The sequence below is a fragment of the Ranitomeya imitator genome, chromosome 1 (assembly GCF_032444005.1).
Source record: "Ranitomeya imitator isolate aRanImi1 chromosome 1, aRanImi1.pri, whole genome shotgun sequence".
Taxonomy (NCBI): Eukaryota; Metazoa; Chordata; class Amphibia; order Anura; family Dendrobatidae; genus Ranitomeya; species Ranitomeya imitator.
Window position 1 is genome coordinate 911,504,835 of NC_091282.1, and position 72,089 is coordinate 911,576,923.

Here is a 72,089-nt window from a genome sequence, read left to right on the forward strand (position 1 = left end):
CATGGCTGTACCTTGCGTATCGTAAAAAGGGACCCCCGCATTATCAAAATGATGACCGATGATGATTACTGGATGGCCTGCCTCCTGGATCCACGATATAAAGGAAAATTCCAAAATAACATGCCACATGAGAACCTTGAGCAAATATTGGCTACCAAACAAGCAACTCTTGTAGACCGTTTGGTTCAGGCATTCCCAGCACAAAGCGGCGGTGATGGTTCTCACACGAGCCATAGGGGGAAACATGGCAGAGGTGAGGTGCACAAATCCGAAGTGGCGTTGAACAGAGGGGTTTATGACCAGGTTGTGGAGTGATTTCGCAATGACCGCTGGTGCTGACACGACACGTACTGCTGCATCGATTCAAAGTGACAGGAGACAGCATTTGTCCAGTATGGTTACGAACTACTTTTCCTCCCTTATCGATGTTCTCCCTCACAGGTCATTCCTTTTTGATTACTGAGCATCTAAAATAGACACCTGGCCTGAATTGGCAGAATATGCATTACAGGAGCTCGCTTGCCCTGCTTCTAGTGTGCTATCAGAAAGAGTCTTCAGTGCTGCTGGTTCAATACTGACCGAAAAAAGGACACGTCTGGCTACCCAGAATGTTGATGATCTAACCTTCATTAAAATGAACCAGTCATGGATTTCAAATTATTTTGCCCTACCTTCCCCTGCTGACACGTAGCTTGCCTGAAAAAGTCTTGCTTTTGGCCTCCTCTTACTGACTTCTCCAATTCCTCCATTTGCAGCTGCTGAATGTCCACCATAGGCCATTTTTATACCTCCCTAAATGGGCTGACTCCCCCCACAGGGCCGTGGTTACCACCTGGCGCAAGCACCCATGCGAGTGCCGTTTGCCTGGACAGGTGGGTGGGCCCACTCTTGGGCGACGGCACTGGCACAGGGTCCCTCATAGTACAATGAAGTGTCTCTGACGGTGGTGGTGCACAACCAATGTCAGACACACCGTCGTAATATGAGGGGCCCTGTGCCAGTACCGCCGCCCACAAGAGAGTGTTCTCCCCAGCTCAAACAGTGCTCTACCACTTGCAATACTTACCTCTCCCTGCTCCACCACTGTGTAGTCTGTGCTGTTAAATCCTTCAATGGCACTGCCAATACAAATTTGTTGAAATGATAGATGATAGTTAAAATATACAGGGGCCCTGGCCTCCATTTAGACCAGTTAATACTTTGCGCATACTACCACTGTCTGCTACTCAGCAGAGGAGCCCACCCCTGTACCTAGCTATGCCACCTGTTTATTTATGAACAATTTTTTGGCAGACATTTAGCCCGCTTTATTATTTGGGCCTACTAACTGTGTCTGACTGCCACTCATTAGAGTTGTCCTCCACTGAACAAAGCAATGCCGCCTGTTTAGTCCTGTTACCAATTTTGAACTGCATTTAGCCTACTTTTTTTATTGTGGGCCTACAAACTGTGTCTGCACCACTCATTACAGTTGTCCTCCACTGAACAAAGCAATGCCACCTGTTTAGTTCTGTTACCAATTTTCAACTGCATTTAGCCTACTTTTTTATTTTGGGCCTACTAACTTTGTCTGCGCCACTCATTACAGTTGTCCTCCACTGAACAAAGCTAGACCGCCTGTTTAGTCCTGTTACCAATTTTGAACTGCTTTTAGCCTACTTTTTTATTTTGGGCCTACTAACTGTGTCTGTACCACTCATTACAGCTGTCCTCCACTGAACAAAGCAATGCCGCTTGTTTAGTCCTGTTACCAATTTTGAACTGCTTTTAGCCTACTTTTTTCATTTTGGGCCTACTAACTGTGTCTGCGCCACTCATTACAGTTATCCTCCACTGAACAAAGCTATGCCGTCTGTTTAGTCCTGTTACCAATTTTGAACTGCATTTAGCCTACTTTTTTATTGTGGCCCTACAAACTGTGTCTGTGCCACTCATTACAGTTGTCCTCCACTGAAGAAAGCTTTGCCGCCTGTTTAGACCTGTTACCAATTTCGAACTGCTTATAGCCTACTTTAGTATTTGGGCCTACTAACTATGTCTGCGCCACTCATTACAGTAGTCCTTCACTGAACAAAGCTAGGCCGCCTGTTTAGTCCTGTTACCAATTTTGAACTACATTTAGCCAACTTTTTTATTTTGGGCCTACTAACTGTGTCTGCGCCACTCATTACAGTTGTCCTCCACTGAACAAATCAATGCCGCCTGTTTAGTCCTGTTACCAATTTTGAACTGCTTTTAGCCTACTTTTTTATTTTGGGCCTACTGTTGTGATAGGCAATTCAGTATCACAATGGACATAGCGGTCAGAGCACATACAGTGATCTGACAATAACCCAAAATAATAGAACGAGCTCTGAGACGTGGGAAGTCTGCAGACCGCAATCCCTAATCCTCTCCAAACAACACTAGAGGCAGCCGTGGATTGCGCCTAACTCTGCCTATGCAACTCGACACAGCCTGAGAAACTAACTAGCCTGAAGATAGAAAATAAGCCTACCTTGCCTCAGAGAAATACCCCAAAGGAAAAGGCAGCCCCCCACATATAATGACTGTGAGTTAAGATGAAAAGACAAACGTAGGGATGAAACAGATTCAGCAAAGTGAGGCCCGACTTTCTTAACAGAGCGAGGATAGGAAAGATAACTTTGCAGTCTACACAAAACCCTAAAGAAAACCACGCAAAGGGGGCAAAAAGACCCTCCGTACCGAACTAATGGCACGGAGGTACACCCTTTGCGTCCCAGAGCTTCCAGCAAAACAATTAGACAAGCTGGACAGAAAAAATAGCAAACAAATAGCAAAGAAGAACTTAGCTATGCAGAGCAGCAGGCCACAGGAATGATCCAGGGAAAAAACAAGTCCAACACTGGAACATTGACAGGAAGCATGGATCAAAGCATTAGGTGGAGTTAAGTAGAGAAGCACCTAACGACCTCACCAGATCACCTGAGGGAGGAAACTCAGAAGACGCAGTACCACTTTCCTCCACAAACGGAAGCTCCCAGAGAGAATCAGCCGAAGTACCACTTGTGACCACAGGAGGGAGCTCTGCCACAGAATTCCTTGAGGAGGGGTCACCGAACCCTCACCAGAGCCCCCAGGCCGACCAGGATGAGCCACATGAAAGGTACGAACAAGATCGGGAGCATGGACATCAGAGGCTAAAACCCAGGAATTATCTTCCTGAGCATACCCCTTCCATTTAACCAGATACTGGAGTTTCCGTCTTGAAACACGAGAATCCAAAATCTTCTCCACAATATACTCCAATTCCCCCCTCCACCAAAACCGGGGCAGGAGGGTCAACAGATGGAACCATAGGTGCCACGTATCTCCGCAACAATGACCTATGGAATATGTTATGTATGGAAAAAGAATCTGGGAGGGTCAGACGAAAAGACACAGGATTAAGAACCTCAGAAATCCTATACGGACCAATGAAACGAGGTTTAAACTTAGGAGAGGAAACCTTTATAGGAATATGACGAGAAGATAACCAAACCAGATCCCCAACACGAAGTCGGGGACCCACACGGCGTCTGCGATTAGCGAAACGTTGAGCCTTCTCCTGGGACAAGGTCAAATTGTCCACTACAAATCTGCTGCAACCTGTCCACCACAGTATCCACACCAGGACAGTCCGAAGACTCAACCTGTCCTGAAGAGAAACGAGGATGGAACCCAGAATTGCAGAAAAATGGCGAAACCAAGGTAGCTGAGCTGGCCCGATTATTAAGGGCGAACTCAGCCAAAGGCAAAAAGGACACCCAGTCATCCTGATCGGCTGAAACAAAGCATCTCAGATAGGTTTCCAAGGTCTGATTGGTTCGTTCGGTCTGGCCATTAGTCTGAGGATGGAAAGCCGAGGAAAAAGACAAGTCAATGCCCATCCTACCACAAAAGGCTCGCCAAAACCTCGAAACAAACTGGGAACCTCTGTCAGAAACGATATTCTCTGGAATGCCATGCAAACGAACCACATGCTGGAAGAACAATGGCACCAAATCAGAGGAGGAAGGCAATTTAGACAAGGGTACCAGATGGACCATCTTAGAAAAGCGATCACAGACCACCCAAATGACTGACATCTTTTGAGAAACGGGAAGATCTGAAATAAAATCCATAGAGATATGTGTCCAAGGCCTCTTCGGGACCGGCAAGGGCAAAAGCAACCCACTGGCACGAGAACAGCAGGGCTTAGCCCGAGCACAAATCCCACAGGACTGCACGAAAGTACGCACATCCCGTGACAGAGATGGCCACCAAAAGGATCTAGCCACTAACTCTCTGGTACCAAAGATTCCAGGATGACCAGCCAACACCGAACAATGAACCTCAGAAATAACTTTATTCGTCCACCTATCAGGGACAAACAGTTTCTCCGCTGGACAACGATCAGGTTTATTAGCCTGAAATTTTTGCAGCTCCCGCCGCAAATCAGGGGAGATGGCAGACACAATTACTCCTTCCTTGAGGATACCCGCCAGCTCAGATAAACCCGGAGAGTCGGGCACAAAACTCCTAGACAGAGCATCTGCCTTCACATTTTTAGAGCCTGGAAGGTACGAAATAACAAAGTCAAAACGGGCAAAAAACAGCGACCAACGAGCCTGTCTAGGATTCAAACGCTTAGCAGACTCGAGATAAGTCAAGTTCTTATGATCAGTCAATACCACCACGCGATGCTTAGCTCCTTCAAGCCAATGACGCCACTCCTCGAATGCCCACTTCATGGCCAGCAACTCTCGGTTGCCCACATCATAATTTCGCTCAGCAGGCGAAAACTTCCTGGAAAAAAAAGCGCATGGTTTCATCGCTGAGCAATCAGAACCTCTCTGCGACAAAACAGCCCCTGCTCCAATCTCAGAAGCATCAACCTCGACCTGGAACGGAAGAGAAACATCTGGTTGACACAACACAGGAGCAGAAGAAAAACGACGCTTCAACTCTTGAAAAGCTTCCACAGCAGCAGAAGACCAATTGACCAAATCAGCACCCTTCTTGGTCAAATCGGTCAATGGTTTGGCAATACTAGAAAAATTGCAGATGAAGCAACGATAAAAATTAGCAAAGCCCAGGAACTTTTGCAGACTTTTCAGAGATGTCGGCTGAGTCCAATCATGGATGGCCTGGACCTTAACAGGATCCATCTCGATAGTAGAAGGGGAAAAGATGAACCCCAAAAATGAAACCTTCTGCACACCAAAGAGACACTTTGATCCCTTCACAAACAAAGAATTAGCACGCAGGACCTGAAAAACCGTTCTGACCTGCTTCACATGAGACTCCCAATCATCCGAGAAGATCAAAATGTCATCCAAGTACACAATCAGGAATTTATCCAGGTACTCTCGGAAGATGTCATGCATAAAGGACTGAAACACTGATGGAGCATTGGCAAGTCCGAATGGCATCACTAGATACTCAAAATGACCCTCGGGCGTATTAAATGCAGTTTTCCATTCATCGCCTCGCCTGATTCGCACCAGATTATACGCACCACGAAGATCTATCTTGGTGAACCAACTAGCCCCCTTAATCCGAGCAAACAAATCAGATAACAATGGCAAGGGGTACTGGAATTTAACAGTGATCTTATTAAGAAGGCGGTAATCTATACAAGGTCTCAGCGAACCATCCTTCTTGGCTACAAAAAAGAACCCTGCTCCTAATGGCGACGATGACGGGCGAATATGCCCCTTCTCCAGGGATTCCTTCACATAACTGCGCATAGCGGTGTGCTCAGGCACGGATAAATTAAACAGTCGACCTTTTGGGAATTTACTACCAGGAATCAAATTGATAGCACAATCACAATCCCTATGCGGAGGTAGGGTATCGGACTTGGGCTCATCAAATACATCCCGGTAATCAGACAAGAACTCTGGAACCTCAGAAGGGGTGGATGACGAAATTGACAGAAATGAAACATCACCATGTACCCCCTGACAACCCCAGCTGGACACCGACATGGATTTCCAATCCAATACTAGATTATGGGCTTGTAGCCATGGCAACCCCAACACGACCACATCATGCAGATTATGCAACACCAGAAAGCGAATAACCTCCTGATGTGCAGGAGCCATGCACATGGTCAGCTGGGTCCAGTATTGAGGCTTATTCTTGGCCAAAGGCGAAGCATCAATTCCTCTTAATGGAATAGGACACTGCAAGGGCTCCAAGAAAAACCCACAACGCTTAGCATATTCCAAGTCCATCAAATTCAGGGCAGCGCCTGAATCCACAAACGCCATGACAGAATACGATGACAAAGAGCAGATCAAGGTAACGGACAGAAGGAACTTTGACTGTACTGTACCAATGGTGGCAGACCTAGCGAACCGCTTAGTGCGCTTAGGACAATCAGAGATAGCATGAGTGGAATCACGACAGTAGAAACACAGCCCATTCAGACGTCTGTGTTCTTGCCGTTCAACTCTGGTCATAGTCCTATCGCACTGCATAGGCTCAGGTTTAATCTCAGGTAATACCGCCAAATGGTGCACAGATTTACGCTCACGCAAGCGTCGACCGATCTGAATGGCCAAAGACATAGACTCATTCAAACCAGCAGGCATAGGAAATCCCACCATGACATCCTTAAGGGCTTCAGAGAGACCCTTTCTGAATATAGCTGCCAGCGCAGATTCATTCCATTGAGTGAGCACGGACCACTTTCTAAATTTCTGGCAATATACCTCTATCTCATCCTGAGCCTGACAAAGAGCCAGCAAATTTTTTTCTGCCTGATCCACTGAATTAGGCTCATCGTACAGCAATCCAAGCGCCAGGAAAAACGCATCGATATTACTTAATGCAGGATCTCCTGGCGCAAGAGAAAATGCCCAATCCTGAGGGTCGCCACGCAAAAAAGAAATGACGATCCTAACCTGTTGAACTGGGTCACCAGAGGAGCGAGGTTTCAAAGCCAGAAATAATTTACAATTATTTTTGAAACTCAGAAATTTAGTTCTATCTCCAAAAAACAAATCTGGAATAGGAATTCTCGGTTCTAACAAAGAATTCTGAACCACAAAATCTTGAATATTTTGAACTCTTGCCGTGAGCTGATCCACACATGAAGACAGACCTTTAATGTCCATTGCTACACCTGTGTCCTGAACCACCCAAATGTCTAGGGAAAAAAAAAGGCAAAACACAGTGCAAAGAAAAAAAAATGGTCTCAGAACTTCTTTTTTCCCTCTATTGAGAATCATTAGCACTTTTGGCTTCCTGTACTGTTGTGATAGGCAATTCAGTATCACAATGGACATAGCGGTCAGAGCACATACAGTGATCTGACAATAACCCAAAATAATAGAACGAGCTCTGAGACGTGGGAAGTCTGCAGACCGCAATCCCTAATCCTCTCCAAACAACACTAGAGGCAGCCGTGGATTGCGCCTAACTCTGCCTATGCAACTCGACACAGCCTGAGAAACTAACTAGCCTGAAGATAGAAAATAAGCCTACCTTGCCTCAGAGAAATACCCCAAAGGAAAAGGCAGCCCCCCACATATAATGACTGTGAGTTAAGATGAAAAGACAAACGTAGGGATGAAACAGATTCAGCAAATTGAGGCCCGACTTTCTTAACAGAGCGAGGATAGGAAAGATAACTTTGCGGTCTACACAAAACCCTAAAGAAAACCATGCAAAGGGGGCAAAAAGACCCTCCGTACCGAACTAACGGCACGGAGGTACACCCTTTGCGTCCCAGAGCTTCCAGCAAAACAATTAGACAAGCTGGACAGAAAAAATAACAAACAAATAGCAAAGAAGAACTTAGCTATGCAGAGCAGCAGGCCACAGGAATGATCCAGGGAAAAAACAAGTCCAACACTGGAACATTGACAGGAAGCATGGATCAAAGCATTAGGTGGAGTTAAGTAGAGAAGCACCTAACGACCTCACCAGATCACCTGAGGGAGGAAACTCAGAAGCCGCAGTACCACTTTCCTCCACAAACGGAAGCTACCAGAGAGAATCAGCCGAAGTACCACTTGTGACCACAGGAGGGAGCTCTGCCACAGAATTCACAACAGCCTACTAACTGTGTCTGAAGACATTCATTCCAGTTGTCCTCCACTGAACAAAGCTATGCCGCCTGTTTAGTCCTGTTACCAATTTTGAACTGCATTTAGCCTACTTTATTATTTGGGCCTATATCTGTGTTTCCTCCTCATCCTGCCCATTGCCCAGTCACTGCTAGATGAGTTTGCTGGTACATTGACCAAGACGACTACATTCCCCTTGCACTCTACACAGCCTGAGTCTGACCCTGCTGAAAGTCAGGTTCCCCTTCCTGCATAATATATCACCTTACACGGGGACAAAGAGGAAGGTGCAGATGAAAGTGCAGATTCCTTCATCAGGTAGGGGGAGCATACTCAATGGCGATGTCACTGGCACAGGGCACCTCATAGTATGCAAAAGTGTCTCTGGTAGTGGGAGGCGCCACCCGCCTTCAAACACATTGCCGTACTATGAGGGGCCCTGTGCCAGTGCCAAGTGCCAACGAGTGGGCCCCCCCTTCTTGCTCAGGATCACAGTACTTGCAAAGTTGAAATACTTACCACTCCCTGCTCCACCGCTGTGAAGTATTCCGTGTTTCCTGGGCCCACGAAAATCTTGAGCCAGCCCTACCCCCTCACAACTTTAGCCAAATGACCCCCTGTTTTCAATGCCTAACTATTATTATAAAGTAAATTAAGATTGACAAGCTTAAGAAATAAGAATTGATGTTTTTGGCATTAAAATGGGCACTGTAGGTGTTTTCCTGTCCTCCACTTACTGTCGACTTTGATTCCCCATTGACTTGCATTGGGTTTCGTGTTTCGGTCGGCCCCGACTTTTCGCCATAATCGGCCGATTTCACCCGAAACCCGACTCGATCCTAAAAAAGTAAAAGTCACTCTACTCTATTGATGAGTATAGATCTGTTTTGTATTAAACAGCCTTTGTCTCTTCAGTCTGCGTCCAATAGATACAGCAGAACAGAATCAGGATGCAATGACAGACCTGAAATAACAAGCACTTTTCACCTATTGTGTCCCCCCATTTCCTTGTAGATTGTAAGCTTGCAAGCAGGGACCTCACCCCTAATGTCACTGTTTTAAATTGTCTTAACTTGTACTGAATTTATTGTCTGTACATGTCCCTGCGTAATTGTAAAGTGCTGCGGAATATGTTGGCACTATTTAAATAAAAATTATTATTATTATTATTATTATTATTATTAATGACGTCAACAACCTTACCACAAACAACCTAAGGCTGCCGTCACACTAGCAATATTTGGTCAGTATTTTACATCAGTATTTGTAAGCCAAAACCAGGAGTGGAAGAATTAGAGGAAAAATATAATAGAAAAATATGCGCCACTTCTGCATTTATCACCCACTCCTGGTTTTAGCTTACAAATACTGATGTAAAATACTGATAAAATACTGCTAGTGTGATGGCAGCCTTGGTTTGTAGAGGAAATACATAGAAGTCACGGTCAAGATACCCAAAAATTAAAGTTTATTAACAACAAATATTATTAACATTTAAACAAATAACTGGTACAGACCAAATCCCAACAGGACATTTACACAATATTGTCATGCCAATATCAGAATAAAAAAAGGCAGCCAATTGGTCCCGCATGTGGCCAACTTCAGCAGTTGACCGCAGCGGGTGATGCTGGTAATCTGGCAATGGGTTTCCAACTGGTTCATCCAGTTCAATGTTGGGTCGCTCCTTAGCCATTATGTATTTGTGGAGAACCACACAGGCGTTGACCACCTCATCGACTGTCTCCATTTTTAGAATAATGGCTGTTGCAAGAATGCGCCATTTTGAGACTAGAATCACAAAGGTACACTCTACTGTTCTTCGGGCCCTGGTCAGTCTGTAATTAAAGATCGTTTTAGTGTGGTTCAAGTCCTGACTGGAATATGGCTTCAGTAAGTTTTCACACATCTGAAAGGCCTCATCCCCAACCATAATGGAGAGGTCGTGGCCGTGGAAAATTAAAATTTTTGCCATACACACGGCGCCCCATATCCAAGTTCTTGAAAGTCTGGGAATCGTTGCCATGGCCAAAAGCTCCAATGTGCACGGTGATGAAGCGACAGTCCACATCTGCTATTGCCATGAGCACAACAGAAAAATATTTTTAATAATTGAAGTACTCCGATCCTGTTCTGGATGGTTTGATAATGCGGATGTGCTTTCCATCCACCGCTCCCAAACAGTTGGGGAAATCACACACACTCCAGAATTTTTCAGCAATTTCAATCCACATGTCCACGGTGGGTATGGGTATAAACTCATCCCAGAGAACATTCCACAAAGACCGGCAGATGTCCGCAACTATTCCGGACAGGGTAGAAATTCCAAGCCAGTATTGGAAGTGGAGGGATAATAAACTCTCTCCGGTTACCAGAAATCTGTAATAAAATAAAGAAATAAAAAATTAACAATCAATTCTATTTATGGTGTTGTTCTGCTAACGACATTAAGGAAAATACAAAGAATACATGTTAGACCAACAATAATTATGACTGGCATTTGTTTAGAATTGTACCTTAATGTAACCAGCAGACGTTCCTCTGGTGGAATCGCTCTACGGAGCTGGGTGTCCTGTCTCCGGATGGCTCCTTAGACATGACCAAGCAAATCCCGGAAAGAGTCTTGCGACATCCTTGTATATTCCAGGAATTTGTCCAGGTTGGCATTAAGCTCACCATATAGCGTGTGATAGGCTCCACGGCTCTCACGTAGTTCAATAATGGGGTGTCACCAAAAACGCCTACGTCGTGTCCTTCTCCATCTTTCACGATTTCTGTGTTGCTCCCAAGCAAATGCACAGGTAAGAAACAGCTTGATGCTAAAATCCAGGTTGAAATAAAAGCTCTCCATGCGAAGATCCATCATGACACAGCATACAGAAGCACACTGTTAAGATTTCAGCAGTCCTAGGGCCTATATATAGATATCCCATAATACACGCCCTCAGTAGTCCCATTGGCGATGTCTGGTTATCTAGATTTTTCTCCTGTAAAATTTTCCACCATGCGCACAAAATACGCAAACGCATGACAAAACGCATGATAAAGCGGAAAAACGCAGTGTTTCTACGTGTTTCTATGCGTTTTTCCTGCACTTGCGGATGCGGCTTAAACGCTGCAGATTCGAACGCAAATGTGAAACTAGCCTTACAAGAACATCTAACCATTCTAACTCATTCCTATCATCTAAAGGAGATGTATATCTAAATAACCACAATCTGTATGTGAACTCCTGGATATTTACCTTGAATGGCTTTTTATAACTGTTCTCTACCATGTTCTACTGTGATTGGCCCCTAAGGTATCCGGCACATATTAATCTTTACAGACCTGAAATGACATCAAGATATATATGCTCTTTATCACAGGACATACCATTTGTTTGACATATAGACATAGCATCAGTATTCATCCTGCGCTCTTAGGATGTCACTTTGGTTGATAATCCTTGCTTAACGTTCTTGAGTTTTCTTTAAGTGTATAATGTCCCTTTGAGACATACAACACAGACCTGACAGCTAACCGTGGATGTTTTCCCTCCTAGCAGAACAGTATCTCTGTGGTGCTGGATCTGTGTTTGTTTACTGCTGTTGCCAATGCCGCCATCGTCGTCATGGGCCTTGCATGTTGTCTCATTGATCTAGGACAAACATGCGCACTGGCCCCTGGCCAGTGAAGGGCATGTTGGTGCTGCCGCGCTGTTTATCCTGCGCTTTCGCATTTTGCCTGAGAGTGCAGATGCCGTGCTGCTCTCCTGCACTTGCGCAGATGATCCATCATGTTACATGCTTTTCTTTGATGGCTGCGTACAGGGGGATCTCAACTTATAATGTCTGACCATTTTCAGACATGCCCACTACACCAACTTGGGACACGCTCTATGCATGATTGCATCCACTGAAAGCAGGAAGTGGGTTGATCTGGTTAGTGTTGGGGTACATATATGGAATCAATGGGTGAAGACTGCAGCAGCGTCATCTTTAGGACATTGATCTGCCACAATGCTTATCTATCTGTGTATCTCCTGATGAGCCAAGCCATGGGGGAAATAAGTCAAGATTGTCACCCTATATCTAACTAGGAGCTGTACTATCTAAAAGATAAGTTACACTGGGACAATCTTTTGTGTATCATTAATGATTGTTTGCTACCTGGTCTCCTGAGTGAGATTAGGTTACATTACCCATTATGTGTCTCTATACTGTTTCATTATCATATAGTGTTTATTATCAATTTTGAGCTGTTTCAACTCCTTATGAATGTACAACACTAATGTTTAAACACCTAGGATATAATTTACATATGTCCATCTTACTTTGTATTGCATTTTTCTGATATCATGGTCTATGGTTCTTTGTTTTAAGATGTGCTTGCGACTTTTCCCTGTGTCTTTATTTTGCAAACCATTAAATCCCATTTGCAACACATTTATTATATACTGTGTGCTGCATACTGGCCCCAAAGATTGACACCTGCAGATATAGGCCTATACTGCTTCTCCCCTCTTCTTTATCGATTAGAAGTTCGAATATGTCCCTTGGATGACACAGATGTTTTCACCTGCAAGGTGGTTATTGTGGTTGGGGGTGTCGTCACTACTTCATCCTGAACCTCCTCTGATATGGGTCTCCTCTCTGCAGCCTGTCGGTTATGAGGGAGAGCTCCATAATGATATCACTTTAGGGTCTAATAGAATGTAAAAGCCAGGCTGCAAATCAAGCTCTCTTTCCCACTCTTCGTGATCAGTAGTGATAACAAAGCTTCCAGATACTACACAGGTTTGGACCTTAAACCTTCAAAAATTCATCTATCTCTCCTGACCGAAGGTTGTGAATGCAGTTGAGTGGTTAGTATTGCTTAACTGACCATTCATTGGCATAGATGTCCCATCCAGTCCCTTGTTCCAGTAGAAAAACACACCCCCTAGCCACAAATTGAGGCTTAGAACTTCGATAATTACTCCCAGTAGCAGGGCCTGACTCACTACCTTACCTTACCTTACCTTATGCCTGCAATGTTACTTTCCTAATTTTATGACATAATGAAAATTATATTACAATAAAGACATTTTATAAACTATGAAATCATTGTAATTTGTATCCCCACAACAGATAAGGCATCATTGACATGTTATAATAGTATGTCATGCGGCAACATACAATGTTATGTATCATTTAGTGAAACAGCAAGTGGTGTCAATTATGTCCACTCCTTACACAAGTATTGTCCAACACAGATGTGAGCAAAGTTCGGAACGCAGGCCACATGGAACAGCCAAAGGGTGTTATGCAGTGGCATCCTACACCACGCAGCTGCCTTCTGCCCAGCATCTCACTTTTAGTGGTATCCGTATCCATGGGATATGGATACCGGTGAAATCAGTGATGGAACAGAAAGCAGACGGCTTCCTCTTCCATTACACTGGTCAACACAAAAATATCATCAGCAAAGGTAATATGTCTGTTTCATGGAGTTAGATGTGCTGATTAAAAAAAAACATGCTTAGTTTTGCTCTATCACATAAAGTTTCTGAGATAGAAGTATTTTTGTTATTACGTTATTTCTGCATTTTCAATGTATGTGGTTTTTCCTATGTTATTCCCATTTCTTTGATTGTCTTACTTAATTGTGAATTTTCTTAGAGTAACAACATCAGTAAAGGTATTAGTGAGTTTTATGGCAAGGAGTATTGACAGTGCAGTCAACCAATGACTGCTTCTCAGAAAGTCATATGTTATGGGGAGGAGCTAACTGTTATGAGGCGGTAAGATTTGAGTCAGTCAGAAAAGGATGGTGATGTCAGCAAGGACTGGTATGTGAGACTCAGGAGACAAGCCTCTACAGGGACCTGAGCCCTGCCACAGGGAGATAGAAGGGAAGGCAGTGGACAGCCACCATTGTGAGTGGAATTTCATTGCATTTCTGGGAGGGCAAGTCGCCTCAGAGGGAAGAAAACAGCTCCCCCACTGAGGTGAAACTGAGTGAGGGTCTCCACAGAGAGACAACCTGAAAGCTGCCAATATCACACTGGGAAACTGCCTGTCTCCAAATGTTCATCTGTAAGGAATAGGCTGAGCCGTTTACCTCACTACTGTATATAGTTATCTACCAGATTACCTCCAGTAAAATCAGTTTTAAATACAAGCTGCCTCTGTCATCTCTGGGGAAATATCTACATACAGTTAGGTCCATATATATTTGGACAGAGACAACATTTTTCTAATTTTGGTTATAGACATTACCACAATGAATTTTAAACAAAACAATTCAGATGCAGTTGAAGTTCAGACTTTCAGCTTTCATTTGAGGGTATCCACATTAAAATTGGATGAAGGGTTTAGGAGTTTCAGCTCCTTAACATGTGCCACCCTGTTTTTAAAGGGACCAAAAGTAATTGGACAATTGACTCCAAGGCTATTTCATGGACAGGTGTGGGCAATCCCTTCGTTATGTCATTCTCAGTTAAGCAGATAAAAGGTCTGGAGTTGATTTGAGGTGTGGTGCTTGCATTTGGAAGGTTTTGCTGTGAAGTAAACATGCGGTCAAAGGAGCTCTCCATGCAGGTGAAACAAGTCATCCTTAAGCTGTGAAAACAGAAAAAAACCCAACCGAGAAATTGCTACAATATTAGGAGTGGCAAAATCTACAGTTTGGTACATCCTGAGAAAGAAAGAAAGCACTGGTGAACTCATCAATGCAAAAAGACCTGGGCGCCCACGGAAGACAACAGTGGTGGATGATCACAGAATAATCTCCATGGTGAAGAGAAACCCCTTCACAACAGCCAACCAAGTGAACAACACTCTCCAGGAAGTAGGCGTATCAATATCCAAATCTACCATAAAGAGAAGACTGCATGAAAGTAAATACAGAGGGTTCACTGCACGGTGCAAGCCACTCATAAGCATCAAGAATAAAAAGGCTAGACTGGACTTCGCTAAAAAAACATCTAAAATAGCCAGCACAGTTCTGGAAGAACATTCTTTGGACAGATGAAACCAAGCTCAACCTCTACCAGAATGATGGAAAGAGAAAAGTATGGCGAAGGCATGGTACAGCTCATGATCCAAAGCATACCACATCATCTGTAAAACACGGCGGAGGCAGTGTGATGGCTTGGGCATGCATGGCTGCCAGTGGCACTGGGTCACTAGTGTTTATTGATGATGTGACACAGGACGGAAGCAGCTGAATGAATTCTGAGGTACTCAGATCTAGCCAAATGCAGCAAAACTGATTGGTCGTCGTTTCATACTACAGATGGACAATGACCCAAAACATAAAGCCAAAGCAACCCAGGAGTTTATTAAAGCAAAGAAGTGGAATATTCTTGAATGGCCAAGTCAGTCACCTGATCTAAACCCAATTGAGCAGCATTTCACTTGTTAAAGACTAAACTTCAGACAGAAAGGCCCACAAACAAACAGCAACTGAAAACCACCGCAGTGAAGGCCTGACAGAGCATCAAAAAGGAGGAAACACAACGTCTGGTGATGTCCATGAGTTCAAGACTTCAGGCAGTCTTTGCCAACAAAGGGTTTTCAACCAAGTACTAAAAATGAACATTTTATTTAAAATTATTGAATCTGTCCAATTAATTTTGGTCCCTTTAAAAACAGGGTGGCACATGTTAAGGAGCTGAAACTCCTAAACCCTTCATCCAATTTTAATGTGGATACCCTCAAATGAAAGCTGAAAGTCTGAACTTCAACTGCATCTGAATTGTTTTGTTTAAAATTCATTGTGGTAATGTCTATAACCAAAATTAGAAAAATGTTGTCTCTGTCCAAATATATATGGACCTAACTGTATAGTCGGTAGGCTCATCGCATTTTTTTTAGTTTGTCACCACCATTGAACTAAACTTACTCTACTGTTTGATCTAATTTAAAGGAGAAAAATGCCCCAACAGTGTATCAATCATCTGAACAGATTCTGCTATGTGTGTGGTTATTTTACACCAAAAGGCCAAGTACGTTCAATCACTCATGATATTAAAAAATGTACCAGTTGTGCTTTAAGTGTCCACTTGTTGATTAAAACAAATGCTGGGCCCTTCATGTGATATGCTCAAGCTGTTCAAATGGTCTTCGTGACTGGTTAAATATGAGAAAAGTGGCTATGCCATTTGCTGTTCCCATGATTTGGAGAGAACCCAAAAATCATAGTGATGACTGCTACTTTTGTTTTTTCAAACTAAAGGGCTTTTCTACAAAAGAACAAACCTAAGATAAATTAACCTGAATTTGAATCTGTGATTAGGCCAGTTCCACATGATGGTACCTTGCCAGTTCCTGTACCACCGTTGTCTGGATTGGATGAAAATTAAGTAGAATATGAAGACTATGGAGCTGAAGCTACTGGCGAAGACAATGAGATCTCAAGTCAAGATGAGTATGTACCTGATGGAGCAGCTAATCAGAACGCTTTACTCAACATGAATTAAATGATCTCATAAGAGACCTTTAATTGTCAAAAGATAAAGCTGAACTTCTTGCTTCTAGGGTGAAACAGAAGAATCTTCTTCATGATGATGTCAAAGTGTGCTATTACCGATACAGAAGTAACACTTTAAAACAATTTTTCACAGTTGATGGACCAATGGTGTACTGCAACAATGTGAATGACCTCTTTGAAGAACTCAAACAAGAGTATTTTGTTGCAGACTGGCTATTGCTTATTGACTCATCCCAGAGAAGTTTGAAAGCAGTGTTGCTTCACAATGGAAATATGAAACCATCAATTCCCATTGCTCACTCCATGTCATCAATACCCATTGTTCACTCATGTCATCTAAAGGAAAGTTATGAAAATCTGTCAGTTGTTTTGGATGCTATACAATATAAGCATCATCAATGAAATATCTGTGGAGAATTGAAAATGATTGGTCTGCTAATGGGAATGTAAGGAGGTTTCACAAAATATTGTTGCTTCTTGTGTTTATGGGATGGTAGAAATACAGTAGAACATTATGTTTATCATGATTGGGTACAGAGAAACATCTATGCTCCAGGTAGAGACAATGTTAAGCATAATCCTTTAGTTGCTCTAACAAAAATCTTTCTTCCTCCACTACATATAAAGTTGGGATTGATTAAAAACTTTGTGAAAGCCATGGCAAAGAAAAATTCACAAGGGTTCCAGTATATTTCACAGAAATTCTCCAGCCTTTCACCAGCAAAACTGAAGGAAGGGGTATTTGTTGGTCCTCAGATCAGAGAGCTTATGAGAGATGATGTGTTTGAAGGAACTCTAAATGATAAGTAATTGAGATCTTGGAAAAGCTTCAACTGGATCTGTGAAAACTTCTTAGGAAAAAACAAATATCCAGACTATGTTGAAGGTGTTGAGGAACTGCTAAATGCATGCCAGTGTCTTGGATGTCGCATGCCCCTGAAAATGCACTTTTTGCATTCACAATTAGATTTCTTCCCTCAAAATCTTGGGGATGTAAGGGTAAGTTCACATTTGCGTATATGTGCACAGCGTATCATCTGCATGTGCAAATAAATGCAAAAATACGTGCGAAGGCATGCTTATGCAGCATTTTTTTAACCGCATCATCTTACGCATGACGCCAAAAAGCGCTGCGTGTGCATGTGTTTGCATGCATTTTTTGCAAGCGTTTGCGTTGTTTATGCACATGTGTTCGATATTTCCAATGTTTTCCAGAAATTTTTTGCTGACATCAGACACCCAATGGGCGTGTTTCATGGGATTTCTATATATATATAGACACACTGCACTGATGAAACCATAGTCTTTGGCTGCTGTATCAAGTTGCAAGATGGATCTTGACATGGACAGTTTCTATGAAGATATGGATTTACAACTGAAATTGGCTGCTGCCTTTGCTTTTGCTTGTGAAGAGCAAAGAAGAAGAGGAAGACAGAGAAGATGTCATCGTCGCTATTGGCAACACCTCATCCTTGAACTTCAAGAGAGCCGTGGAGCATACCACTCCTTGTACACAGAGCTGCGGCAAAACCCGGAGAAGTTTTTAGACTATATGAGGATGACAGAACAGAGCTTTGATGACTTGTTGCAACGTGTCCAAGGATCCATCACCAGGCAGGACACACAGCTCCGTTGAGCAATTCCTGCTGAGGAACGGCTGTTGGTCACCCTGAGGTACATAATTTTGAAAAACAAACACCTGTCATTAGCATTATTGTAATAAAAGCTATGTACTGATTTTTTTTCCCTTCTTTTCTAAAAGTCATGTTTTTTTCCATTCTTTTCAAAAAGCCATGTACTGACTTTTTTTTCTCATTTTCTGTTCCGCAGTTTCCTGGCTACTGGAGAGACATTATCATCCCTCCATTTTCAATTCAGGATTGGAGGCTTCACACTGTTTCAGATTATTGGAGACACCTGCCATGCTTTATGCAGCGCCCCAGAGTCCTGGTCGTTGCAGTAATGTCGCTTTGCCACTCACTAAGGGGAGTAATGTTATGTCTGATTGCACTAAAGGAGTTCACCTGACCAGTTATCACAGTCACACACTACACTTCACACTCCGGCCACCAGGGGGAGCAAAGGGCTCTATGTATTAGGCCACTCCTCACACTCTGGTAAAACTGGGGGTTGGACAGGAAGTTAGTCAGAAAGCAGCCTGGGAGAGTTCCAGGGAGGACCTGTCAGGGGTGGGTTCCTGGCAGGAAACTAGCAGAAAGGACAGATAGTTATGGAGCCGCGCCTGCACTACCTTGTGGCGGCATCTTAAGGAAGGACACGAAGCGAAGTATATTGTGGAGAAGTGAGAAACGAGATCACAGCAAAAAGGTGATAGAACCAGTAGGAGTTGTGCCTCGAGATTGGCAACATCCTACTGAGGCGTGTAGCCGGTGGCCAGAACGCCGAGGAAGTAACAGACTTCGAGCATTACTTCAAACAGCGGCAGGACAGTTAATTATAGGTTGGCTGTCTCACCTAAATCACCTAAGCAGACATAGGAGGCAATCGTGGTAGAGGGGCGTCTTTAGGGTCCCAGAATAACTCCAGACCTACCTGTCATATGGGTGCGTCCTAGCCATATCATCTGGGGGACGGAGAGAGAGAAAGAACAAATACGACAGTTGTGAGGACTATGCCGCGGTGCTCAGCAGGGAAGGACTACAACACACAGGCGCTAGTAGGTAGGCACTGATTTCCACCTGCAAAGGGAACTCTGAATGTGCCTTCGGACCGGCCGGTCTCAGCCAGCCCTGTTAGCAGTGTTCTGGATTGCGGATCCCGAAGTCTTCAGTAAAAAGGTAAAGACACTGCACCCTTTGTGTCCCCGTTATTAACGGCGCCTCACATCATCACCACCTACACTACTGGGAAGCCCTGTGGAAGCACTTCACCTGTAGGAAGGTATACCATCTAGCTGCCATAACATCACCCCAGAGGACCCCCAAGCAGCGTCGGTCACCCTGACTGAATACCACAGGTGGCGTCATGAACACTTGACAAACTTTCATCACCTTTCATTGGATGCCCCTAAGCAGGGTCACGGACCGGGTCTAGCCACCGTGACAACCCCAGGACCGAGACAGAGAGGACAGGTACCGAGTACCCCGCGGCCCTGCACCTGGGGGCGCTCCAACTTGGCGTCATGAACAGGATCTACTTAAGCCTGAGAATTCGGGTCATGTGTGCCTTAGAACCGTGTTAGAATTGTGCTTGAACTGTGATTTATTGCACAGACTGTGTATTGCTATTTACCGCAAAGATTCCTGCCGAAACCGCCACCATTGCCGCGCCACGAGGAGCGCAGGAGAAGAAGAAGGGCGTGGAGTTGTGGGCGTGAACGAACTGAGAAGCGCGAAGAGCAATGGCCGCCCAGTCTAAGTAATTTTGTACCTTGAGGACGTGTCCGTCAGCAGCCGAGATCTACATCCTGATCCTCAGTGGAGGGCAGAGACAAAGGAAGCGAAACCGCCCACGAAGGAGAGAGCGGGAAAAGGACGAGGGAGAAGAAGTGAGCCATGTGGGAGACACCATGGCCAGCCGCCCGGGATCGGAGTGTGGGGTTGGAGCAGAGGACTCCCCCAGCTACCCAGAGAGATACCGCGGCCAGGCGTCACCTGTTGGTCCCGATTTCCTGCAGGCCGGAGTGGACGAGCTCAGCGATTAACTCCGGCGGACGCAGCTGAGCACTGAGGCCGGGTGGAAAGAGACCGTCATCGGGGGCCTCACCAGACGTCTGTCGGCAGCCCTCGTCTGGTCCGGAGCAAGAAAGAAGTTCCAGCGCTCCGAAGCCAGAAAGCAAGGCCCTGCCGGAAAGCGAGATACTGCAAACAGAGATGACAATGCCACAGCGCAAGGCCCCGCAGTCAGCGTTCCAGATCCCAGTGAAGACGGAGCAGGCCGGCACCGGAGGGACCGCATCTGAAGCAGGTATGAAGAACGACCCTGCCTGTTGTGAATTCCGCTCTTGGGCTCCCTCCGGTGGTTGTAAGTGGCACTTTTGTGAGTTCTGCTCTTGGGCTCCCTCTTGTGGTTTGAAGTGGTATGGCTGCTCCTTGGAGTTAGCTGTCATCAGCTGCCTCCACTTATCTTCTCTTCTGCTCGGCTATTTAGGTCTGGCTCTGTCTATAGCCAGTGCCACTTGTAAATGGTTTCTGGTTGGATTCACATCTCTTTGGAGTTCCCTGTTTTCCTGACCAGTTCAGCTAAGCTAAGTTTTTGCTTGCTCTTTTCTGTCCATAGATTGTGGACTTATCCATTCTGTGCTTTCTATGTTTGTCCAGCTTATCAGTGTGAACTTATTCTGTCTTGCTGGAAGCTCTGGGAGGCAGATTTGCCCTCCACACCTTTAGTCAGGTGTGGAGTTTTTTTTGTAAACTCTGCGTGGATTTTTGTAGTGTTTTATACTGACCGCACAGTAGTCCATCCTGTCCTATCTATTTAGCTAGACTGGCCTCCTGTGCTCATCCTGGTTTCATTCTGTGTATGTCTTTTCCCTCTCCACTCACAGTCATTATTTGTGGGGGGCTAATCTATCCTTTGGGGATTTTCTCTGAGGCAAGATAGTTTTCCTGCTTCTTTCTTTAGGGGTAGTTAGCTCTTAGGCTGTGACGAGATGCCTAGGGAGAGTTAGGAGCATTCCACGGCTACTTCTAGTGTTGTGTTGAGCTTAGGGACTGCGGTCAGTACAGTTACCATGTCCTTCAGAGCTCGTTCCATGTTGCTCCTAGACCACCGTATCATAACACCTGCCCCAGTGACAGAAGACCTACTGGTAGGCCCCGTAACAGCGCCACCTGCTGCCATGACTAAGACTAACTCTGAACTGACAAATCCTAATACTACTACCACAGTGGGCATTATTGCCGCTACTGAACCTACTACCAAAATTGACATTCAAACCCAGATTATACCTGAAAAACCGATTAGTGACATTGATACCGCATCGGATGAGAAGTCGAACACAGATCTTCCCAGGCCAGGAAGTGTTCGCTACCAACTGATGCCTTGAAACCTACCGTCGCAGGAATAAACCTCCAAACCCCGACAAATGTAAATAGTTAACTGTTTGTTTCCTGCTCTTTTGCTGCTTAAACCCGTAGGTGTTAGTGGGTCCTCCTGAAAACCATAGAGAGATGGTTGATAGATCTCATGCTGGTAACCTAGAAGAAGAGATGCAGTAGGCCCAGACAAGTAGCTAGGCGGTCCTGCATATGTGAAGTTAAAGAAGTAAAGAAAAGGTTAAATTTGTACCATAGCGTTTTATAGTAAGCCTTTAGTAGGTTCAGCCTATACGCCCTTAAAGGAAAAGTTAAATTATTGTCCAAAAATTTGCACTTAGTAGAATACCCGGCTGGGTAATGGAAATTATTTATAGCCAGTAAATTAGAATGTTCTTTTAAATATTTAAATATGTTTCTGTTTGTAACGTTCAAGTGACCTCACCTCCCATAAAGGGAAGCATTGTTACATTTACTTGTTCATAGCATTTAAAAATTTTGTATGTCTTTTGCTAACATGTATTGTTGTTCTTCTTTTCCCAGTCCGGGAGTACTGGATTTAACTGGGGGGAGTGCAGCGACCCAGAGTCCTGGTCGTTGCAGTAATGTCGCTCTGCCACTAAGGGGAGTGATGTTATGTCTGATTGCACTAAAGGAGTTCACCTGACCAGTTATCACAGTCACACACTACACTTCACACTCCGGCCACCAGGGGGAGCAAATGGCTCTATGTATTAGGTAAAGAGACTGCACCCTTTGTGTCCCCGTTAATAACCGCGCCTCACATCATCACCACTTACACTACTGGGAAGCCCTGTGGAAGCACTTCACCTGTGGGAAGGTAAACCATCTAGCTGCCATAACATCACCCCAGAGGACCCTCAAGCAGCGTCGGTCACCCTGACCGAATACCACAGGTGGCGTCACGAACACTTGACAAACTTTCATCACCTTTCATTGGACGCCCCTTAGCAGGGTCACGGACCGGGTCTAGCCACCGTGACAACCCCAGGACCGAGACAGAGAGGACCGGTACCGAGTACCCCACGGCCCTGCGTCTGGGGGCGCTCCACTTTAGGTGAAGTTCTGCATCCAGAATTCCTTCCCCAACCCACAACTGAAATCTGGTTGGAAAATGCTGCCAAATTCCAGAAAATGTGTAATTTCCTAACTGCTTGGGGGCTGTGGACAGCAAACACATTAGGATTATGAAACCTCCTGGTAGTGGAACTGAGTACTTCAATTATAAAAAGTACTATTCCATTGTTCTAATGGTGATTGCTGATGCTCAGTGTAGATTTGTCGCCGTAGACATTGGCTCATTTGGAAGAGGAAATTACTCACAAACTTTCAAAAACTCGGACATTGGCCAACGATTGTATGGTAATGATTTTAATTTCCCACAGCCACAATCTCTTCCCAACACTGAAGGACCACCAATGTCGTTTGTTGTGGTTGGGGATGAGGCCTTCCAAATGTGTGCCAACCTCCTAAAACTGCATTCAAGTCGGGACTTAAATCACATAAAAAAATTTTTACAACTACCGACTGACAAGGGCATGAAGAACTGTGGAGTGTGCCTTTGAATTGCTGGTATGTAAATGGTGTATTTTGGGAACATCTATTAATCTAGAAATTGAAACTATTGATGAGGTTGTGAAAGCACGTGTTTTTCTACACAACTACATCATGGCAAAAAAGCGGCCCAACTTAGAAACTGAGGAACCTGTTACATTGCATGATTACCAAAGTCACCCTCTGAGGACTACTATGGAAGTTGCCCAGATTAGAGATAAGTTTGTTGCTTACTTTGTGTCTGATAATGACGCGTGGAATGGCAATACCAAATGGTTTTAGCAGCTAAGTAAAATTTACCTGTAATTTTAAAATATATCTGTAATTTTAAAGTGTACATGTTATGTTAAAATGTACGTGTTATGTTAAAATGTACTTGTTATGCTAAAATGTACATGTAATTTTAAACTGTACCTGTTATATTAAAATTTACCTGTTCTATTCAAATGTACCTGTCATATTAAAATGTTCCATTAAAACTTACAAGTTCCCTCAAAAATACAATAGACACTTGTATGTGTTTGTGGCGGCGGCGCAAAAATTAAAGAAAAGACAATATATTGTGGAAAAAAATACAAATTTTATTTACAATAATAACAAAAAAAGGGTGGTAAAGTTCGGGGTGGTGATTGGGTTAAGTGTCGGGGTGTATCAGAGGGTGAAATGGGGTGGACCTTGGGCGTGTGGAGGATTAGATCAGGGATGGGAGTGGACACATTGGTGAAGCAAGATAGTGAAACATTTGTAGGTGAGGTGTTATGACCTGGTGGTTAGGAGCACCCGGAAAGACCAGATAATTAAACCTCATACAGGACGAGCTCTGGGATGTGGGAGCTCTGCTGACCGCAAGCCCTAATCCTATCACACACACTAGAAATAGCCGTGGCGCGCTCCTGACCAGACCTAGGCGCCTCGTCACAGCCTAAGAACTATCTAGCCCTAGAGATAGAAAATAAAGCCTACCTTGCCTCAGAGAAATTCCCCAAAGGTAAAGGAAGCCCCCCACATATATTGACTGTGAGTAAAGATGAAAGTCACAAACGCAGAAATGAAACAGGTTTCAGCAAAGGGAAGCCAGACTTACTAAATAGACAGAGGATAGGAAAGGTAACTTTGCGATCAGCACAAAAACCTAGAAAAGACCACGCAGAGTGTGCAAAAAAGACCTCCGCACCGACTCACGGTGCGGAGGGGCCACTCTGCATCCCAGAGCTTCCAGCTAGCAAGACAAAATCATGAAAACCAGCTGGACAAGAAAACAGAGAAAAATAAGACAATAAGGAACTTAGCTTCTGCAGGAGAAGGCAGGTCACCAGAGAGATCCAGGAGCGAACTGAACGAATGCAAAAACATTGACAGCTGGCATGGAGTAACGATCTGAGAGGAGTTAAATAGAGCAGCCAACCAAAGGATAAACCACCTCACCTGTGTAAGGAACCTCAGAAGCAGCAGCTTCACTCATAGCCACCAGAGGGAGCCCATAGACAGAACTCGCCGAAGTACCATTCACGACCACAGGAGGGAGTTCGACAACAGAATTCACAACAGTGAGGGTGGAGGTAGTGGGTCCAATTTTGGGAGGGATTGACTCGGCAGCGTGGCGGATCGGTGAACTGGAGGCGGTGGTGGTGGAGAAGGATAGTTTGGTGCTGTGGAAGTTGGAAAGATGATCGGCTGCTGGTAATATCCTCTGGTCTGTGGATTGAAGCTTTGGAACTGCTGCTGGGACTGCTGCTGCTGAAATGCATAGCTGTAAGCAGCCTGGCAGGACTGCATGACATGCAGCTGGAGTTGAGGCATCAAGTTTTCCTACACACTCCTCTCAAAGGCTGAAAAAAATGTCACGCTGGTCTTTCAAGGTCGGCTTTTAGGCGGTCAAGGCGTTTGTTGACATGGGTGAACCCACTCTTCAGTCTATCACCAAGCATCCTAATCCCATCCTGGAAGACAGAGCTTAAGTGCATAAACTCTGGCATGCCTATCCTCTCCCAGGCCCTCTGCTGCTGATGAGAAGACCCAGCAGAGGAAGAGGGCTGCGAGAGGGGAAAACCAGATTGACCGACTGCCTGTTCCCCAGCCTGTGAAGCCTGCTAGGTTGCTCCATTGCTGTTGGATGATTGGGACTGCGTCTGTTTGGAGGCTGGTCGATGAGGGTCCACTTAAACAAAGGATGATCCAGGTTGTGATCTGCTGCACCAGGTTCTGTGTGGAAAAGAAACACATTAGTAAAAAAAAAATCATGTTGTGTTCTGCTGCTTCAGGTTCTGTGTGGAAAAGAAAATCAAACATAAAAAAAAAATTAAAAAAATATATACTGTATATATACTTACGTTGGCTGAGTAAGCGCAGGCCTCAGGAAAGCAAGGTTCTGGTGGTACTTAACCTTGGTGCAGCACTACTTTTAGTCCGAATCTCTTCTTTCTTGCGGTCCTTCATTGAACGCCTCCGGATTTTAATTCTCTTCACTTTGAAGGGAAAAAAAAGGAAAAAATTGCAAAAAAAATACAATATTCCCTGCCGCCATATTGCAATACTTACCAAAATCATTTCTGGCATGTGGTGTGGCACAGTCCATATCAGCTAGCAGTGATGTTGCCACTTTTTCCCAGAGTCATCGAATCACCACATTGTCGGTGTGCTGACGGTCATGGGTGTCCGACAACGGTACTCGCTCTTGGACAAGATTGATGAGTTTCTCATTGTCAATATCTGTTACAACTCTGCAGAAAAGACTACTTACACCCTGTCTTTCCTCCTGAGACACAAGGGCCCGACGACCCAGGAAACTTCATTTTCACTTGACTGCACCAGTTCGTTCCCACTGGAAGGTACCTGTAAATAAAATACATGATTTACCACATGTATAGTATTACCAGTCAATACATACCAATCAGTAATCAAATGTGATTACATAATCAGCGTCATGTCCACCTTCGGAAGTTTCAGTGGAGGACATCTTGTAATAGCTGGCAGCAGTCAAGTGAAACACTAGAGGAAAGAATAGAAAATAAATATTCAAGTTGTTAAGAGCCAAACAATATGTTGGCAAAAAAAATGGACATACTTACATTACAGGCAGTAGTCCAACAGCACAGCAGTCAGCACAGGCCAGGGACAGACGGCAGCACCAGGAGACATCCGCAGCACCAGGACACCAGGAGACAACCACTGCACCAGGAGACATCCGCTGCACCAGGAGAGAACCACAGCACCAGAGTCGACCAGTCTAAAAAGACAAAAAATTTAGTACAAAGTCCAAACTGCAGTGAGAGAGACATTTTCAAAGGTTCTATACTTACAAAGACAGTGTTGTGCGGATAGCTACGCATAATTGACGCCTCAAAAAATGCAACATGCTGCATTCACCGAAACCCGCTGCACACTGAGAAATGATGCATGCATACGCAGACGCATGTGAACGCATACAAACGCATGTCCCTGCATATGCCATGTCAAAGATAGGTACGCATGATGCATGCGGATCTGTGCGGATGATATGCTGCACACAGAGATGCAAATGTGAAACCACCTTAAGCGATGAACAAGACAAGCAGTTTCACTAGGTCATTAAAGTAATGGAACACCGCTACCAGGGTTTTTGGAATAACTCAATGATTGCAGATTACTTTTGGATGTTATATAGGGACAACCCTGAAAAATTGTGTCAACGACAGTCTAATGTCAAGCACTTTTAATTTCTGCACATATTTTGGTTTCTATTTTGCATGTGAAATTATTTTGGTTCAATATAAACTGTTTTGTGAGGTGAAGAATTTTATTCTCATATGTAGATTACTGTTTTCCTAATGTCGCCAGTATATTTCCTATACCTTATAATGATGTCGCTCCATGGAAACTATACGTGCTACAGAAAAACTACCGTATTTTCCGGCGTATAAGACGACTTTTTAACCCCTGAAAATCTTCTTAAAAGTCGGGGGTCGTCTTATACGCCGGGTATCTATGGTGGGTGGGGGGGAGTGGTCCCGATGACGGAGGGGGCGTCTCACAGGGAAGTGTGAGTATGCCCCATTACCTCATATTATAGCTGCAGCGTCAGCGTGGGGTGCTGGGGAGCGGCGGCGGCGGCTGCTCCTTTGTGCCGCGTGGGTGCTATGGGGCGGCGGTTCCTTTTGGTACAGCGCCGTGGCTCTGTGCTGTGGGGCGGCAGCGGCGGCGTATCTTCAGGGAGAGTCAGTCGGGGCTCCTCCGGCATCTCCCGAAATCCCGGAGGCGCCGGCAGCTCCATTGCTGCGATGCGGTGGCCTCCGGGAAAATGGCGGCTGGGGGCGGCGCAGGCTCAGATTCAGATCTCGTCTCCCGAGATCTCGGGACGAGATCTGAATCTGAGCCTGCGCCGCCCCCAGCGGCCATTTTCCCGGAGGCCACCGCATCGCAGCAATGGAGCTGCCGGCGCCTCCGGGATTTCGGGAGATGCCGGAGGAGCCCCGACTGACTCTCCCTGAAGATACGCCGCCGCTGCCGCCCCCGCTGCCGCCCCACAGCACAGAGCCACGACGCTGTACCAAAAGGAACCGCCGCCCCACAGCACCCACGCGGCACAAAGGAGCAGCCGCCGCCGCCGCTCCCCAGCACCCCACGCTGACGCTGCAGCTATAATATGAGGTAATGGGGCATACTCTCACTTCCCTGTGAGACGCCCCCTCCGTCATCGGGACCACTCCCCCCCAAAAAAAGGCATATTAGTCACCGGCCGTATAAGATGACATACGGCGTATAAGAAGATCCCCGATTTTTAAGATTTTATATTTTAACTGGAAAAGTTGGGGGGTCGTCTTATACGCCCAGTCGTCTTATACGCCGGAAAATATGGTATACATATTTTTGAAACCAGGACAAAAAGATGATTCAGAAAAGTACAAAGTCACCTGCAATTATTACGAAAAATATTTTTTGTAGACCTGTGTTATCAATCCTGTGCATCTGAGAGTGCAGCAAGATTGATGACGTCACTACATTGCAAAAACTTTGCCTCAGTACACAGCATAGACCAGAGCAGTGGTGGAACGGGATAGGGTGAATATTTTTTTTGTGTTTTTTTTACATCTTACTGCCCATGAGGTCTGTGGGGGGACATCATACTGCACTTGGGGTGTGCGTGGGGGACATGATACTCTGCATAGGGTCTGTGGGAGAACATCATACTGTGCATGAGCGCTGTGTGGGGAACATCATACTGCATGAGGTGGCTGTGGGGGCATAATACTATGTACGGGAGCTGTGTGGGGACATAGTACTGTTTAACTGGGCTGTGTGGGGACAAAATACTGTGTAAGGGTGCTGTTTGGTGGCATAATACTGTGTAAGGAGGCTGTATGTGGAGATCATATTGTTTGAGGTGACATCTTACTATTTTAGGGGCTGTGTGGGGACATATATTGTGTGAGAGGACTGTGGGGGCATCATATTGTGTTGGAAGCTGTTGAACAAGGTAGACTGCATAACAGGAGTATATGATTTACTGCTTTCTATAAAATGTATGCAAACCAGTGAGTTACATGGTGCTGGTGCTGATTTGCTGCTACAGGGAAGAATACATGTTACAATACGTCCTATAGTAACATGTAGTAACAATATCAGCTACTTAGTTCTGCTCAATATTAAGTGATAAAATTTCTGTAATATAAAACAATATTAATATATATCATGTGGCCCCTTGGGAAAATAAATTGCCCACCCCTGGTCTAACATATAGAAACAATGAACCATAAATAGATGTAGATCTTACAGATCTTAATCATATGGAAGAAATTAAAGGGGTTTGCCACCTTTCGGGATTTTTTTTACCTTATTACATGTATTTTGGGCTAAAAATAATTTTTGCAATTGGGTTTCTGATGTGATCGCTAGCCAGCTTTATCCCACCCAACTCTAGTTGAATGGCGGGTTCCTTCTTATCTACACACATGAGAGTAAGCAATTTCAATCAACTGGAGCAGGTTGTGGAGAATTTTGCCGAAGGCCACATTGGACTGGTCAGGTTCCCCAACCGGCTTTTCAAAAAATTGTGTTCTCTGAAATATTGTTCAGTATCAGAGTATATGATACTTGGCTGCATTCGTGAAGCCAGGCTCTGATTCATTCTGGCCGTAGTTTAGGCAATACAAATCTAGTGACCGGTTCCTTTTTGTTAATTACTATAGTGCTGCAAGATCACAGAAATGGAATTGCTCCTATTAGGCTTAGAGCTCTGTCATAAAGAGTCCTTAGGCTGGTTTCACACGTCAGTGGCTCCGGTACATGAGGTGACAGTTTCCTCATGTATCATAGTAACATAGTAACATAGTAACATAGTTAGTAAGGCCGAAAAAAGACATTTGTCCATCCAGTTCAGCCTATATTCCATTATAATAAATACCCAGATCTACGTCCTTCTACAGAACCTAATAATTGTATGATACAATATTGTTCTGCTCCAGGAAGACATCCAGGCCTCTCTTGAACCCCTCGACTGAGTTCGCCATCACCACCTCCTCAGGCAAGCAATTCCAGATTCTCACTGCCCTAACAGTAAAGAATCCTCTTCTATGTTGGTGGAAAAACCTTCTCTCCTCCAGACGCAAAGAATGCCCCCTTGTGCCCGTCACCTTCCTTGGTATAAACAGATCCTCAGCGAGATATTTGTATTGTCCCCTTACATACTTATACATGGTTATTAGATCGCCCCTCAGTCGTCTTTTTTCTAGACTAAATAATCCTAATTTCGCTAATCTATCTGGGTATTGTAGTTCTCCCATCCCCTTTATTAATTTTGTTGCCCTCCTTTGTACTCTCTCTAGTTCCATTATATCCTTCCTGAGCACCGGTGCCCAAAACTGGACACAGTACTCCATGTGCGGTCTAACTAGGGATTTGTACAGAGGCAGTATAATGCTCTCATCATGTGTATCCAGACCTCTTTTAATGCACCCCATGATCCTGTTTGCCTTGGCAGCTGCTGCCTGGCACTGGCTGCTCCAGGTAAGTTTATCATTAACTAGGATCCCCAAGTCCTTCTCCCTGTCAGATTTACCCAGTGGTTTCCCGTTCAGTGTGTAATGGTGATATTGATTCCCTCTTCCCATGTGTATAACCTTACATTTATCATTGTTAAACCTCATCTGCCACCTTTCAGCCCAAGTTTCCAACTTATCCAGATCCATCTGTAGCAGAATACTATCTTCTCTTGTATTAACTGCTTTACATAGTTTTGTATCATCTGCAAATATCGATATTTTACTGTGTAAACCTTCTACCAGATCATTAATGAATATGTTGAAGAGAACAGGTCCCAATACTGACCCCTGCGGTACCCCACTGGTCACAGCGACCCAGTTAGAGACTATACCATTTATAACCACCCTCTGCTTTCTATCACTAAGCCAGTTACTAACCCATTTACACACATTTTCCCCCAGACCAAGCATTCTCATTTTGTGTACCAACCTCTTGTGCGGCACGGTATCAAACGCTTTGGAAAAATCGAGATATACCACGTCCAATGACTCACCGTGGTCCAGCCTATAGCTTACCTCTTCATAAAAACTGATTAGATTGGTTTGACAGGAGCGATTTCTCATAAACCCATGCTGATATGGAGTTAAACAGTTATTCTCATTGAGATAATCCAGAATAACATCCCTCAGAAACCCTTCAAATATTTTACCAACAATAGAGGTTAGACTTACTGGCCTATAATTTCCAGGTTCACTTTTAGAGCCCTTTTTGAATATTGGCACCACATTTGCTATGCGCCAGTCCTGCGGAACAGACCCTGTCGCTATAGAGTCACTAAAAATAAGAAATAATGGTTTATCTATTACATTACTTAGTTCTCTTAGTACTCGTGGGTGTATGCCATCCGGACCCGGAGATTTATCTATTTTAATCTTATTTAGCCGGTTTCGCACCTCTTCTTGGGTTAGATTGGTGACCCTTAATATAGGGTTTTCATTGTTTCTTGGGATTTCACCTAGCATTTCATTTTCCACCGTGAATACCGTGGAGAAGAAGGTGTTTAATATGTTAGCTTTTTCCTCGTCATCTACAACCATTCTTTCCTCACTATTTTTTAAGGGGCCTACATTTTCAGTTTTTATTCTTTTACTATTGATATAGTTGAAGAACAGTTTGGGATTAGTTTTACTCTCCTTAGCAATGTGCTTCTCTGTTTCCTTTTTGGCAGCTTTAATTAGTTTTTTAGATAAAGTATTTTTCTCCCGATAGTTTTTTTAGAGCTTCAATGGTGCCATCCTGCTTTAGTAGTGCAAATGCTTTCTTTTTACTGTTAATTGCCTGTCTTACTTCTTTGTTTAGCCACATTGGGTTTTTCCTATTTCTAGTCCTTTTATTCCCCCAAGGTATAAACCGCTTACACTGCCTATTTAGGATGTTCTTAAACATTTCCCATTTATTATCTGTATTCTCATTTCTGAGGATATTGTCCCAGTCTACCAGATTAAGTGCATCTCTAAGCTGGTCAAACTTTGCCTTCCTAAAGTTCAATGTTTTTGTGACTCCCTGACAAGTCCCCCTAGTGAAAGACAGGTGAAACTGCACAATATTGTGGTCGCTATTTCCTAAATGCCCAACCACCTGCAGATTTGTTATTCTGTCAGGTCTATTAGATAGTATTAGGTCTAAAAGTGCTGCTCCTCTGGTTGGATTCTGCACCAATTGTGAAAGATAATTTTTCTTGGTTATTAGCAGAAACCTGTTGCCTTTATGGGTTTCACAGGTTTCTGTTTCCCAGTTAATATCCGGGTAGTTAAAGTCCCCCATAACCAGGACCTCATTATGGGTTGCAGCTTCATCTATCTGCTTTAGAAGTAGACTTTCCATGCTTTCTGTTATATTTGGGGGTTTGTAACAGACCCCAATGAGAATTTTGTTACCATTTTTCCCTCCATGAATTTCAACCCATATGGACTCGACATCCTCATTCCCTTCGCTAATATCCTCCCTTAAAGTGGACTTTAGACAAGACTTTACATAGAGACAAACCCCTCCTCCTCTCCGATTTTTACGATCCTTTCTAAACAGACTGTAACCCTGTAAGTTAGCCACTGATACATGTAGAAACAGTTAAATCAATGCATCTGTGCAGATGTCATTGATTTTTTGCGGACCGTGTCTCCGTGTGCCAAACACGGAGACATGTCAGTGTTTGTGGGAGTGCACGGATTACACGGACCCATTAAAGTCAATGGGTCCATGTAAAACACGTACCGCACACGGACGTTGTCCGTGTGCAGTCTGTGTGCTGTGCAGGAGACAGCGCTACTGTAAGCGCTGTCCCCCCACTGGTGCTGAAGCCGCGATTCATATCTTCCCTGCAGCAGCGTTTGCTGTAGAGAAGATATGAATAATTTCGTGTTTAAAATAAAGCTCCATGTGACCACCCCCCTCCCACCCCCTGTGCGCCCCTCCCCCCCCCCCGCTGTTATTAAAATACTCACCTGGCTCCCTCGCTGGCTGGCGCTGCTTCCTGTCCTAGCCGCACCTTCTACTGTATGAGCGGTCACGTGGGGCCGCCCATTACAATCATGAATATGCGGCTCCACCTCCCATAGGGGTGGAGCCGCATATTCATTACTGTAAATGAGCGGACCCACGTGACTGCTCATACAGTAGAAGGTGCGGCCAGGACAGGAAGCAGGCTTCAGCACCAGATGCAGGGGACAGCGCTAAACTTTAGTGCTGTCTCCCACACAGTGCGTGTGGTACCCAGTGGGCACACGGGCGGCACACGTGTGCCGCACATGTGCCACACTGATGTGCCACAGAAACGCAGCGGCACACGGACACGGATAATTCCGGTACCGATTTTTCCGGTACCGGAATTATCTGGACGTGTGAGACTGCCCTTAATAAGTATTAAAGATGTTTATAACTATGGACATATCTACATATAGCTTAATATTTATGATACTTAAATAGAAATTATGTGTTTAAGTTATGTGCATATATGTTGCACATGTATTACACTATCCTTTTTATGTAATACAATGAATTATCTCTTTGTGCACGTAAATTATCCATGCCTGAAGGACAATTTAAGAGTGGACTTTGCTATTATGTTATGCCATAAATTATTTTTAGCATTTGCAAGAGAAATGAATTGTGCTTTATTACCAATTATTTGTATGTAGATTGAAGCATTGATAAGATACAAGGAAAGGTTTATGCCCTTAGGAACGAGCCAATAGAAAACTAGGGAATTGTGTAAAATACTTTGGAGAAAAAGTACACATTTACTGCACGCTCATAAGAGATCCACTCCAACATTACATTAATCTTATACAATAAATTAAATTATGGTAGAATGATATGCACTACTGGTTGTCAAGGCTAGGTTTACAAAAATCCCTGGAATGTCTTCACAATTTGCAGATTTGTTACGAACATTGCCATATGACCACAACATGTGAATTTACCCTCAGTTTTCTAGTAAAAGAAGGCAGGCTTTCTAAGGAGAAATCAATACAAAAGATCTGGCTGCGTTAGATCTTTTGTATTGTCTTACCCTGAGCACCCAACAATGATTGAGCCTGATGATATCCGCTTTTGCTAAGGAGAAATCAGGCACAGCTGAAAGATAGTGAGGAGCTACAGTTATCCAAACCCAGACAAATCATACGCAAAACAGGTATATAGTAACCCCTCAGTTACCTAGCCAACTTTAACATTAATGGCCAAGCCAAATTTTTAAAATCTAACCACTGTCGCTTCATGTGGTAATAACTCTGGGACTCTTCAACTTATCCCAGTGATTCAGAGATTATGTTTTTATGACACATTGTACTATATGTTACTGGTACATTTAGATCAATATGTTTTGCGTTTATTTCTAAAAATATCTGAATTTGCGAAAATTTAAAAAATTCACAATTTTCCAGCTTTCAATCTTTATATCCTTAAACCAATTAGTCATGCTGTACAAAACAATTAATAAATAACATTTCCCATATGTCTACTTTACATCTGCATCACTTTTCAAACATCATTTTATTTTGTTAGGATGTTATATGGGTTAAGGCTAGTTTCACATTTGCGTTAGAATCCGCAGCGTTTAATCCGCATCTGCAAGTGCTGGAAAAAAACGCATATAAACGCGCACAAACGCGGCATTTTTTAGACTCATGCGGGAACGCATGCGGTTTAAAAAACGCCGCGTTTGCACGTGTTTACATGAGTTTTGTTCTGCGTTTGCGTTTTTGGTGCGCATGGTGACAAATTTTACAGGAGAAAAATCTAGATAATCAGACACCGCCAATGTGACTATAGAGGGCGTGTATTTTGGGATCTCTATATATAGATCCTTGAACAGCTGAAATCTTCAAATTTTGCTCCTGTATGCTGTGTCATAATGGATCTTCGCATGGAGAGCTTTTATTTCAACCTGGATTTAAGCATCAAGCTGTTTCTTGCCTGTGCGTTTGCTTGGGAGCAAGACAGAAATCGCGAAAGATGGAGAAGGAGACATCGTAGGCGTTTTTGGAGACACCCCATTATCGAACTATATGAGAGCCGTGGAGCCTATCACACACTGTATGGCGAGCTTAATGCCAACCCGGAGAAATTCCATGAATATACAAGGATGTCGCAAGACTCATTCTGGGATTTGCTAGCTCGTGTCCAAGGAGCCATACAGAGAAAGGACACCCAGCTCCGTAGAGCGGTACCACCCGAGGAACATCTGCTGGTTACATTAAGGTAAGTTCCAAATCTAAACCAATGACAGTCCAAATTTTTGGTTTTCTGACATGTATTTTTTGTGTATTTTCCTTTCTGTTTTTAGCGTAACCACACCATAAATAGAATAGATTGTAATATTTTTTTTTATTATTATTTTCTTCCAGATTTCTGGCAACCGGAGAGAGTTTATCATCCCTCCACTTCCAATACCGGCTTGGAATTTCCACCCTGTCCGGAATAGTTGCGGACACCTGCTGGGCTTTGTGGAATGTACTCCGGGATGAGTTTATACCCCTACCCACCTTGGACATGTGGCTTGAAATTGCGGAAAAATTCTGGAGTGTGTGTGATTTCCCAAACTGTTTGGGAGCGGTTGATGGAAAGCACATTCACATTATCAAACCAGCCAGAACAGGATCGGAGTACTTCAATTACAAAAAATATTTTTCTGTTGTGCTCATGGCAATTGCCGATGCGGACTGTCGCTTCATCGCCATGGACATTGGAGCTTTTGGCCGTGGCAATGATTCACAGACTTTTAAGAACTCTGATATGGGCCACCGTGTGTATGGCAAAAATTTTAATTTTCCACGGCCACAACCGCTCCCCAACACTCAAGGTCCACCGATGCCATTTGTTATGGTTGGGTATGAGGCCTTTCAGATGTGTGAAAACCTACTGAAGCCATATTCCAGTCGGGACTTGAACCACACTAGAAGGATCTTTAACTACAGACTGACCAGGGCCCGAAGAACGGTAGCGTGCACCTTTGGCATTCTAGTCTCAAAATGGCGCATCCTTGCATCAGCCATTAATCTAAAAATGGAGACAGTCGACGAGGTGGTCAAAGCCTGTGTGGTTCTGCACAATTACATAATGGCTAAGGAGCAACCCAACATTGAACTGGATGAACCTGTTGCACACCCACTGCCCGATTACCATCATCACCCGCTGCGGTCAACTGCTGAAGTGTGTCATGGCAGGACAATGTTGTGTAAATGTCCTGTTGTAATTTTATCTGTACCAGTAATTTTCTTAAATGTTAATAATATTTCTCATTAATAAACTTTATTTTTGGTTGTGTTGACCATGTCTCCGATGTATTTCTTCTACAAACCAAGGCTGTCATAAATCTAGCAGTATTTGGTCTGTATTTAATATCAGTATTTATAATCCCAAACCTGGAGTGGATGATAAAGGCAGAGGTGCTAGTTATTATGTTAATATCAAAATTTACCTCTAATTGTTCCACTCCTTGTTTTGGCTTACAAATACTGATATAAAACACTGACCACATACTGCTAGTGTGAAGGCAGCCATGTAGCTTCTGTTCTGCTGTATCCATTGGACACAGACTGAAGAGACAATGACTGTCACACTAAAGAGATCTATACTCATCAAGTCAGGTGTCAGAAATAATGAATTCATGATGCACATATAACAGCCTCATGAATTCACTATTTCTGACACCTGTGCAGGTGAGCATAGATATGCCTTGTATGACAACCATCGTCCCTTCACTTTGTGTGGTATAGACTACGTACACAGAAGAGAAAATGGAGGTTATCATACAAGGCAGTTCTCTACTCACCAGGTCAGGTGTCCTAACTAATGAGTTTTTTGACACCTGACCTGTTGAGTACAGTTCTGCATTGTATTTCCGCCATTTTCTCTTCAGACTGCAACACTAGTCACAGACTAAGCAGAATGAAGAGATTATGGAGACAATACATGAATTAATTTTTTGGCCCACCTCACATCTCTATACTAAAGACACACAAAGCTGTAGTCTTTTATTTGCTAACTACTGGAGATATGATGTGGCCAAAAAATAAAGTGTGTGGCGAAGTTTATTATTTGGCGCACGGTGTGTGTTGCTGGCGGTGAAAGACACAATAAACCAAACATAATTGGGGCAAAAAAATTGTATTTATTTTTTAACAACAAAAATATTTCTTTAACTGCGCCAACATGGGGTAGAGTGATGTAAACGGGGGGTGTGAAGCACTGAGGCCTGGCTAACCATGGACGACGCAGAGGTGGCAGGAGATGGGGCAATGAAACTAGTGGGGTCTGGTAGTTCGGGGATGGGGCTTGACACATGAGAGGCTTGAGACGCACTGGAAGGGTGAGACAAACCTGACATTACAGACATACTGGGAGGTGAAGGGGGAGGAATACTAAGAGTCCGCTGTTTTTTTTTTTTTGCTTTTTTTTGTGATTGCCGGGTTCTGGGAAGCCTCGGTGGGCTCATATGTCTTTGCATGGTCATGGTGGGTGACCTGTCAGGGTCCGGCTGCACTGTCAGAGTCCATAGTGCTCGTAGAGTGTGCAGCCATGCCAGAGTCCATAGTGCTCGAAGAGTGTGCAGCCATGCCAGAGTCCATAGTGCTCGTAGAGCGTGCAGCCATGCCAGAGTCTGTAGTGCTCATAGAGCGTGCAGCCATGCCAGAGTCCATAGTGCTCGTAGAGAATGCAGCCATGCCAGAGTCCATAGTGCTCGTAGAGCGTGCAGCTATGCCAGAGTCCATAGTGCTCGTAGAGCGTGCAGCCATGCCAGAGTCCATAGTGCTCGTAGAGCGTGCAGCCATGCCAGAGTCCATAGTGCTCGTAGAGCGTGCAGCCATGCCAGAGTCCATAGCGCTTGTAGAGTGGAAGGCCATGCCAGGGTCCTGCTGCATCGTGGTAGTGGCGGTACGGAAGGCCATGCCAGGGTCCTGCTGCATCGTGGTGGTAGCGGTACGGAAGGCCATGCCAGGGTCATGCTGCATTGTGGTGGTGGCGGTACGGAAGGCCATGCCAGCGTCCTGCTGCATCGTGGTGGTGGCAGTACGGAAGGCCATGCCAGGATCCTGCTGCATCGTGGTGTCAGTGTAGGAGATCCAAGCAGGAGCAGCGGTTGTCATGGTGGTTGTGGTGGTGGGCTTTCCAACAGCACTTGGCATGGTGGTGGTGCTGTACTGGTGTCCGGCAGTGCTAGGAAAAGAGGTGGCCGTGCAGTGGTATGCAGCAGAGGTCAGCATTGAGGTTAATCGTGACAGTGATGGCACAGGTGGGTATGCCGCCACTGTCTGCTGAAAATACCGACTCTGCTGCATAGCCTGTACGTAAGCAGCATTGCAGGCCTGCATGACACTCAGCTGGAGATCAGGAGTAAGGTGTTCCGACATGCCCTGCTCAATTTGGTTAAAAAAATGATGTGCTGGCCTCTGGAGGTCGGCTTTTACTTGGTCAAGGCTTTTGGTGACCTCATGGATACGTGTATTCATGTGGCTAAGTGAAATATCCATTCGGTCACCCAAAGCCTTGAGCCCTTCGTGAAAAACCAAGCTCAAGTGCAAAAACTCGGGCATGAGTGACCTGTCCGATGCCCTCTGCCGCTGCCGGGAGGAGCCCCCAAAAAAAGGGGCAGTGGCAGAGGACAGGGAAAGGGGAACACCTGATGGACCAGCTTCCTGGTCTCCAGTTAATGTGGCAGGCCCACTTGCTGCAACGCTGCTGGATGGCTGGGATGGGTCCGTGGCTGTCTGATGATGGACAGCTCCAGGACCTGGGCCAACCGTAGTGCTCCATGTGCTGTGTAAAAAGTAAAAAGAAAATGAATACCAAAAAATAACCAGACGCAAAATCCTGTGGAATAGAAACATACAGATTATGGCAATACAATACAACCTAATGCAAGGGAAAAATACTTAGGTTCTCTGGGCAAGGATCGGTCTTAAATATGCCAGAACACGATGGTATTTATATTGTCGGATCCTTGCTCCTGAACGACTGGGAACACGGCTCTATTGACGCAGGTCCTTGTTGAAGCAGTCCTTCATCGAACGCCAATGTGTTTTGACTTTGGCCACTGTTAAAAAAAAACAATTGTGGTCAGAAAATGAACTTTTGACTGTGCTCACAGAACTGTGTGTGATGAGAGAAACTCTTGAGAGTTTCTTTCATTACACACAGTAGTGTGAGCACGGCCAAGGTCTCTGCTGCTTCACACTGCATTGCAATACGTACCAAATGCAGTTCGGACCCGAGTCGGGGCGTTGTCCCAGCCATCCCACATCTCTTTGGCCACCTCATTCCATAGGCGCCGGATCGTTACGTTGTTTGAGTGCAGTGGATCCTGTGTGTCCCACAACGGGACTCGCTCCTGGACCAGGGAGATGAGGAGGTCATTCTCTATTATGTCTTCATCCCGTTCTGGAACCTAAAAATGAAATAAAGACATTAATGTTGGGTCAATTAAGGAAAAGAAAGAAAACAGAGGCTGAGAAATGGCATGAATAGGAAAGTCAAGATACAAAAGGATTCCAGAAGGAAAATGTAAAGAAATAGGAATGTAAAGAAAGGAAGATTCAAGAATACTAAAGTGAGGATACAGTAAACAGTCAGCCTTGTATACGTACACGCTGCCACCTTGCCACCCGACCTTGACTCCGCTGCTCCTGCCCAGTCTCTGCCGCAGTAGAAGAAGAGCTCTAAAAAAATGAAAAACAAAAATTGTCATATGTGTTGATGTGACAGTGAATACTTACCAATCTGAGGAGGCAAGTACTCACCTCACTGACATGTTCTACTTCAGAAGGCCCAGGACGTTGCTCCTCATCAGATGAAGAAGACATTCTGATGCACGCAGAAAGAAAGAAATAGCAGAAATCAGGACATGTAGAGACAGAAAATAGAAAATAAAGGCATTGGCTAGGATATACTCACATTGTTCCGTGTCTTGTTTTCCTCCAAGATGTAGCCTGTGTCTCGTCTGCTTCAGTGTCTGCTGAGTAGTGACCTGCAAATGTACACTACCTCCCTTTAGACATGTTTTTCTCTTGTGGAACGCATGCGTTCACGAATGCAAGCAAACGTATGTGCTTGTGACCGCATGCGTTCATATAGACAGCAATGCGTTTTTTTGGCGCATTCCTTGCGCAATTGACCGCATACGTTTCCAGGCGGCAAATTGATGCCTCCAAAAATTACTACATGTTGCATTTCTGCGACAAGCTGCAGACGACGAAACGACGCATGCATCGTCAAACGCGGCAAAACGCGAACGATCGCAGACGCATGCGTCCCTAATGTTAAAGATAGGAATACACAATGCATGTGGATATTTGCGGATGAAACGCTGCGGACACAACCGCAAATGTGAAACCAGCCTAAACGTTTAGCAGCAATTTCTCATTTTTTCAAGAAATTTACAAAACCTGTTTCTTTAGGGACCTATTCAGATTTAAATGGACTTTGCGGGGCCAATATATTGGAAACTCTCCAAAAGTAATACCATTTTAAAAAATCACACCCCTCAAATACTTCAAAACTGCTTTCAGGAAAAAATGTTTAACCCTTCAGGTGCTACACAAGAATTAACGCACAGTCGAAAGAAAAAAATAAAATTTTAACTTTTACTCTAAAATGTTGCTTTAACCAAAATTTTTCACTTTAATAAGGATTATTACCACAAGAAAATGGACCTCACAATTTGCTACCAAGTTTCTTATGAATGCGCTTATACCCCATATGTGGACAGAAACCTCTGTTTGGAAAAATGGCAGGTTTCGGAAGGGAAGGAGCACTATTTGAATTTCTGAACACATTTGCAGGGCCCCTAAGGCTCCCAAACAATATTTTATCCAGGGGTATAATGAGCATTTTGAACTCATATGTATTACACAGAATTTGATAACATTCGTTTCTAATATTGAAAATTTTAATTTTTTTTCTCTTAAATGCTGTTTTAACCCCACATATTTCACTTTTTCAAGAGGTAACATGAAAAAGGCGGACCACAAAGTTTGTTACCCACTCTCTTCTGAGTGTGGCGATACCCCTCATGTAGTCAAAAAGTTCTGTTTGGACACACAGCAGGGCTCGGCAAGGAAGGAGCACCACTTGAATTTTGGAACACATATTTCGCTGAAATAGATTGCAGGCGCCATGTCGTATTTGCACAGCCCCTAAGGTACTCAAAGAGCAGAAAACCAGCACAAGTTAACCCATTTTGGATACTGCACACCAAAAAGATTTTATCCAGGGGCATAAGGATCATTTTGAAATCATAGGTGCTACACAGAATTTGATAACATTAATTTGAATATTTTCATTTAATTCACTTTCTTCCGAGCGTGGAGATCTTCAACATGTAGTCATAAAGTTCTGTTTGGACACACAGCAGGGCTCAGAAGGGAAGAAGCAACATTTAGTATTTGGAATGTAAATTTTGCTGGAGTAGATTTCAGACACCATGTCAGACACCAAAACAGCAGAAACCCCCACAAAGGAAAGGGAGCTATTTGATTTTTGTAGCATAAATTTGTATGAAATAGATTGTGAATGCCTTGTTGCATTTGCAGAGCCCCAGACATGCCAAAACAGCAGAAACCCCTGACTAGTGACTCTATTTTGGAAACTAGACCCCTCAAGGAATTCATATAGGGGTGTATTGAGCATTATTAACCCCTTAGCGACCGCCGATATGCCTTTAATGGCGGCCGCTAAGGGTACTTAAACCACAACGCCGTTAATTAACGGCGCTGTGGAAAAAGTAAATAGCGCCCCCCAGAGTCGGATTTTCTCCGGGGTCTCGGCTGCCGGGGGTAGCCGAGACCCCAGAGAACATGATTCGGGTTTTTTTTTTACCGACCCCGCTTTTGTGATCGCCGGTAATTAACCGTTAACCGGCGATCGCAAAAAAAAAAAAACGCGATTTTTTTTTAATTTCTCTGTCCTCCGATGTGATCGCACATCAGAGGACAGAGAAAAGGGGTCCCCGATCTCCCCCGATACTCACCTGTCTCCCCCGGTGCTCCTCGTGGCTCCCGATGGGCGCCGCCATGTTCAAAATGGCGGGCGCATGCGCAGTGCGCCCGCCGGCCGGCCCTAGGATAATCTTTGGGGTCTTGGCTACCGGGGGTAGCCGAGACCCCAAAGAGCATGATCGGGGTCGGTTTTACCGACCCCTGTTTTGCGATCGCCGGTAATTAACTGTTTACCGGCGACCGCAAAAAAAAAAAAAAAGCAAAGTGTAATTCTCTGTCCTCTGATGTGATCGCACATCAGAGGACAGAGAAATAGGGGGATTCGGGGACCCTATTATACTTACCGGTGTCCCTGGGTCCTCCTGCTGCTCCTCCTGGCCGCCGGCATCTTCTGGGCAAAAGAAAATGGCGGGCACATGCGCAGTGCGCCCGCCACCTGTCTCCATCTGCCGGCCTGATGGGGCTAAAATTAGGGTTAGGGTTAGGGCTAGGGTTAGGGTTAGGGTTAGGGCTAGGGTTAGGGCTAGGGTTAGGGCGAGGGTTAGGGTTAGGGCTAGGGTTAGGGCTAGGGTTAGGGCCAAATTTAGGGTTAGGGTTGGGGCTAAATTTAGGGTTAGGGTTAGGGCTAAATTTAGGGTTAGGGTTAGGGCTAAATTTAGGGTTAGGGTTGGGGCTAAATTTAGGGTTAGGGTTGGGGCTAAATTTAGGGTTAGGCTTCTTTCACACTTACGTCGGTACGGGGCCATCACAATGCATCGGCCCGACATACCGATGCACGTTGTGAAAATTGTGCACAACGTGGGCAGCGGATGTAGTTTTTCAACGCATCCGCTGCCCAATCTATGTCCTGGGGAGGAGGGGGCGGAGTTACGGCCACGCATGTGCGGTCAGAAATGGTGGATGCGACGTACAAAAAAACGTTACATTGAACGTTTTTTTGTGCTGACGGTCCGCCAAAACACTGATCCAGTGCACCACAGACGCGACGTGTGGCCATCCGTCACAATCCGTCGGCAATACAAGTCTATGGGCAAAAAACGCATCCTGCAGGCACATTTGCAGGATCCGTTTCTTGTCCAAAGCGACGGATTGCGACGGATGCCAAACGACGCAAGTGTGAAAGTAGCCTTAGGGCTGGGGTTAGGGTTGGGGCTAAAGTTAGGGCTATGGTTGGGGCTAAGGTTAGGGTTAGAGTTGGGATTAGGGTTAGGGTTTGGATTAGGGTTGGCATTAGGGTTAGGGTTGGCATTAGGGTTACGCTTGGGATTAGGGTTAGGTTTGGGATTAGGGTTAAGGTTAGGGTTGTGATTAGGGGTGTATTGGGATTAGGGTTAGGTTTGAGGTTAGGGTTGAGATTAGGATTAGGGATGTGTTGGATTTAGGGTTTTGATTAGGGTTATGGTTAGGGTTGACATTAGGGTTGTTTTGGGGTAAGGGTTGTGATTATCGTTAGGGTTAGTGATTAGGATTATGGATCAGGTTGGGATTAGGGTTAGGGGTGTGTTGGGGTTAGGGTTGGAGCTAGAATTGGGGGGTTCCCCTGTTTAGGTACATCAGGGGGTCTCCAAACACGACAGCCAATTTTGCGCTCAAAAAGTCAAATGGTGCTCCCTCCCTTCTGAGCTCTGCCGTGCGCCCAAACAGTGGGTTACCCCCACATATGGGGCATCAGCGTACTCGGGATAAATTGGACAACAACTTCTGGGGTCCAATTTCTCCTGTTACCCTTGTGAAAATAAAAACTTGGGGGCTACAAAATCTTTTTTGTGGAAAAAAAAATATTTTTTATTTTTATGACTCTGCATTATAAACTTCTGTGAAGCACTTGGGCATTCAAAGTTCTCACCACACATCTATATAAGTTCCTTGGGGGGTCTAGTTTCCAAAACGGGGTCACTTGTGGGGGGTTACTACTGTTTAGGTACATCAGGGGCTCTGCAAACGCAACATAACGCCCACAGGCCATTCTATCTAAGTCTGCAATCCAAAACGGCGCTCCTTCCCTTCCGAGCTCTGCCGTGCGCCCAAACAGTGGTTTACCCCCACATATGGCACATCAGCGTACTCGGGATAAATTAAACAACAACTTTAGTGGTCCAATTTCTCCTGTTACCCTTGTGAAAATAAAAACTTGGGGGCTACAATATCTTTTTTGTGGAAAAAAAATATTTTTTATTTTCACGACTCTGCATTCTAAACTTCTGTGAAGCACTTGGGCATTCAAAGTTCTCACCACACATCTATATAAGTTCCTCGGGGGGTCTAGTTTCCAAAATGGGGTCACTTGTGGGGGGTTACTACTGTTTAGGTACATCAGGGGCTCTGCAATCGCAACATAATGCCCACAGACCATTCTATCAAAGTCTGCATTCCAAAACGGCGCTCCTTCCTTCCGAGCTCTGCCGTGCGCCCAAACAGTGGTTTACCCCCACATATGGCACATCAGCGTACTCGGGATAAATTGGACAACAACTATTGCAGTCCAATTTCTCCTGTTACTCTTGTGAAAATAAAAACTTGGGGGCTACAATATCTTTTTTGTGGAAAAAAAAATATTTTTTATTTTCACGACTCTGCATTCTAAACTTCTGTGAAGCACTTGGGCATTCAAAGTTCTCACCACACATCTAGATAAGTTCCATGGGGGGTCTAGTTTCCAAAATGGGGTCACTTGTGGAGGGTTTCTACTGGTTAGGTACATCAGGGGCTCTGCAAACGCAACATAACGCCCGCAGACCTTTCTATCAAAGTCTGCATTCCAAAACGGCGCTCCTTCCTTCCGAGCTCTGCCGTGCGCCCAAACAGTGGTTTACCCCCACATATGGGGTACCTGCATACTCAGGACAAATTGGACAACAACTTTGGGGGTCCAATTTCTCTTGTTACCCTTGTGAAAATAAAAACTTGGGGGCTAAAATATCTTTTTTGTGGAAAAAAAAATATTTTTTATTTTCACGACTCTGCATTCTAAACTTCTGTGAAGTACTTGGGCATTCAAAGTTCTCACCACACATCTAGATAAGTTCCATGGGGGGTCTAGTTTCCAAAATGGGGTCACTTGTGGGGGATTTCTACTGTTTAGGCACATCAGGGGCTCTCCAAACGCGACATGGCGTCCGATCTCAATTCCAGACAATTCTACATTGAAAAAGTAAAACGGCACTCCTTCTCTTCCAAGCTCTGCGGTGCGCCCAAACAGTGGTTTACCCCCACATATTGGGTATCGACGTACTCAGGAGAAATCGCACAACAACTTTTGTTGTCTAATTTCTCCTGTTACCCTTGTGAAAATAAAAATTTGGGGGCAAAAAGATCATTTTTGTAGAAAAAATGCGATTTTTTTTCACGGCTCTACGTTATAAACGTCTGTGAAGCACATGGGGGTTCAAAGTGCTCACCACACATCTAGATGAGTTCCATAAGGGGTCTAGTTTCCAAAATGGTGTCACTTGTGGGGAGTTTCCACTGTTTAGGCACATCAGGGGCTCTCTAAATGCGACATGGCGTCCAATCTCAATTCCAGCCAATTTTACATTGCAAAAGAAAAACGGCGCTCCTTCACTTCCAAGTTCTGCAGTGCGCCCAATAAGTGGTTTACCCCCACATATGGGGTATTGGCGTATTCAGGAGAAATTGCATAACAAAATTTATGGTTACATTTCTGTTTTTACACATGTGAAAATAAAAAAAATGGTTCTGAATTAAGATGTTTGCAAAAAAAAGTTAAATGTTAATTTTTTCCTTCCACATTGTTTCAGTTCCTGTGAAGCACGTAAAGGGTTAATAAACTTCTTGAATGTGGTTTTGAGAACCTTGAGGGGTGTAGTTTTTAGAATGGTGTCACACTTCATTATTTTCTATCATATAGACCCCTCAAAATGACTTCAAATGTGATGTGGTCCCTAAAAAAAATGGTGTTGTAAAAATGAGAAATTGCTGGTCAACTTTTAACCCTTATAACTCCCTAACAAAAAAAAATTTTGGTTCCAAAATTGTGCTGATGTAAAGTAGACATGTTGGAAATGTTATTTATTAACTATTTTTCGTGACATATCTCTCTGATTTAAGGGCATAAAAATACAAAGCTTGAAAATTGCAAAATTTTAAAAGTTTTCACCATATTTCCATTTTTTTCATACATAATCGCAAGTAATATCGAAGAAATGTTACCACTAACATGATGTACAATATGTCATGAAAAAAAACAATCTGAGAATCAGCGGGATCCGTTGAAGCGTTCCAGAGTTATAACCTCATAAAGTGACAGTGGTCAGAATTGTAAAATTTGTAAAAAATTGTAAAATATTAAATTTTTAAAATTGTAAAAAAGTGGTACATATTTACCACTAGGGGGAGCATTTTCCGTTTTAGACCTCAAGCAGCTATAGTAAGATTTAGCAGCTCTGCCCCAGGGATATTAGACCACCCAAAAGGGGAGGGAAATGGTGATGTCAGCAGTTACTGCCCCAATTTTGCTTCTAACAATAAGAATGAAGAGCAGCATCACAGGGCAGCACCATTTTGTGTGTGACTGCCCTGTGACCTGCTATCACCAGCAGTTACTGCATCAGAGGCACAGCTTGTTTACAGAGGAGCAGAACACAGTGGACTCAGCAGCATTTTTTGTGAATAACATTCTTGCCATCCCCCTTCCCCCACCTTAATCCCTGTCCTGTCAGCTGCCCTGCTCTCTCTCCAGGTGTCACCTTCCTCTCTGCAGGCTGTGAGTGCAGCTTACCAGAGATCACAGGGACTGTGTGTGAGGGGGAGGGGGAGACACGGCAGGAGAAGCGTGTGAGGAGCAGAGGATGTGTGCCTGCCTGGAGTACAGAGGAGCAGTGAGGGCTTCTTCTGTCCTGTGATAGAGAGCACAGGACTATTTTAAAATGGCAGCTAGTCACACCTACAGCAGTGAGTTGTGCAGCCCACAGAGGCGTGCCCAGCTCACTGCTAATGCTGCTGCAATGTTACAGATAGGGTCAGTGCCGGTCTATTATCTCCTATGTCCATGGGGTGCCGTAATCTGACACAGATAGGGCCCTGCTACTGCTGCAAAACCAAGGTGTCAGCCCCCAGTGCCTTCTTTAAACTCATATAACACATGAAATCTGTTTCACATGCATTTAAAACTTGGTTATAGCAGCATGTTATGCTACATTACAGTGATTTATTAATGACCTACAAACGCGGTACCTTCCCTTTAAGTACCAAATTGGCTCTGTCACTAAGGGGTCAACCTACAGGTGGTTAAGAAAACATTCATGACATTTAGATATAAAAAACAATTTTTTCCATTAAAATACTGTTTTAGCCCCAAATTTATAATTTCCATGAGGGTTAACAGGAGACAATGGACCCCATAATTTGCTATGCAATTTTTATCGAACTTGGCAGTATCTCATATGTGGCTGTACACTACTGTTTGAGCACAACGCAGGGATCGGATGGGAAGGAGCGTTGCTTATAGAATTCAGATTTTGTTTGAATAGATTGTGCGCTTCATAAGCCGAGCCCCTGAGATGCAAGATCAGCAGAAACCTTCCCTCTAGGTGACCCCATATTGGAAACTTCTCTGCTTAAAGATTTCACCTTGGGGTGTAGAGAGTATTTTGATCCCACAGGTGCATCATGGAATTTTATAACATTAGGACATCGTAATATAACATTTTAGTGGCAAAAATTTAATTTTTATATTTACTGCAAATTTGTCAGTTACACAAGGGTTAATAGGTGAAACTGGACCCCACAATATATTGAACAATTTGTCCCGAATGAAGTGATGCCCCATATGTCACCAAAGTTTACTGTTAGGACACACGTCAGGGCTGGGAAGGAAAGAGTGCTATTTGGCTTTTGAAGCTTAGATGTTGCTAGAATAATTTGCAGGAAACATTTGCAGTGCCCCTAAAATGCCAGAATGAATGAAAAACCCAAATGTGACCCCATTGTAGAAACTGAACTTATCAATGAATTCATCTGTGTTTGCAGTGACTATTTTGTAACATCCATGCTGTGCTTTATTGTGCTTTATTGTAAACTAGATGGTGGCCCGATTCTAACGCATCAGGTATTCTATAATATGCATGTCCACGTAGTATATTGCACAGCCCACGTAGTATATTGCCCAGCCACGTAGTATATTGCCCAGCCACGTAGTATATTGCCCAGCCACGTAGTATATTGCCCAGCTACGTAGTATATTACCCAGCCATGTAGTATATTGTGCAGTCACGTAGTATATTGCCCAGCCACGTAGTATATTGCCCAGTCACGTAGTATATTGCCCAGTCACGTAGTATATTGCCCAGCCACGTAGTATATTGCCCAGTGACGTAGTATATTGCCCAGTGGCGTAGTATATTGCCCAGCCACGTAGTATATTGCCCAGTTACGTAGTAACATAGTAACATAGTAACATAGTAACATAGTTAGTAAGGCCGAAAAAAGACATTTGTCCATCCAGTTCAGCCTATATTCCATCATAATAAATCCCCAGATCTACGTCCTTCTACAGAACCTAATTGTATGATACAATATTGTTCTGCTCCAGGAAGACATCCAGGCCTCTCTTGAACCCCTCGACTGAGTTCGCCATCACCACCTCCTCAGGCAAGCAATTCCAGATTCTCACTGCCCTAACAGTAAAGAATCCTCTTCTATGTTGGTGGAAAAACCTTCTCTCCTCCAGACGCAAAGAATGCCCCCTTGTGCCCGTCACCTTCCTTGGTATGAACAGATCCTCAGCGAGATATTTGTATTGTCCCCTTATATACTTATACATGGTTATTAGATCGCCCCTCAGTCGTCTTTTTTCTAGACTAAATAATCCTAATTTCGCTAATCTATCTGGGTATTGTAGTTCTCCCATCCCCTTTATTAATTTTGTTGCCCTCCTTTGTACTCTCTCTAGTTCCATTATATCCTTCCTGAGCACCGGTGCCCAAAACTGGACACAGTACTCCATGTGCGGTCTAACTAGGGATTTGTACAGAGGCAGTATAATGCTCTCATCATGTGTATCCAGACCTCTTTTAATGCACCCCATGATCCTGTTTGCCTTGGCAGCTGCTGCCTGGCACTGGCTGCTCCAGGTAAGTTTATCATTAACTAGGATCCCCAAGTCCTTCTCCCTGTCAGATTTACCCAGTGGTTTCCCGTTCAGTGTGTAATGGTGATATTGATTCCTTCTTCCCATGTGTATAACCTTACATTTATCATTGTTAAACCTCATCTGCCACCTTTCAGCCCAAGTTTCCAACTTATCCAGATCCATCTGTAGCAGAATACTACCATCTCTTGTATTAACTGCTTTACATAGTTTTGTATCATCTGCAAATATCGATATTTTACTGTGTAAACCTTCTACCAGATCATTAATGAATATGTTGAAGAGAACAGGTCCCAATACTGACCCCTGCGGTACCCCACTGGTCACAGCGACCCAGTTAGAGACTATACCATTTATAACCACCCTCTGCTTTCTATCACTAAGCCAGTTACTAACCCATTTACACACATTTTCCCCCAGACCAAGCATTCTCATTTTGTGTACCAACCTCTTGTGCGGCACGGTATCAAACGCTTTGGAAAAATCGAGATATACCACGTCCAATGACTCACCGTGGTCCAGCCTATAGCTTACCTCTTCATAAAAACTGATTAGATTGGTTTGACAGGAGCGATTTCTCATAAACCCATGCTGATATGGAGTTAAACAGCTATTCTCATTGAGATAATCCAGAATAACATCCCTCAGAAACCCTTCAAATATTTTACCAACAATAGAGGTTAGACTTACTGGCCCAGTCACGTAGTATATTGCCCAGCCACGTAGTATATTGCCCAGCCATGTAGTATATTGCCCAGTCACGTAGTATATTGCCCAGTGGCGTAGTATATTGCCCAGCCACGTAGTATATTGCCCAGTTACGTAGTATATTGCCCAGTCACGTAGTATATTGCCCAGCCACGTAGTATATTGCCCAGCCACATAGTATATTGCCCAGCCACGTAGTATATTGCCCAGTCACGTAGTATATTGCCCAGTTACGTAGTATATTGCCCAGTTACATAGTATATTGCCCAGTCACGTAGTATATTGCCCAGCCACGTAGTATATTGCCCAGCCACGTAGTATATTGCCCAGTCACGTAGTATATTGCCCAGTGGCGTAGTATATTGCCCAGCCACGTAGTATATTGCCCAGTTACGTAGTATATTGCCCAGTCACGTAGTATATTGCCCAGCCACGTAGTATATTGCCCAGCCACGTAGTATATTGCCCATTCACGTAGTATATTGCCCAGTTACGTAGTATATTGCCCAGCCACGTAGTATATTGCCCAGTCACGTAGTATATTGCCCAGCCACGTAGTATATTGCCCAGTCACGTAGTATATTGCCCAGTGACGTAGTATATTGCCCAGTGACGTAGTATATTGCCCAGTGGCGTAGTATATTGCCCAGTCACATAGTATATTGCCCAGCCACGTAGTATATTGCATAGCGACGTAGTATACAGCACAGAGCTATGTAGTATACAGCACAGACACATAGTATACTGCCCAGTCACGTAGTATATTGGCCAGTCACGTAGTATATTTCCCAGCTACGTACTATATTGCCCAGACAGGTATGTAACAGGTTAAAAAATAAAAAAGAAACATATACTCACCTTCCGAGGGCCCCTTCTAGTCCTATCGCATGTGTGCGGTGCACGCGGCAGCTTCCGGTCCCAGGGTTGGTATGAGCGCAGGACCTGTGATGATGTCGCAGTCACATGACTGTGACGTCGCAGTCCTTCTCGCATAGTATCCTTAGCACCGGAACCTGCCGCTTGCACTGCCGAGGACAGGGCAACATGTCGGAGGGTGAGAATAACGGTTTTTCTTATTATTGTTATTATTTGTAACAGTAGATCTTTTCATCATTAGTAAAAAGTTGGTCACACAGGGTTAATAGCTACGTAACCGGAGTGCGTTACACCGTGCACAGGGTTACTGTGTGAGGGCTGACTGGAGGGGAGTATGGAGCGGGCACTGACTGCGGGGAGGAAAGAGCGGCCATATTGCTGCCAGACTGTGGCAGTCGCTGATTGGTCGTGGCAATGGTCGTGGGCGTTTTGCCATGACCAATGAGCGACTTGGATTCCATGACAGACAGAGGCCGTGACCAATGAATTTCCGTGACAGACAGAAGGACAGACAGACAGAAAGACGGAAGTGACCCTTAGACAATTATATAGTAGATGTTCCAGTTTTGATGCCCATACATTGTGCTTCCATACAGCCCCCATATATTGTAGCGCCCCCATATATTCTGCCCAGCTTGTGCTTCTGACAAAGGATAAAAGCAAAAAGGAGTATGCAAATGCCAAGAGATCACCATTTAAAAATATCAATTTATTGAATACATCAGTGACAAACCAAAACAGTACATTATATTTAAAACATTTAAAAAAGGCTACTAGCCTAGATGATGCAACACACAGGTGACAGAATATAATAAGACTAGCACATAACATTTAGCCAAATAGAAAAACATACAAGGTATCAATAGGCACAAAACAGAAGCTATATCAAATTCAACTAGATGGGTATTTCCTGAAGGAACTACAGATAGTGCTTTGGAATGGTGCCCGGGCTGCCCCTGCAAGACTTTCACATTTGGGTGCCCCTCAGGCGCTGGTTTGGTTTGCGGGGTCACTCTGGGGCCGGTTTGGTTTGTGGGGTCACTCTGGGGCCGATTTGGTGGATGGGGTCACTCTGGGTCTGATTTGGTGGGCGGGGCCCCTCGGCCTCCGATTTGGTGGGTGGGGGCCCTCGGCCTCCGATTTGGTGGGCGGGGGCCCTCGGCCTCCGATTTGGTGGGCGGGGGCCCTCGGCCTCCGATTTGGTGGGCGGGGGCCCTCGGCCTCCGATTTGGTGGGCGGGGTCACTCTGGGTCCAATTTGGTGGGCGGGGTCCCTCGGCCTCCGATTTGGTGGGTGGGGACCCTTGGCCTCCGATTTGGTGGGCGGGGCCTCTTGGCCTCCGATTTGGTGGGCGGGGCCCCTCGGCCTCCGATTTGGTGGGCGGGGCCCCTCGGCCTCCGATTTGGTGGGCGGGGCCACTCGGGGTCTGATTTGGTGGGCGGGGCCCCTCGGCCTCCGATTTGGTGGGCTGGACACCTCAGGTAACAATTTGGTGGGTCGGTCACTTTAAGAGCTGATATTATCTGGCAAAACTGTGTCCTGGTGGGATCATGTAGAGTTCGTAGGCGTTGGCATAGTAACTGGGTCTGACTTCGCATATCAATGAGCTAATCAGCCAGGTGGCAGTTGGCAGTTATTTTGAAATTGCCTCAGAAATCAGCCATTATACCTTATTGGAACAATTTCCCCATTGAAATGCATTGAGATGAAATTTTCAAACGCCAATTGCGCCAAAACTACAAATCCGATCGACACGAAAAATACTTAGCACACCTTCCAGGAATGCTGGCTTCGAAATGACACCTCACTGGAGTCTGTGCGTGCAGCGGTTCGGGCTGCATTAATTGCGGACTGAATAATAATAAGAAGAAGTTGACTACGGTGGAATAACAATATAGTGCTTTTTCAAAGCACTATAATTAGAAAATAGACACACTGTACAGTGCAATATAGTGCAATACATAAGGTACCAGAAAAATATTCAATCAGTGGTTAAGAGATAACATGATAATCATCAGCAGCCAAATGGCTAAAGTACCTAGGTAGAAGTAATATGAAAAAGCATATGCCATGCCAGGCTTAGGAGGCCAAATTTGAGCCTAATAGACTTAAAAGATGTGAAACCTTGAACGAGGCAAAGAATATGAAATGCAGGATGAAGACTTGTGCTTCTTACAACACGCACGCCGTAAATTGTTAATTGGACTTTCCCTGCTAAAGTGATGCCAAACATGTGGCTGCTTACTCTGGTTTAGGCACAGTGGGGCTCAGAAGAAGGGGGCTTTTAAATTAGAGATTTCAGATTTCACTGGATTTCTTTTTTCCAGGGGGCGTTGGAGACAATTCACTTTTCCAGAGTGTTTGTTCTACCAGTAATGTGGGAACCCCCTATTTTTTCGGTGACAAGTGGGGGCTGGTTTTGTCCGGCATAAGTTAGGGTTTTTCTATTGGTAACATTTTGGGAAACATAACATTTATCACTTCCAGTATAATTCTGGGATCACATTCCTGTATTCTACGCTGAGCACTTACACTATGGTTTCTGTGTAAATCTCACAAAAATGTGATTCAATGTAACTAACCACAATAATGGGGCTGATGAAGACACCTTGAATTCTGTTTCGTGTCTGCTCTTGTGGAATCCATCTTTTTAGGTGTTCACAGAACTGTGGTCATCCACACTTGTGCACTAAAAATACACGCTAAATTATTTTACATTGCTGGGAGAGTGATTAGACAGAGTTCAAAGGGACTTCATTTACCTCATAAGCGAGTGGTTCAGTTGGAGTTTTGTCTGAATTGCGGTTTTGGGGGTTTACACAGAAAGGCTATGTATTAAGGGCGTATAGGGAACCACCGCTGACACACTGGGAGATGAGTATCTATTTATATATCCCATATATTTTGGCATTTATGCAAGGTGATCTTTTGGTATCAGGACCAGATTGGTCTTTGCAGAGGATCTAAACTAATGACGTGTTATACTTGTCCTGTATTACACTTAATGACACATGTATCTAATCAGAAGTGTTGCTCTTTTGGGACACTTATCAAAGTGATACCTAGATCACTGAGGCTGATACATGAGTGATCTCCTATAGGGCGGTGTTATTTGTTTCCCTCATTTATATACGCCTATGTGTTCATACAATGTTTTTATTCTTGGGGTTCTAGATTTTCCCTACCATAGGCAGTCCTTTGTTTAGTGCTAGAGGATCCTTTAGCCTGTGGGTAGAGGTGCTCACTAGCGAGGGTAGGATTTATCAGGGCCAATAGGGATAGCCGTCGTGGAGCAGGGGCGCCACAACGCTCCCCCCTAGGGTGACAACCTCCGCAGCTAGGCAGGGGCATATCTAGGTGCCGTAGCTAGGGCATTCTAGTCTTTTTCCCCATTAGTATTTTTGTTGTTTTGAGCACCTTTTTGTTTGTTTTTTTTGTGTTGGTTTTCTTTTGTACACGGCAGTTTGCCTTGGTTTTAATAATAAAGTATATTTATTTTAAACGTTAGGGCATTTTCTATATGACTTATACCTTTTCCCTACTATACGTATTTGCTATTAGGGGTTTACACAGAAACCCTGATGCGAGCGCTCAATGGAGAGCACAGGAAAAACGTGAGCTGTGCACGTGCACATTTAAATAGCAGTACAAGAATAGTTCCTATTTTTATTTTGCGCGGTTCCCCATGTGATGTAAGTGATTCGACATCTTATACTTTGGTTCTATGGCACTTTTCATCTCTCCTTCCTGTATCGGAGAGGACTATGGTGCAATACCAGAAGGCCCTAGTTGAAAAATTAGTACAAAAATTCCCATCTGACAAGGCTGGCTGCAGAGGTCATAGTTCCTTGGGCAACCAAGGAGGAGAGATGAGGGAGACAAACACCAGGTCCAACAGAGTCAGAGGAACACTATTAAAGATCTGAGACAGATTCATTAGACCCTTCCAGCACCCAGGCCCTGATGAGCAGGGTAGCTTGACAAAGAGGGAAAAGTTTTGGAAGATGATCCAGGACTACCAAGTCGACTGTACCAGCATCTTCCGTGATTCTTCAGTGCCATACAACTATTGGGTATATAAGCTGGACACGTATGAACTATCCCTCTATGCCTTGCAAGTGCTGACCTGCCCTGCTGCTAGCATTTTGTCAGAGGTGGTTTCTAGTGCCACCGGGAGCATAATAACTGATACGCCTGCCAACTGAAAATGCTGACAGGCTGACTGTTATCAAAATGAACAAGGCCTGGATTCACCCAGACATCTCAATCTTCTCCACGACAGCAGTGAAACATAAAACAAATTCAAATGTTCCTTTTTTTCTGATATATTCCCATGCACCCCTTCCCACACTAAAAAGGTAAATGGTTCATGGATTCTTTTTTTTCTTGTCCTCGTCCACCATATCAACAGGGTCATCATGCAACCTTTGCTCTAAACGTTTAAAGGGTCATCATGCAGTCCTCACTCATAATTTTTATGGGATCATGTGGCTGCCCTCACTCATGATCTTTAGAGTTTAATCATGTGGCCCTCGCTCATAATTTAAGAGGGCATACAGGTGGCCCTCGCTCGGGTCACCGTGCGACCCTCATTTTTATTTTTTCCAGGATGTGTTTTTAAAGGATGTGTGCAAGGTCTACCTCTACAATTCTCTTACATATATATGTATACCCCCAGGGGTAAATATTTTTTAGCCCTCACATTTAGTGCATAGGCTTTACCAATTTAGGATTCCCACTCCTTAAAAATATTTTCTGAGGCCCTCCTCTACGTGTCTTTATTGCTGTTCCTCCTTCCAATTTTTGGCAGCCATTGCACTTAGTGCATAGGCTTTATGAGTCTAGGCGTCCCGCTACCTATCAATTTTAGCTGAATGTGTATGAGGCGCTCCTTTATGTCTAGTGAAGAGTGTATCGGAATTCATCTTCCTTCTAACTTTTGTCAATTCTTGCATTGTCTACATAGGATTTGTGAACTTCAGAGTCACTCCTTCATAAATTAAACAGGATGTGTCTGACCACATCACACACACCACTTGCCCAGATAAGATAGTAAAATGTTAAATTACACTTAACAGTGACTATAGGCAGATGTACAATATTTTTAGGACTATTAGACGCATTGGACCATAAGACACACCTAAATTTTGGAGGAGGAAATTAGGGGAAAAAAATTGAAGCAAAAAATGTGGTCAATTCTGAACTTGGGAGTGGAATGCGGCCAATATTCATTCCCTTTAGTAGATGCACACGTGACAGCTGGCAGCTGCAGGAAGCCTCCGGCTGACAACTGTGTTCGCTATTAAAGAGCAATGAACACTCACTGCTTTATGCACACACAGTCCCAGCATGCAGAGAACTGAGCATTACGGCAGCTGCCCTTCAGTTTGTGATCAGCGCATGACGTCCCTGCCATGCACTGCTTGCAAGCATAAAGCAGCTTCTGGCATCAGAACACAATGCTGTGAGGGAGCACCGGGAAGGTAACTGTAAGTTTTTTTGTATGTTTTCTGATGGGACCGTGCATACCAGGATGGGGGTGGAGGCCAATCTTCCCAGAACAAGGATGGGGCCATGCATACGAGGACAGGGATGGGGTCCAATCATACTAGGATGCTATTAAAGAAAAATGAATATTCATTGCTCTCCATGCCCATGGGCATGGAATGCCATGAATATTCATTTCTCTTTACCAGCGGACACAGGACTTACCCTCAGTAGCCGGCTACTGCCTCTATGACCCAAAGCTTCTCTGATGCCACTCCCCCACCTACCTACCACAGTCAGAGCCTGTACATCAGGGCAAGAAAATGCACCTCCATTTTCCTTCACATTTTTGGAGGAAAAAAGTGCGTCTTGTAGTCCAAAAAATATGGCAGTTTTATTTCCCTATCTACTATGTCACCTATTGTAGTCAAAGGCAACGGTGATATATAAGGTGTCCCGCTATTAAGGGGCTTAGGAGCCATTTTTTTTCTTTTTTAAATTTTGCCTTATATACAAGTAATTATACATAAATGAATGTTTCCTGCTTTTTTTCCTATAAAATCCATTTTACCTTCAGTTTTGTATGTTTTATTGTTTTTAATACAGGTATTGGTACATTTGGCAGTGCGGACAGGTGCCAAATCGTGCTGGAGAATGTAATTTCCATCTCCAAAAAGCATGTCAGGAGAGGGAAGCATGAAGTTCTCTAAAATTTCTTGGTAGACAGCTGTGCTGATTTTAGTCTTGATAAAACACAGTGGACCTACACCAGCAGATGACGTGGTTCCCCAAACTATCACTGATTGTGAAAAATTTCACACTAGTCATGAAGCAGCTTGCATTGTGTGCCTCTCCATTCTTCCTCTGGGACCTAAATTTCCAAATGAAATGCAAAATTGACTTTCATCTGAAAACAACACCTTGGACCACTGAGCAACAGTACAGTTCTTTTTCTCCTTTGCCCAGTAAGACGCTTCTGGTGTGGTCTATTGGTCATGAGTAGCTTTACCCAAAGAATGCAACACTTGTAGCCCATGTCATTGATATGTCTGTGTGTGGTGGCTCTTGAAGCAATGACTCCAGCAGCAGTCCATTCCTTGTGATTCTCTCCCAAATTTTAGAATGATCTTTTCTTAACAATCCTTTCAAGGCTACGGTTATCCCAGTTGCTTGTGCACCTTTTTCTGTCACAATTTTTCCTTCCACGCAACTGTCCTTTAATATACTTGGATACAGCATTCTGTGATCAGCCAGCTTCTTTAGTAATGCCCTTTTTGTGGCTTACCCTCATTGCGGAGTGTGTCAATGATGACTGCCTTCTGGACATCTGTAAAGTCAGTAGACTTCCCCATGATTGTGGAGCCTACTGAAACAGACTAATGCACCTTTTTAAATGATTAGGAAGCCTTTGTATGTGTTTTTTGTTAATTATTCTAATTTACTGAGATAATAATGGCTTTTGGGTTTTCATTGGCTGTACGCCATAATCATTAACATTAACAGAAATATACATTTGAAATAGATCACTCTGTTTATAATGACTCTATATATGAGTTTCTCTTTTTGTATTGAAGAACTGAAATAAACTAACGTTTTGATTATATTTTAATTTAGTGAGAAGGACTTGTATGTATAATATTCATTATGTAAACTAGGGGGCATGTCATTGAGGGATCCGTGACCTGTCAGAAGCTATAGAGATGAATACATAAGCAGAACACCACATGAAGACCCCCCCACAGGACCACTCCAAATCACAAGAATATCTTTAAAGGGAACCTGTCACCCCGTTTTTTGAGATTGAGCTATAAATACTGTTAAATAGGGCCTGCGCTGTGTGTTCCTATAGTGTATGTAGTGTACCCCGATTCCCCACCTATGCTGAGAAATAACTTACCAAAGTCGCCGTTTTCGCCTGTCAATCAGGCTGGTCAGGTCGGGAGGGCGTGGTGACATCGCTGGTTCTTCCTCAGCTTTACGTTGGTGGCGTAGTGGCGTAGTGGTGAACAAGCAGCGCGCGATCTGCGCTGTCATCCCTTTCGTCGGTGGGGGCGGCCATCTTCGTGGGGCCGCGCGTGCGCAGATCGAGTGCTCTGCTGCACAGGGCTTCAGGAAAATGGCCGCGGGATGCCGCGCGTGCGCATTAGAGATCGCGGCGGCCATTTTCCCAAAGCCTAGATGCAAACTCGGCTTTCCAGCTGGAAAGGCCCCGGACTGAGAATGGGCAACACCCGATACAGGCCGATCACCCTAGAACTCTAGGTCCCAGAAGTATACTTCCACCTGATGTTTTTGGTGGACACCCAAACGTATTCATTCACATTGATCCAGACCTGAATGTTTATTTCCATGCATGCGTTTGCCACAGGATGGTGAACTCTTTGAGAAATCGGCAGCAGAGGTGTCCCCTGTGTCGCCAAACTCTTACACTCGCTATATAAAGAGAGAACCACCACCCTCCCCTGATCCCTCCTCCTAAGAGGACTTCGAGACTCAGGGTTTACTTGTGGTGAGGGTTGAGTCTTGCCCCTACTCCCTGGCAGCACCTTTGCTGCCCCCACCAGAGAAGAAGGGGTAGGTTTAAGGAAAATGGCAGAGACAGTAGCTCCTGAGCAGCGGCTCTTAAAATGACAGGTCCCAGCTGACTACTTCCCTGAACCACCAATTTATGACTGGATTGTGTTTCTTCAACCAAGGGAGGCCTAAGACGATGGTAGTTGGCATACCCTCCAAGATGTGCCATGACAGGGACTCTTCATGACATGTCCCTATACGCAGGTTTATATTATCTACAACTTGGGTCACCCTCCCCTGGCAGAATGGAACAGAACAATTGCCTGAACACTAAAGGGTCTCACCAGCGTCCTACCCATTAGACTTTGGGTCTGGACAAAATAACAATCCACCAAATTGACTCCTGCTTCACTATCCACAAGCACCGGAACTGTCTCAGTAGTCCCGCCAACCACCACTTCAGCAGGAATGGTACAATGAGATGTAAATATGGAGGATACATACACACCCTTGTCGCCTCCCTCCACACAACCAGGGAGACGTAGCTTTGGAGATGGTGAGCATACTTTGGCGTGAGCTGGGCAGACCTTGATGTAATGACCCGTAAGTCCACAGCAGAAACATGCCCCCATACCACAGTGAACCACAGGAAACTCTCTTTGAGAAGAGACCCCCTCCCATCTGCATAGGTTTGTCCATCTGCACCGATATGCCCTCCTCCCTAGAAAGAACAACAGGGGGCAGATTCGGTGTCTCTCCCTGCGGCTTCTCTATCCACCTGGATAGCAAGAGCCATGGCAGCCTCCAATGACCCAGGAGTAGCGTACTGCACCAGAGTGCTGCAAGTGCATGGCTGGGCTCCATAGAGAAACTCTATCATCAACAGTCAGCTGATGCATCAGGTGACCATTTAAAGGATAGTGGGAGTGGTCACCACCCATATCAGCTGACCTAGCAACTCTGCAATTATAACAGTTTGCCAGCTATGGAAAATATTAACCCCCGCTGGTCCTGAAAGGAAAAAAGCTTCATTTAACCCCTTAACCCCCTGAACTTTTTTCAGTTTTGCGTTTTCGTTTTTCACTCCCCTCCTTCCCAGAGCCATAACTTTTTTATTTTTCTGTCAATATGGCCAAGTGAGAGCTTATTTTTTGTGGGACGAGTTGTACTTTTGAATGACACCATTGGTTTGCCATGTTGTGTACTAGAAAAGAGGAAAAATATTCCAAGTGCGGTGAAATTGCAAAAAAAGTACAATCCCACGCTTGTTTTTTGTTTGGCTTTTTTGCTAGGTTCACTAAATGCTAAAACTGACCTGCCATTATAATTCTACAGATCATTACGAGTTCAAAGACACCAAACATGTCTAAGTTCTTTTTTATCTAAGTGGTGAAAAAAATTCTAAACTTTGCTAAAAAATATTTTTTAAAATTGCGCAATTTTCCGATACCTGTAGCATCTCCATTTTTCGTGATCCGAGGTTGGGTGAGGGCTTATTTTTTGTTTGCCGAGCTAACATTTTTAATGATACCATTTTGGTGCAGATACATTTTTGTGATCGCCCATTATTGGATTTTAATGCAATGTCGCGGCGACAAAAAAAAGTAATTCTGGCGTTTTGACATTTTTTTTTATTGCTATGCCATTTAGCAATCAGGTTAATCCTTCTTTTTGTTGATAGATCAAGCGATTCTGAACACGACAATACCAAATATGTGAAGGTTTGATTTTTTTATTGTTTTATTTTGAATGGGACAAAAGGAGGGTGATTTCAACTTTCATATTTTTTCATTTTTTTCATATTTTTAAAAACAATTTTTTTAACTTTTGGCATGTTTCAATAGCCTCCATGCTTAGATCGCCTCTATGTAGCAGAATTACAGCCTTGCTACGAGTGCCGACCACTGTTAGTAGTATGTGTGTGTAAAATTTGGGAGCTGTAGGGGTTAAAATAAAGGATTAATTCACGGAAAAAACTGGCGTGGGCTCCCGTGCAATTTTCTCCACCAGAGAGGGAAAGCCAGTGACTGAGGGCAAATATTAATAGCCTTGAGAGAGACCTTGGTCCTTGCCCCCCGGCTAAAAACATCTGCTCCCAGCCACCCCACAAAAGACACATCTGTAAGATGCGCCTTTTCCGGCACTTAGCCTCTCTCTTGCCACTGCCCTGTGGCATTGGCATATGGGGTAATAAAGGGTTAATATCACCCTGCTATTGTAAGGTGACATTAAGCCTGGTTAAAAATTTAGAGGTGTCAATAAGACACCTATCCATTATTAATCCAATAGTCTGAAAGGGTTAAAAATGCACACACACATTATGAATAAAGTATTTCAATGAAAGAAACACAAAGGTTTTAAGTACCGTATTTTTCATACTATAAAACGCACCGGACTATAAGACGCACACAGGTTTTAGAGGTGGAAAATAGGGAAAAAAATATTTGAAGCAAAAAAATGTGGTACAATATTTAGTAACATAAATAACATACTATTATATGTGTTGTTATTATATATAATAGTATGTTAATATGTTGGAAGCTGCGGGTAGATGATGGTGCTGTGGCACCAGTGTGGTGTCTGTAAAGTACTATATGAAGACGCTGGAGGGTGAGTATAAGAATGGGGGCACAGGGCTTATATTTTTCAGCACTGAAAACTAACACTGGAATGCTGCTTTAAGATCCCAATGGAGAACTATAACTCCCAGCATGTCCTGCAGTTGCTGTGGCATGCTGGGAGTTATAGTTCATCACAGGAGTGGCAGAGTGCTTTATTGTGTGTTATAGTGACTAACCTTTTAATTGTGGCAGCCAGCCAGGCATGCCATGGTGAGGTAAAAAGCTGGAGCATCCCATGACCGCACACACAGAGCTCTCCCTCTTGTTGCCTCTCCACAGCACATTTCATAACAGGAAGCCTGCAGATTCTAGTGTGGTGGCTGAAGGACCTGTGATGACATCAGAAGAGGGAGGGCTCTGTGCTAAAAAAGAAGAGAATGTCCAGCTTCACCGAATCCGTAAAGAAGAGTTTTCTTTATTCACAAACTTTAAACATAGAGGATACAGACTTCAGCACGAACCATATGGGTAAGAATCTCAACGCGTTTCTGGAGACTAAGCTCCCTTAATCATGACCTTTTTTACAGATTCGGTGAAGCTGGACATTCTTTTCTTTTTTGGACTTTATACACCTGGACAAAGCGGGTCCGTGCTCTGAGGTTTGGTTTATGTATCACTGGTGAGCTGGCTAATATTTCCTCTTTCTAGGGCTCTGTGCTGCCATATGATGTTCCAGCCCGCCCACTTCATGACATTACAGAGGTCCTTATGCCTAAGCATCCAGCACAGCCCAGGCAGGTATGTGGCGATCTTGTCCCCTCTGGCCCCTGCTGCTGCCTCCTCCTCCACCAGACACACAGATCTCCCCAGCTGCTGCAGGAATCTGGCGCTGGGGAAACCATGTGTTTTAGTGAAGGAGTATTCATTTGCTGCTCCCCACTTACTGCTCAGCGCTGACAGGTGGGCGGGGAAGCGGCTAATGAATATTCAATGCACTTTAATCATCAGGACCATGTGGTTTCCCCTCCACTGCAGTCAGGCAGCAGGGACATGTTTCTGCCTCCTGTGAGTGGGATCACAGTGGATCCCACTCGCGCTGCCCCCTCCCCACATGGTACATCCGGACCATAAGACGCCCCCACATTTTCCTCCCAAATTTGGAGGAAAAAAAGTGTATCTTATGGTCCAAAAAATACGGTACATCTTTATTGTACACTCAAACCAACCAAAGCCCTGGTTCTTCTGTAAAAAAAAATCCTAAATAAAAAAACAACAATATCCCATACCTGTCCGCTGAACAGTCAAGTCCCACGCCGTAAATCCATCTCAAGGGGTTAAATACATTTACAACCGGGAGCGCTGCTAATGAGGCCGCTCCTGGCTGTAAAAGAGTGGGGAATGAATGAAATGCAGGGAACGGAGCTTCGGCGACTAGCGGTGCCGTCACCGAAGCTGTGCCCCCTGGCGGCATGAACTCATATGAACTGTAGCGTGGGAAAGTTTCTGAATATTTTCCCACTCTACAGTTCATATGAGTTCACTACTCGCTCATCCCTAATCGTGGCAAGATGAGTCGTGGTGGTAATTGTCATCCTTAAGGTCTGTCCAGACGGAAAAGAAAAAGGATAAATCAGCTCTAATCAGACAAGACATCAGTGGTAAGTGCCTGGATGTAGATATTATTCTGTATCTGCACTGTGTGATGTGGAGTGATAATTTTTTAGTAAAATCTCTTATTCTATATTCTCAGATTTGTGCAAAATGTCCGTGTGCTTCCAGATTTTTTTATCAGATGGCACACGGACTCAGAGTTTTAGAGGTCCATTCACGCATACATGAAAATCACGGATCTGAGAATGTTCTGTTAGGGTCAGAGAATGTTCTGTTCTGATCCGATTTTGAGGATTAGAATAGGACATGCTCAATGGGTCTGTAAAGGCAGGCAGCACACCAATACTGCACATGGATACAGGAATGCACCTGGGCTTAAGGTGAGGCCTGAACATGATGGTGGAAATCTGGACAAGACTAATGAGATGAATGAGTATTTCAACAGGTTTAGCAGCACACGTGTACTGCCAACTGATAGTGGATGGGAATTGGGGGCAAATTCTGCAACATCGATATTGAAGGATGAGCAGACTAATTTTAGAGTATCCGAAAATGATATGAGGAGGCAGTTTAAGTCACTTAACGTTGGTAAAGCTGCAGGACCAGATGGACTCAGCTCACGTGTCCTTAAAGTGTGTGCAGACCAGCTGTGTACTGTCTTTACGCGCCTATTTAATGGAAGTATACAAACACAGAGGGTACCTGTGTTATGGAAAACTTCCTGTCTGGTGCCGGTACCCAAGACTTCTTCTCCTGCAACCCTAAATGACTATCGTCCTGTAGCCTTAACATCTCACGCTATGAAGGCCTTGGAAAGATTAGTGCTTGCTCACTTAAGACCAAGGGTCAATGCTTTTATCGATCCACTTCAGTTTGCCTACCGACATAGATTGGGGGTGGACGATGCTATTCTTTCTCTGTTACATAGGGTACATTCATTTCTGGAGACTGACGATGTTCTTCGATTTCTCGAGTGCATTTAACTCCCTGCAGCCACTTTTACTACACAAAAAGATGACTGATATGAAGGTTGAGGAGGGGATGAGAAATTGGATAACTGACTACCTATCAGATCGGCCACAGTTTGTACAGATGGGAACAGTGGTGTCAAGCAGATTATTGAGCAGTGTAGGTGCCCCCCAGGGAGCGGTGCTTGCGCCCTTTCTATTCACACTGTATACTTCAGACTTTCAGTATAAATCTGAACTTTGCCACCTTCAAAAATTTTCGGATGACTCTGTGGTTGTGGGATGCATTAGGGGAGATCAGGGGGATGAGGAATACAGAAGGGTGGTGTCGAATTTCGTGGATTGTTGCAATGGTAACTATCTACAACTAAATGTTAAGAAAACCAAGGAGTTGGTGGCCAACTATAGCAGGATAAAGATGGAATGCTTACCGATCACTATTGCTGGTCAGGAGGTAGAGCAGGTGGAGAGTTACAAATATTTGGGGGTCCATTTGGATAGCAAACTGGACTGGAGATGCCACTCAGAGTTTGTCTACAAGAAGGGGATGAGCAGATTGTATTTCCTAAGGAAACTGAGGTCTTTTAATGTGTGCAGCAAAATGTTAGAAATGTTCTACCAATCTGTAGTGGCAAGTGCCATCTTTTTTGCAATCACGTGCTGGGGTAGTAGTGTGCGGGCCTCTGATGCTAATAAGCTGAATAAGATTATTAAGAAGGCAAGTTCTGCTGTGCGCTGCAAGCTGGACTCTTTTGGGGAGGTAGTGGAGAAAAGAACTCTGAAAAAGTGTATGGCAATTATGAACAATAATGCACATCCATTATATGAGCTATTCATGAGACAGAAGAGTATCTTCAGTAACCGGCTTATACTTCTGTGGTGTAAGAAGGAAAAATATAGGAAATCGTTTGTGCCAACTGCTATGGGAATGTACAACAATAACATTAGGGTTAAACCACCAAGGTGAATGTCTACTTATTTCTCTACATTTCAGTTCACTTGTTGTGTATGTCCTATTCTAATGTATAATGTATAATGTTCTTCTGTCAACTCCACTGTCATGTCAACTATGTAATTCCTTTATGATTTTTATGATTTAAGTTGTGCTGCTGTGATACCATAATTTCCCACGGGATCAATAAAGTGTATCGTATCGCATCGTATCGTATGTATCTTTATTATGTATAGCATAGTCCCTTAGTATACAGTGTACTCACTTATTATGTATAACACCGTCCTTACTTGCATAGTTTCCTCTTTTATTATGTATAACACCGTCCCTTATTACATAACTTCGTCTGCTGTGTACAGTGCAGTCTCTTACATAATTTATCCTTGTTATTCACAGCTCCCTCTTTTATTACATAGTCCCCTCTCTTGTTAGATATAAAATAATGCTGATGGAGCAGCCACTGACCAGACGACCAGTCCATCAGCTCTTCCATTAGAAAAGAAGCTTTCCCATGCTCCATCAGCCGTCATTGCATTATACATCTAACAAGACAGGACGGTGTGTAATAAAGAACAGGGCTCTATATTATCCGATATGTTAGGGACGGATCGGTACATAACAAGAAAGGGCACTGTGTAATAAGGGACCGCAATATACATCATTAAAAAGACTATGCAATATATATATATAGTACAGACCTAAAGTTTGGACACACCTCATTTAAAGATTTTTCTGTATTTTCATGACTATGAAAATTGTAAATTCACACTGAAGGCATCAAAACTATGAATTAACACGTGGAATTATATACTTAACAAAAAAGTGTGAAACAACTGAAAATATATCTTATATTCTAGGTTCTTCAAAGTAGCCACCTTTTGCTTTAATGACTGCTTTGCACACTCTTGGCATTCTCTTGATGAGCTTCAAGAGGTAGTCACCAGAAATGGTTTTCACTTCACAGGTGTGCCCTGTCAGGTTTAATAAGTGGGATTTCTTGCATTATAAATGGGGTTGGGACCATCAGTTGTGTTGTGCAGAAGTCTGGTGGATACACAGCTGATAGCCCTACTGAATAGACTGTTAGAATTTGTATTATGGCAAGAAAAAAGCAGCTAAGTAAAGAAAAACGAGTGGCCATCATTACTTTAAGAAATGAAGGTCAGTCAATCTGAAAAATTGGGAAAACTTTGAAAGTGTCCCCAAGTGCAGTTGCAAAAACCATCAAGCGCTACAAAGAAACTGGCTCACATGAAGACCGCCCAAGGAAAGGAAGACCAAGAGTCACCTCTGCTTCTGAGGATAAGTTTATCTGAGTCACCAGCCTCAGAAATTGCAGGTTAACAGAAGCTCAGATTAGAGACCGGGTCAATGCCACACAGAATTCTAGCAGCAGACACATCTCTACAACAACTGTTAAGAGGAGACTTTGTGCAAAAGGCCTTCATGGTAAAATAGCTGCTAGGAAACCACTGCTAAGGACAGGCAACAAGCAGAAGAGACTTGTTTGGGCTAAAGAACACAAGGAATGGACAGTAGACCAGTGGAAATCTGTGCTTTGGTCTGATGAGTCCAAATTTGAGATCTTTGGTTCCAACCACTGTGTCTTTGTGTGACTCAGAAAAGGTGAATGGATGAACCCTACATGCCTGGTTCCCACCGTGAAGCATGGAGGAGGAGGAGTTGTGATGGTGTGGGGGTGCTTTGCTGGTGACACTGTTGGGGATTTATTAAAAATTGAAGGCATACTGAACCAGCATGGCTACTACAGCATCTTGTAGCGGCATGCTATTCCATCTGGTTTGCATTTAATTGGACCATCATTTATTTTTCAGCAGGACAATGACCCCTAACACACCTCCAGGCTGTGTAAGGGCTATTTGACCAAGAAAGAGAGTGATGGGGTGCTACTCAAGATGATTTGGCCTCCACAGTCACCAGACCCGAACCCAATCGAGATGGTTTGGGGTGAGCTGGACCGCAGAGTGAAGGCAAAAGGGCCAACAAGTGCTAAGCATCTCTGGGAACTCCTTCAAGATTGTTGGAAGACCATTTCCGGTGACTACCTCTTGAAGCTCATCAAGAGAATGCCAAGAGTGTGCAAAGCAGTCATCAAAGCAAAAGGTGGCTACTTTGAAGAACCTTGAATATAAGACATATTTTCAGTTGTTTCACACTTTTTTGTTAGGTATATAATTCCACGTGTTAATTCATAGTTTTGATGCCTTTAGTGTGAATGTACAATTTTCATAGTCATGAAAATACAGAAAAATCTTTAAATGAGAAGGTGTGTCCAAACTTTTGGTCTGTACTGTACATGTATATGTGTACATCTGTGTTTGGCTATATATATCTTTGTCGCCATAAAAGGAGAGGGGCGCAGACACATTTCTTGCACAGGGGCTCCAAGCTGTCAGTGTCCACCCCTGGTGTAAGTGTACAGGTAATACAGTGATCACCAGTGGCATTATACACAGGAGCTCTGTATATAATGCCAGTGTACAGGTGACACAAAAATCACCAGTGACATTATACACAGGAGCTTTGTATATAATGTACAGGTAATACAGTGATAACCAGTGACATTATACAGTACACAGGAGTACACAGTATATAGTGCATAGTGTCAGTGTACAGATAACACACTGACTCAATGGTGACGTCTCTAGTTGAAGTCCTTCATCTTCACTTTTCTCCATCATCCAGTGTAGACTGCCATCACTTCTTCCAGCCAGGACTCACCTCTAAATAAAATAACAGCGTTATCTAGAGCACTGCTTCCAGAGCACATTCCCCAACTTCTTTACTACACAGCTGAATACAGACGTGCACCCACCATTAATATTTAATTAGTTATTATGCAACCCTCCATCCCAAATATATATTGTAATCCACCGCTGCACCCCCACTAACTATAAATAGTCACTTTCCCAAATGAATAAATATATAAATTAGTTAGCACCTGTACTCTTTTCCCCGATGCATTTCCAGTCACACTCCTTCATCCTCAACACCCCCACTCTGTACCTCCCGCTCCCCCCGATTTATTATATTTATATGCCCCCTACCCCATTCATTATGTTATGTCCACTCTCCCATCCCACCCTCTATTCATCATCAATTACTCTCCACCACCCCCAATTCATCATCATTAGTTGTCTACCACCTTCATTTCATCATTTTCTTTGCACCCACCCACAACTCATTACCATTTGCTCTCCTCACCCCACCTTCAATTCATAATTTGCTGTCCCACGCCCTCAATTCATCATTTGTTATAACCACCCTCAATTCATTTGCTCTCCACCGTCCCCACCCTCAATGCATCATTAGCTCTCCACCATCCCCCACTCCCAATTCATCATTTGCTCTATAAATAAGGTCTCTCCCCATCCTCAATTCATCATTTGCTCTCCCCACCCTCAATTCAGCATATGCTCTCCCCACCCCCACTCTCAATTCATAATTTTCTCTCCCCATCCCCTCTCCCAATTCATAATTTGCTCTCCTCACCCCCAAATCATCATTTTCTCTCCACACAACCCCCTCTCCCAACCCAGCATTTGCTCTTCCTAACCCCCACTCCTAATTTGTCATATGCTCTCCCTACCCCATACCCAAATCATCTTTTGCTCCCTCCCACTCCCAATTCAGCATTTGCTCTCACCCACTACCAAATTCATAATTTCTTCTCCCCACCCTCACTCCCAAAATATCCTTTGCCCCTCCCCACTACCAATTCAGCATTTGCTATCCCCACCCCCAACTCCCAAATTCGTAATATAATCTCCAAATCATCCTTTGCTCCCCCCACTCCCAATTCATCACTTGTTATTTCCCAAAACCATTTTATCAATTCTATTTTAAAAAAAAGTTTTCCATATTTTCTTCTCATACGATCCTCTGTATCTCCACGCCTGGCGCTCTTACATGACGGCACGTACACGATGAAGGGAATATCTTGGAGCTGCACGATCGTGGTGGCCGTGAGAGCTCCAAGCGTCCCTGTGCTGAGATGTATGCCACTGATGGCGGTCTGCCGGGACATGCTACCCTGGCGCTCAGTGAGCAGAAGCACCAGAAGGCGAACCAGGGCTAGGTTCAAACCCCCGCTCTTTACTTCTGGCCATGGCACACCATACAGTTGAAAGGGCACTAATGCCCTGATGGCAGCGCTGGTTCCCAGCAGAAACCTGGGAGTCAGAGATGTATTCAGGCGTCTTCCCCATTCTGTTCCCATTCAGTTTCAGTGCTGTTTATATCCACTTCAGCAATTTTCCTGCCTTCTTACCTGAACAGATTAACCCCTAAACTGCTAAAAGAAACCTGCACCTTTAATATATAGAATATATATTATATAGAATGTAAGTCCGCAAGGACAGGGTCCTCTCCCCTCTGTACCAGTCTGTCACTGTAAACCTGTTTACTGTAAATGGTATCTATAACCCTGTATGTAACCCCTTTCTCATGTACATCACCATGGAATTAATGGTGCTATATAAATAAATAATAATAATAATAATATGAAGGTGAAGTGCTCCTAATCAGTGCAGGAGTAGGAGGAATCAGATGCTGCGGTCTTCTTATGGTGAAAGTATGGACTTCCCTTGCAAAAGAAGGTTCCTGGGGAGGTAGCAGCTACCTTTTTTACTCATTTTTTTGTTTACTTTTTCATGAGCAGTTTTTACTGCTTTTGACCACAAGTGTTTTTTTAGTGATCATCCATTGTTTTTGGTGTATCTTTTTTACTGACGTTTTCCAGAAGTATTTTTTTTTAACTCTAATGAACAATAAAAAATCCTTTAGTGCTTTTTGAAGCAAGGACGCAGGTAAAACGATCTAAACTTGCCTGGGCTTTTCCTAGGCATCTTTTGAGTTTTCCTCTTGACTTCCATTCTAAAATATAGAGCATCTTCAGAATGAAAAACATCTGCAGAATGGTAATGTCACTTCTTTTAACCGCTTGATGTCTTTGGAAACCTGAAGCGGTTAAAAGACCCTCAGAAAACTGAACATATGATCAATAAATGATTTATAATCTAAAAACGCATATGTTCATTCTGTGTGATTAGTTATTGCTTTTTCAGTAGATTTTTTGGGGGACTCAGTCAAAAAAAGACGTCATGTGCATAAACCCTTAGGAAAGGGATAGACTTTCCATTTCCTAACTTGTTTGGAAAGTGTTAAAAGTCTAACAACAAAATAATAGGATAATGGTGATGTCATCAGGGCCGCCATCAGGTCATGACAGCCGTGACTGGCGTATGGGGCCCGGTGAGCAGAGGGGGCCCGCATCGGGCCCCGTCTCATCTGGTCACCGGGCCCCCCCTGCAGGCGCTGCGGCAGCGGCACACTATTGACGTGCGGGCCCGCGCCCGCACGTCAATAGTTAACAGCCGCCAGCCAGTCTGAGGCTGGCGGCTGAATAGGGCCGCAGTGCACACTCGCCGGCATCGCCGGCGTCTGACGTCATTGTCAGCCGCCGGGCCCGGCGGCGAGTGCGTCTGTGTGGAGCCTGGAGACGAGAGGGAGCTTCACCCGGCGCTGGAGCTTGGCCAGGTAAGAAGTTGTGTTTTTTTTTTTCTTTGAGAGCTGCTGCGATCCAGGGGGGCCCGGGGGGCAGGATGATGGACACACAGGGGCAGAAATGCTGGACACACAGGGGCAGAATGGTGGACACAGTGGGGCAGAATGCTGGACACACAGGGGCAGAAATGCTGGACACACAGTGGGGCAGAAATGCTGGACACAGTGGGGCAGAATGGTGGACACAGTGGGGCAGAATGGTGGACACACAGGGGCAGAAATGCTGGACACAGTGGGGCAGAAATGCTGGACACAGTGGGGCAGAAATGCTGGACACAGTGGGGCAGAAATGCTGGACACAGTGGGGCAGAATGGTGGACACACAGGGGCAGAATGGTGGACACACAGGGGCAGAATGGTGGACACAGTAGGGCAGAATGCTGGACACACAGGGGCAGAAATGCCGGACACAGTGGGGCAGAATGGTGGACACAGTGGGGCAGAAATGCTGGACACAGTGGGGCAGAAATGCTGGACACAGTGGGACAGAATGGTGGACACACAGGGGCAGAATGGTGGACACACAGGGGCAGAATGGTGGACACAGTGGGGCAGAATGCTGGACACAGTGACACAGGGGCAGAAATGCCGGACACAGTGGGGCAGAATGGTGAACACAGTGGGGCAGAAATGTGGACACACAGGGGCAGAATGGTGGACACAGTGGGGCAGAATGCTGGACACACAGGGACAGAAATGCTGGACACACAGTGGGGCAGAAATGCTGGACACAGTGGGGCAGAATGGTGGACACAGTGGGGCAGAATGGTGGACACACAAGGGCAGAAATGCTGGACACAGTGGGGCAGAAATGCTGGACACAGTGGGGCAGAAATGCTGGACACAGTGGGGCAGAAATGCTGGACACAGTGGGGCAGAATGGTGGACACACAGGGGCAGAATGGTGGACACACAGGGGCAGAATGGTGGACACAGTGGGGCAGAATGCTGGACACACAGTGGGGCAGAATGCTGGACACACAGTGGGGCAGAATGCTGGACACAGGGGCAGAAATGCTGGACACAGTGACAGGGGCAGAATGCTGGACATTGGGGCAGAATGCGAGACACAGTGGGGCAGAATGCTGGACACAGTGGGGCAGAATGCTGGACACAGTGGGGCAGAATGTTGGACACAGTGGGGCAGAATGCTGGACACAGTGGGGCAGAAATGCTGGACACAGTGACAGGTGCAGAATGCTGGACACAGGGGCAGACTGTGAGACCCAGGGGCAGAATGGAGATACGGGGCATGATTGGAGACACGGGGCAGGATGAAAGACATGGGGGCATGACTGGAGACAGATGGGGCAGGATTGGAGACAGATGGGGCAGAATGGAGACACAGGGGGCATGATTGGAGACAAGTGTCAGGATTGCAGACATGGGGGCATGGTTGGAGACATAGGGGGCAGAATGGAGACATGGGGCATGATTGGAGACACTGGGGGCAGAATTGGAGACAGATCGTGCAGGATCATGGGGCAGGATGGATATGATGGAGACAGATGGGGCAGGATGGAGAGATCACATGGGGCGATCATATGGGGCAGGATAAGGAGATCATATGGGGCAGAATGGATACTCATGAGGGCAGGATGGGAGAATATCTGGCTGACGCCAGGAATGAGACACACGGGGCCAGGCTGGGTGATATTATTAATACCATAGGGGCTAATTTAGGGATATTATTACTGCAGTGATGTATTTATTTTATTTTTTGAGTATACTGTTTTAAATGGGGGGCGGTCCTGTTACTGTATAGAGTGATACTATGTCGCCTTCTTCATGTGGTGTAATGTAGAAGTTGTGAAAAATTAAGTAATGTGTTCTGCAAGCGGAGCTCGAGATAACTGTGTTATTTCCTGCAGAGAGAAGTCCTGGCTGGATGAAATGATGGCGGTCTGTGCTGGATGAAAGATGAAGGACTTCACCTAGAGACGTCACTGGTGAGTCAGTGTGTTACCTATACACTGACACTATACACTGTATACTGTATACAGAGGTCCTGTGTATAATTTCACTAGTGATCACTATATTATCTGTACACAGACACTGCATACTAATTACAGATCTCCTGTGTATAATGGCACTTATGGTGATAGTATGGTGCTTTTTTAAAAATTACTGATCAGAATTGTAGTATTCAGTCACTATGTGGTGGTAATATGTGGTCTGGA